At 37.6% G+C, this 68,277-nt stretch overlaps 1 protein-coding gene, 2 long non-coding RNA genes and 1 pseudogene across 4 annotated transcripts in view; 2 read left to right on the plus strand and 2 right to left on the minus strand.

Moving 5' to 3' along the window:
- The first annotated feature begins 960 nt into the window (after positions 1–960).
- LOC309621123 (melanoma-associated antigen B16-like) lies at positions 961–43,399 on the plus strand. The gene is made up of 2 exons (XM_082378233.1): positions 961–2,032; positions 42,304–43,399. Exon 2 carries the CDS (start codon positions 42,361–42,363, stop codon positions 43,396–43,398), a length of 1,038 nt encoding a protein of 345 aa, XP_082234359.1. The 5' UTR covers positions 961–2,032; positions 42,304–42,360; the 3' UTR covers position 43,399.
- LOC309621220 lies at positions 19,941–26,312 on the minus strand. Its single transcript, XR_014239834.1, has 2 exons — positions 24,256–26,312; positions 19,941–24,204 (listed from the first exon to the last, which is right to left on the minus strand). It is a non-coding gene; the product is annotated as an uncharacterized lncRNA (long non-coding RNA).
- A 7,318-nt stretch (positions 43,400–50,717) lies between the features above and the next one.
- Positions 50,718–55,116, plus strand: LOC309621138 (melanoma-associated antigen B16 pseudogene; annotated as a pseudogene). The gene has a single exon. The product of its transcript is annotated as a melanoma-associated antigen B16 pseudogene (transcript).
- A 2,365-nt stretch (positions 55,117–57,481) lies between these two features.
- The window catches only part of LOC309621215, a 12,750-nt gene continuing 1,954 nt past the window's right edge, over positions 57,482–68,277 (minus strand). Inside the window, exons 1-2 of the long non-coding RNA XR_014239829.1 lie at positions 66,189–68,277; positions 57,482–58,609 (exon numbers count right to left, since the gene is read on the minus strand). The exon at positions 66,189–68,277 is cut by the window's right edge and continues 1,954 nt beyond it. This is a non-coding gene — a long non-coding RNA (uncharacterized lncRNA). The remainder of the gene's footprint in view (positions 58,610–66,188) is intronic.

The following is a 68,277-nucleotide window of genomic DNA, read 5'->3' on the forward strand; positions in this document are numbered from 1 at the left end:
GGAGATGTGATGATGGAAGTAGAGACTGAGATGATGCTGCCCAGGCCAGGGAATGCAGGCAGCCTCTTGAAACTGGGGGAGGCAAGGGATGGATTCTCCAGAAGGAATGCAGCCCTGCTGACACCTTAATCTTAGCGCTATGAGACCTGTTCTGATTTCTGACCTCCTGAATTGTAAGATAATAAATTTCTGTTGTTTTAAGTAACAAAATTTGTGATAATTTGTTACAGCAGCAATAGCAAACTACTATAGATAGAGGAATTAAACCTTCCATATTACAGTAGCAGTTTTTTATATTTCTAAAGATATCTTGCTTAGCTTGATTCAGACCCTGTACAGATATGAAATATATAATTGTTAGAATTCTAATTAGCAATCACATGGTTATAAAAAACACTCACTCAAACTACTTAAAATAAATAGGGAATTTATTTTACTCTCTAGTAGGAGGAGAATCTTACAAGGCCCAATATTTGGAAGTGTAGCTGAATTTTACAGAAACTAAAAAATCATCAGGCATATAGTCTTACACTTACTCTTTCACTCTCTGGCTCTTTTTCTTGCTCACACTCCCTTATCATCTTCCCTCTCTCTCATCCACAGTGTGCCATACCTTTGTTTTTATTCTGCAAGCCTACCCCAGCCTCCTTTCTGAACACTGACTTGCCCTGAAAATACTTAGGATTTGCTACCCCATTACTTTGGTTTGTATAGAGTTTTAAACTTCTATACTGCCAAATCTAGTCTTGATTCATTATGGCAGGTCTGATATCTGCAGACACAGCCTAAAATGTTATTCCAAATTCCCCAGAGAGGTATTCCGGTTGTCAAGTGTCCACTCTTGATCTAATCAGCTGTAGCCACAGAGATAGAATCATTTACCCCAAATATGGCTAAGACAGAATCTTTTATAAGAAGGGATGACAGTTGAGCCAATGGTATAAGCTTGACCTACAGATATTTTATAAGCGTATTTACATGGTGAGTATATTTTTATAGGTACAATGTGTATTGTGTTACTCAGCTACAGCTAATTCATTGAACCTTAATTATGTGAATTGATGCTAAGCTGTTGTGAATAGCACCAAGCACTGGCCTGCCAAGAATAGGACAGTAGTACATACCATAAATCTTTTAGTATAGAAGCTAGGCATCAAAACAATGGTGCAACTTTAATTGCTTATCATGTTACAAGTTATTCTAGTTAGATGATCCTCTCACAATGTCTTCTTCACTGGTAACTTAACATAAAACTATTTTCCAGGACAAAGTTAAAAGAATTATTTGGTAGCCTACAGTAAGCAAACCTTTGCTTCTGCCTGTAAAGTAGGGACATCCCCTGCAGATACAGAGTAATAATAAAATGACTCAATAATTCCATGATGGAAAGAATCTTTGATAATAGTAACACCCAGAACGTATTACATCAATGCCTATCATGGGTCACAACCAAGCAATGGAATCATTTACAAAATCTCTTTTAACATTCTCAACCATTCTTTAAGATAGCTATTTTTTAGTTCACATTTTATAGAGGATAAAACAAAGGCTCGGGAATAAAACAACTTACTCAAAGCAAAATGAGTAAGAGGTATAACCCAGTTCTGAACAAGATCTGCCTGATTCAAAGCTAATATTCTATCCCCTATATTAAACTACTCAATGTTTGTCACTGTACTGATGAGAACATAATAGATTCTCCTTGTTGGTTATAAATAATAACTTATACACAGCTTAAAATGTACAGATTGTCATTCAGTGCTACTATAAACGTATTACAAAATGGACTTAAAGAAAAAGTAAAATCAAGATCAACATTTTTACAAGATTTACTATGGTATATTTACGCTACTCTCAAGTCACTTACTTAAATTACAGACTTAACTACACCATCTCTCTTTGCTTTCAGCCTAGTTCCATCCTTGTCCCAGCAGTGGCAATGAAATGGCTACGAGATAAAAGCACAGTATGTATCTGGAAAATTGGCAGTTCTGTTTAGGAGCTTAACTATGCAGCGGATGTTATAACAAAGGTAAGTAAGCCTGTAATCAGGCGCACTCGGGGAGAAATTCAGGTTTTGTGGCGCTTGAAACTTGTATGATATGCACAGCTTCTTTAAGAGAAGAGAATATAAAATTGAAACTAAAAAATTAGGTATTAAAAGGACTATGAAAATGGGAAAAGAAATCACAACGAATTATAAATTTTGAAAGGTGATAAATACTGTAAGCACCACAAAGTCCAGAAAAATAATATAACTTGATCAACTACTTGAGATACCTGTGAAATGCTTTTATATTTGTTATTTCTTGTCTATGTACTTCTTGATTCCCATGGCAATGGTTTTGTGGTATCATTTTCTAAACATATTCCACTTGTGCTGGTTAATTTTATATGTCAACTTGAATGGACTAAGAGATGCCTAGATAGCTGTGTCTGTGAGGGTGTTTCTAGAAGAGATTAGCATTTGAATTGGTAGCCTGAATGAAAGAGATTGCTTTCACCTTTCTATGTGGGCATCATCCAATCCACTGAGGGCCTGAATAGAACTAAAATTTGGAGGAAGGGTGACTTTGCTCTCTGCTTGAGCTGGAACGCCCATCTTTCCTGCCCTCAGAAATTGGTGCTCCTTGTTCTCTGGCATTCCTGGAACTGAGGCATACACCACTGGCTCCTCTGGTTCTCAGGTCTTCGGGTTTGGACTGGAACTACACCGCCAGCCTTCCTGAGTCTCCATTTTGCAGATGGCAGATTGTGGGACTTCTCAGCCTTCATAACTGCATGAGCCAATCCCTCATAATAAATTTCTTTCTGTATATCTATCTACCTACCTACCTATCTATCTATCTATCTGTCTATCTATGTATATCCTATTTGTTCTGTTTCTCTAGAGGATCCTGTCTAATACACCAGTCATTCCACTAGCATGACTAACTTGTCAAATATGTCTTAGTCAGGTATATTTCATGAGTATTGAATGCAATTGTGCTCATCTCTTTGGAGCCCCACTGCACTGTGGTGATAGCTTCCTAAGCTTCCATGTAAGGTTTTAAAGTTTCAAAATTGTTGAAGAATCTTCCAACCCTACTGATTCCAATAGGCTATATATAATTTCTCACATATTAGGAAAGCATTTTTGAAGAGTGCTTTGAATTTGAAAGAGTATCTAAAAAAAGGATGATGTATGAATAAAATAGTTTATAATAAACCCCTATATCTGAGATTCTTAAGTAAATGCTTTACATCAGAAATGTTTATCAAATCACATTTTCATTTAACTGTAAATAACTGGTCACAACATATAAAAATTCTTTTTTTTTTTCAGATTGTTTTATTTTATAGGTTATTACAAGATATTGAATATAGTTCCTTGGGCTACACAGTAAATCCTTGATGCTTATCTGTTTTATGCACAGTAGTTTGTATCTGTTAATCCCATACTCCTAATTTTTCCTCCCCCCTTCCTCGTTGATAACCATAAGTTTGTTTTCTATGTCTGTGAGTCTGTTTCTGTTTTGTATAGAGATTCATTTGTATTATTTATTAGATTCCACACATAACTACTTTCATATAATATTTGTCTTTCTCTGACTTCCTTCACTTAGTATAATATAATCTAAATCTAGCCATATTGCTGCAAATGATAATATTTCATATTTTTATGGCTGAATAATATTCCATTGTGTATATATATATATATTCTCCGTAAACCAATCACCTGTTGATCGGCACTAGGGTTATTTTCATGTCTTGGCTATTGTAAACAATGCTGCTATGAACATTGGGGGTGCATGTATCTTTTCAAATTAGAGGTTTTGTTTTTTCTGGTTACATACCCAGGAGTGGGATTGCTGGATCATATAGTATCTCTATTTTTAGTTTTTTAAGGAACCTCCATACTGTTTTACATAGTGGCTGCACCAATTTACATTGCTACCAACAGTGTAGAAATGTAACAGAAGGTTTCCTTTTCTCCACACCGTCTCCAGCATTTATTATTTGTAAAGTTTCTGATGATGGCCATTCTGACCAGTGTGAGGTGATACTTCATTGCAGTTTTGATTTGCATTTCTCTAACAATTAGTGATGTTGAGCATCTTTTCATGAGCCTGTTGGCCATCTGTATGCCTTATTTAGAGAAATGTCTATTTAGGTCTTCTGCCCATTTTTTGATTGGGTTGTTTGTTTGATATTGAGTTGTATGAGCTGATTATATATTTTGGAAATTAACGCCTAGTTGGTTGTATCGTTTGCAGATATTTTCTCCCGGTACATAGGTTGTCTTTTTGTTTTGTTGATGGTTTCCTTTGCTGTGCAAAAGCTTGTAAGTTTAATTAGGTCCCATTTGTTTATTTCTTGCTTTTATTTCCATTGCCTTGGGAGACTGACCTAAGAAAACATTGCTATGATTTATGTCAGAAAATGTTTGGCCTATGTTCTCTTCTAGGAGTTTTATGGCATATTGTCTTATATTTAAGTTTTTAAACCATTTTGAGTTTATTTTTGTATATGGTATGAGGGAGTGTTCTAACTTCATTTGTTTCTATGAGGCTGTCCAGCTTTCCCAACACCACTTGCTGAAGAGACCGCCTTTTCTCCATTGTATATTCTTGCCTCCATTGTCGTAGATTGATTGACTGTAGGCGTATGGGTTTATTTCTGGGCTCTCTATTCTGTTCCATTGATCTGTATGTCTGCTTTTGTGCCAATGTCATGCTGTTTTTTTTGTTTGTTTTTTTAATTTTATTTTTATATTTTTATTGGAGTATAATTGCTTTACAATGGTGTGTTAGTTTCTGCTTTATAACAAAGTGACTCAGCTATACATATACATATATCCCCATGTCTCCTCCCTCTTGAATCTCCCTCCCCCCCCCATCCCACCCCTCTAGGTGGACACAAAGCACTGAGCTGATCTCCCTGTGCTATGTGGCTGCTTCCCACTAGCTATCTATTTTATATTTGGTAGTGTATATACGTCCATGCCACTCTCTCTCTTCGTCCCAGCTTCCCCTTCCCCTTCCCTGTGTCCTCAAGTGCATTCTCTACGTCTGTGTCTTTATTCCTGTTCTGCCCATAGGTTCTTCAGAACCTTTTTTTTTTTTTTTTTTAGATTCCATATATATGTGTTAGCATACGGTATTTGTTTTTCTCTTTCTGACTTACTTCACTCTGTACGTCATGCTGTTTTGATTACTGTAGCTTTGTAGCATCGTCTGAAGTCTGAGAGGGTTGTGTCTCCACCTTTGTTCTTTTTCCTCAAGATTGCTTTGGCAATTCTGTGTCTTTTGTGGTTCCATATAAATTTTAGTATTTTTTGTTTTAGTTCTGTGAAGAATGTCATGGGTGTTTTGATAGGGATTGTATTAAATTTGTAGATTGCTTTAGGTAGTATGGTCATTTTAACAATATTAATTCTTCTGATCCAAGGACATGGGATATCTTTTCATTTCTTTGAATCATCTTCAGTTTCCTTTATCAATGTTTTATAGTTTTCAGTGTATAGGTCTTTATCTCCTTGGTTAAGTTTATTCCTAGGTATTTTAATTTTTTTTGACATGATTTTAAACGGGATTTGTTTTTACTTTCTCTTTTTGATATTTCATTGTTAGTTTAAGAAATGAAACAGTTTTTTGTATATTAATCTTGTATACTGCTATGTTGCTGAATTCATTTATTAGTTCTAATAGTTTTTCTGTGGAATTTTTTTGGTCTTCTATATAGAGTATCATGTCATCTGCAAATAGTGACAATTTTACCTTTTACCTTCCATTTTGGATACCTTTTATTTCTTTTTCTTGTCTGATTGATGTTGCTAAACTTCCAATACTATGTTGAATAGAAGTGATGAGAGTGGGCATCCTTATCTTGTTCCAGAGTTTAGCAGGAAGGCTTATAGCTTTTCACCATTGAGTATTATGTTGGCTGTGGATTTGTCATAAATGGCTTTATTATGTTGAGATATGTTCCCTCTATACTCACTTTGATGAGAGTTTTTATCATGAATGGAGGTTGACTTTTATCAAATGCTTTTTCTGCATCTATTGAGATGATCATGTGGTTTTTGTCTTTTCTTTTATTAATGCGGTGTATCACATTGATTAATTTGCGTATGTTGAACCATGCTTGCAACCGTGGGATGAGTCCAACTTGATCATGGTGTATGATTCTTTTTACATATTGTTGGATTTCGTTTGCTAATATTTTGTGGAGGATTTTCACATCTACATTCATCAAAGATATCGGCTTGTAATTTTCTGTTTTAGTAGTGTCTTTGTCTGGTTTTGGTACCAGGGTGATGTTGGCTTCGTAGAATGACTTTGGGCATGTTCCCTACTCTTCAGTCTTTTGGAAGAGTTTGAGAAGGATAGGTATAAGTTCTTCTTTGTATGTTTGGTAGGATTCCACAGTGAAGCCATCCAGTCTTGGACTTTTGTTTGCAGGGAGTTTTTTTTGGTTTTTTGGTTTTTTTTTCAATTACAGATTCTGTTTCACTTCTAGTGACCTGTCTGTCTGTTCAAATTATCTGTTTCATCTTAACTCAATTTTGACAGGCTGTTTTTAGAAACTTGTTCATTTTCTGTGGGTTGTCCATTTTGTTGGCATATAACTGTTCATAGTATTCTCTTATGATTTTTTGTATTTCTGTGGTATCAGTTATTATTTCTCCTCTTTCTTATTTTGTTTATTTGGGTCCTCTCTCTTTTCTTCTTGGTGAGCCTGGCTAGAAGTTTGTAAATTTTGTTTATCTTTCCAAAAAACCAGCACTTGGTTTTATTGATCTTTAGTATTGTTTTCTTGATCTCTATTTTATTTATATCCTCTCTGATATGTATTATTTCCTTCCTTCTGCTGATTTGGGTTTTATTTGTTCTTCTTTTTCTAATTCTTTTAGGTGGTAGGTTAGGTTGTTTAGTTTAGATTTTTCTTGTTTTTTTGAGGAAGGCCTGTTTTGCTATGACCTTCCCTCTTAGAACTGCTTTTGCTGCATCCCATAGATTTTGTAAGGTTGTGTTTTCATTGTTGTTTGTCTCAAGATATTTTCTCATTTCCTCTTTGATTTCATTGTTGATCCATTGGTTTTTTAGTAGCATGTTGTTAGTCTCCATGTGTTCATTTTTTTTTCCGTTTTTCTTTGTGGTTGACTTCTAGTTTCATACCATTGTGGTCAGAAAAGATGCTTGAAATAAGTCACAAATTTTTTTTTGATTGGCCGTGCAGGACACACACACATACACATATACACACACATGCATGCATGCACACACACACAAAGAGTTTTATCTACTCAATATAATTGCAAAACATATATTGGCAGTTCAACATTCAGATATAAAGACTTTAAGTAGAATGTCCAGTTTTGAGTCATCAGCCACTAGAACCTTCTTCCTAAAGCAACCTGAATTTATATTCAATAGAGCATCTACAGCCTGTCTTGCACTCCCAAGAAGAACTATGTCCCTAACACATGATCAAGAATTACAAATTAATAGTGTGCCAGTTAAATGTGGGTTTCACAGTAAACACTAGAATTGCAGGACTGTCTTTCCCTTCAGCTGGACAGAGTAGATGCAGTTGTCAAATTTATGCTTTTCTCCAAGTTTACAAATTTTCCTTGATCGTGTTCTTGTATTTTATTGCCCTCCCATTATTGCACTACTGAATACATCTTTTAATATTTAGAAACAATTTTATTTTTGAACTGTATTTTTTCTTTCACTTAATATTGACTGGATACCTGCTGCTGTATGCCAGATGTTGGTCTAGAGGCCAATGGTGGACTAGCAGATAAAGGACAGATCATCTTATGTAAAAACAGAAACTGCAGGATACATCATCACTCACTGATTTATTAACATGAATGAATTTTTCTCTAGCTGGTCATCTGAGTTGATGTTGGGTTACAATTGGTATACATCTTGATTTGATGGACAAGGGCAGGAGGAAAAGTTCTAGTGCTCACAAGCTCTGGAGGATAACACCATCCTGAAGGTGGCTAGAGCTATCATAAGACATCAGGGCCACCTGAGAAAGCAGAGATGGTAAAAGCAAAGAGGAGGGTCCAGAGGACCATGGCAGGATCCAAGCATACCTATTCTACTCTCTCTGAAGTTCTTCAAAGCCCTGCTTTTGAAAACCATTCTTGTCCTCTAAAAAAGCATGAAATGGTTTGTACCAACCGATACTTCAAAGACTAGTGGCACCTGATTGGTTTTTATGCTCCTACATCTATGTGACAGACCACACTGGTAATAGGAACAATACAGCAAAATACAAATTTGATTTCAGCCAAACTCTTGACATTACGCTTCCTGGCTTTCTTATTGAGACAAGCTAGGAGAGGGTGGAAGACAAACGGAGTCCAAAATCTACCATATACTTATATCATGTTAGAGAGTTTTCATAAAAGGGATGTATAGCCATCTGGCTATTCCCTTTAGGTGTTTGTTTGCCAAACTAAGAAGAGAATAGTGAGGAGAAGAAGATAGAAAAAGCAGAAGTTTACATTAGATAATACCTTATAATTTTCTGTGGTCTGTGGTCACTAGCTTTCTTTCAACATTAAAGAGAGACAATATGGCACATAGATGCAAAGACTGTGGAGACAAACTGCCATGGTTCAAATCTTATTTTTGCCACTGATGAGTTACGTGAATGTCAACAACTCACTTAAGCTCTTTTGTGCCTCAGTTTCCTCCTCTTTAAAACAGTGGAAATAATCTTACCTATATCAAATGTTTGTGGGGATTAGTAAAGTAGATAAGATACAGATATAGTGTTAGTAGTTATTGTTAATAAAGGAGCCATGTGTTGTTCTAATAGTTAGTTATTAGAACACATGAAAAAGTGAAACTGATCATCATAAGCAGATTTCTCATGAGCTTCAAATGATACACAGAGTTTTTTTCAGCGGTACAAGTAAGTGGTAGATTTACATTTGTACCATGCATCTTCTAAGCCAGTTTCCAAACAGATTTTCTCTAGGGCTTACTTTATTTAAAAATTAAAGAGTAAATTTCAGTTAACCCAGTGTTAGCATGCAAAGGATGCCCCTACATGATTTTTTTTTCCATGTTGAAAAAGACTGTGTTACCAAATGTGAGGGCCAGAGATGGGGTGGAGATGGGAGTTAGCATGTTAAATAAGAGTGATAAACATTAATTGAGCCCTAGTAGTTGTGTGCATTTCACTTATTCTCATTTACTGCCCATATCCATCCTGAAAGGTTAAATATTATCTGTATTTGACAAATAAGAAACCTGACATTTAGTGAGGTTAATTAGTAACCCAAGGTCACACAACCAGAGAATGACATAATTGGGAGCTGAAGTCATGTTTATTTGATGGTGTAAAATAATGAGGAGACCTAGCATTTATTTAGTACCTTCTGCATGTTCTATGTTAGGGGCTTCATAGCACTATCACCCATTGATGGTATAACAGCTGATGACGTAGGGAGTATTTATGTTATCATTCCATGGATGAGGAAATTGAGGTTTAGGGGGTTGAATAACCTGGCCCAGGTCCCAGAGACAGGAAGTAGTAGGTAGGAGATTCAGAGTCTGTTCTTCACGTAACATGGAATTATAAAAAGTGATCATATTTTGATGATGGCTTTTGATTTTTCAAAAGCTACATCTTTGAGACAATATTACATATTCTTATGATACATAAAACAAACTAAAACTAGATTTTATGTAAAGTGATTCTTTGTTGTTACAATATTGTTGGAAGCCTTGAAATAGCTGTATGTCAGTTTAAATGACAGAAATCAAAGGATGGCTTGCTCAAGATATAAAAATTAGTGTGGCTTATATTCAAGAGAGAAATCTCTCATTAAAAAGAAAGTTTACTGATTTATTGATATTTTAGAAAATAATATTTAAAATATATTTTATAAAAGTAAAAATGGAATAAGCCTATTATATATGCTTTATATTTTTTAAAAAAGCCTTTCTCAGGCCAACTATTTTGGTTTTGGAATATTGTCTTAAGAAAAAGAATAAGGCTAAAAATCGATTGAAATATATAACCTTGGCTTTACCTTGAAATGTTTTCAAAGGGATATTTTAAGGCATTGAAAATGAATTATTTGACTTCTGAATAAGTTCTTTTTGCAATAACAGTTAAATAGGAAATTCTGAAATACAAGATGTGCAATTTTCCTGTTACAATGTGGTGGATAGAATAAATATCCTTCCCAAAGTTAAATGAAAATGCAAAATTAAATGGTAATACTTTTGTTGGCATTGCTTTCTAAAAAGGTACAGGGCAAGTAGTACTTCATATCACACATAATATTAGAAATCAAATTTTGAACTGAATTTCTCATTTTAAAGATGGCAACTGGTAATAAATGTGTTTCTGGAAAGTGTATTATTTCAGAGAGTGGCAGAATGTTGACTATAAAAACTATTTCTATCTTGCTTTAATATAGGCCTAACATAAGAACAACTTTTTTGTGCTCACATTAAACATTTTATTTAGACATTAAACAGAAGTTTTCTGATGTCAAGCCTTTACCAAAGCTGAATAAAAGCTTGTTTGCAGTTGTTTGCATGAGGCTTTCTTGTGCTATTGTCATAAAAGATTTCTTTCCAGTGTGCTAATTTCTGAACTGCAAATTTTTAGAGATGTGTCTTAGCTATAATTCACACTTGTAAGAAGTAAATGAATACAATCACTTTCCAGCAAGTAAAAAAGCACTTATAGCTGCTATTGAGCAGAAATACAGGGTATTTGTTGATGATGTTAAAACATCATTGTTACTTATTTTCTGGAGCTACAAGCTTAATTGACTATTTGTTACTATCAAAGGTCATGAATAATAGGATTGAACTTCAGACTAGTATATTAAGAATGTTCAGGGTAGAGATTAAATTTACTAATACGACTAGAAACCACCTTAATTGTAAGTTCTCAGTATTTAGTTTTCTAATGAGGAGTAAACAGAGTTAAAGCACCTTGGTGACTGCACTGAACTATGTCCATGTAATGTTCTGTAACATCTAAAGATTTGCCCCTGTAAGTAAATGCTATATAAAAGTATTCTTGTTGTTCAATGTTTGGATATTATTTTAGGCCATCAGCCAAGATCAACATATTAAATTCTTAGAGTCCATTCTTTTCCAAAATAATCTACAGATTCAATATAATCCAAATCAAAGCTAAGCAAGTTATTTTTTGGATATCGACAAACTGATTCTAAAATTTATATGGAGAGGCAAAAATCCAGAATAGCCAACACAATATTGAAGCAGAACAAAGTTGAAAGACTGACACTGTGTAACCTCAAGACTTACTATAAAACTACAGTAATTAGGACAGTATGATATTGGCGAAAGAAAAACAAATAGTTCGATGGAACAGAATACAGAGCCTAGAAATAGACTCACGTGAATATTGTCAACTGATCTCTTATGAAGGAGTAAAGGTAATGCAATGGAGCAAAGACAGTCTTTTCAAAAAATGGTATGGGAACCACTAGACAGTCACACACACACACACAAAAATCTAGACACAGACCATACACCCTTCAAAAAAATGAACTCAAAATAGATCACAGACCAAAATGTAAAACACAAAACTATAAATCTAGAAAATAACATTGACAAAAACCTAAATGACCTTAGGTATGGCAATGACTTTTTAGATAAACACCAAATGTATGATAAACTGGACTTCATTAAAATTAAAAACTTCTGCTCTGTGAAAGCAAGTCAAGAGAATAAGACAAGCCACCAACTGGGAGAAAATATTTGCAAAAGTCACATTAGATGAAGGACTGTTACCAAAAATATGAAAAGAACTCTTGGGGCTTCCCTGGTGGCGCAGTGGTTGAGAATCTGCCTGCTAATGCAGGGGACATGGGTTCGAGCCCTGGTCTGGGAAGATCCCACATGCCGCGGAGCAACTAGGCCCGTGAGCCACAACTACTGAGCCTGCGCGTCTGGAGCCTGTGCTCCGCAACAAGAGAGGCCACGATAGTGAGAGGCCCGCGCACTGCGATGAAGAGTGGCCCCCGCTTGCCACAACTAGAGAAAGCCCTAGCACAGAAACAAAGACCCAACATAGCAATCAATCAATCAATCAATCAATCAATAAATCTTTAAAAAAAAAAAAAAAAAGAACTCTTAAAACTTTACAATAAGAAAACAACTGAATTGAAAAATGGACCAATGATCATAACAGACACCCCACCAAAACAGAAATACAGGTGGCAAATAAGCATACGAAAAGATACTCCACATCAAATGTCATCTGGGAATGGATATTAAATGCATATTAAAACAATGAGATATCACTATGCACCTACTAGAATGGCCAAAATTCAGAACACTGACAACACCAAAATACTGGCAAGATTGTGGAGCAACAGGAACTCTCATTCATTGCTGGTGGGAATGCAAAATGGTGTGGTCACTTTGGAAGACAATTTGGCAAATTCTTTGTCTTTTTTCCCAGGTTTATTGAGATATAATTGACATATAACATTATGTCAACGTAAGGTGTACAGTGTGATGATTTGATATACGTATATATTGCAAAATTATTGCCACAATAAGGTTAGTTAACACATCCATCACCTCACGTAGTTACCATTATTTATTTTCATGGTGAGAACTTTTAAGATTTACTCTCTGGTAACTTTCATGTATACAATACAGTACTATTAATTATAGTCACCATATTATACATTACACCCTAGAATTTACTCATAACTGCTTACCTTATGTGAAACTATACTATTACTTTGTCTCCTGTGTTTTGGGATTTTCTTTCACTACTTCTCTGCTCCTTCTCCATGTAGCACTCCCCCAAAGTTTTGTTTTTACCTCTCTGCTCTTCTCTCACTCTGCACATTGTCCTTCAGACGCCTTACCACACTCACTCACAAATCCAAATACCATCTTGTTCCATATAATTCCCAGCCTCCCACCCAGAACTTCAGTTCAAGACTAACAAGTACCTGTTGGACATTTCCTCAGCCATGATAGCAAGTAGTGAACATTTAAAATAAAAGACATAATGTGTCCTCCCCAAATATATTTTGACTTTACTTCTCTGCTTCTGTTTATATTGAAATAATTTTCATATTGCCTGATTAGAAAACATTATTAATGAGAACTTTGATTCTTTATCCAAATTCCACATTCATCAAGTCTTGATAATACATCACACTACCTGGTAATTTACCCCTCCCTCTTAAGGGGGGACAGTGACAGTGATATCTCAACTCAACCCATACTTCCTTCTCATGCTTTACTCAACCCCCGTCTCAGTTTCAAGCCATCTTGTTCACCACTAACAGGGTTATAAAGCTAAACCACTGCTCGGATCATACTAGCATGCTATCAGAAAAGTATCAAAGGCTGGAAAATGTCTATGGATTGAAGTCTAAGCTTCTTGTTCTCGAATTTACATTCCTTCACCATCTGGCCTCACTTGCATCAAAGAAATGCCCTCAGGGGAAGGATTTCATCGAAGTGGACTGAGCAGAAGAACCACTGGACTGACTTGCCAACCCCAAACTCACCACACATGTGGCTCTGGCAGAGGGCAGTAGAGCAGGGTGTGCCATGGGTTTCTCACCTAGCAGCCATGGTCCCCCAGAGGTTCCCATGTATAAAATTCAGGGGATGGGGAGGATGAAGAACTGGATGGAAAAAAATGACTTTTATGTTTTCATGAATGCCTCACTGAAATGTGTCATTTCCTTCAAGTATGAATATGGGCAACCAACCTAATAGGTAAGAAGTACCTATGACCAGGTCACCAGTAAACATCCCAGGTATTTTTAAACCATGTAACAGTCATATCACACATATTGAGATTATGAAATCACCCACTAAATCTTGTTGCTCAGTGCATTAAGGAGCATATATGCTCCTACTTCACAGATGCATTTCATAGTTATTTTGACAGCACTATTTTAAAATTACTGGTTTCCTTTGCTATCTTTTTTAAAATTTTTATTTTATATTGGAGTATAGTTGATTTACAAAGTTGTGTTAGTTTCAGGTGTGCAGCAAAGTGAATCAGCTATACATATATATATATATTAATTCTTTTTCAGATTCTTTTCCCATATAGGTTATTACAGAGTACTGAGTAGAGTTCCCTGTGCTATACAGTAGGTCCTTATTGATCATCTACCTTATATATAGTAGTGTGTATATGTTAATCCCAGCCTCCTAATTTACCCCTCCCCTACCACCTTTCCCCTTTGATAACCATAAGTTTGTTTTTTAAGTCTGTGAGTCTGTTCCTGTTTTGTAGATAAGTTCATTTGTATCATTTTTTTAGATTCAACATACAAGTGATAGCATATGATATTTGTCTTTCTCTGACTTACTTCACTTAGTATGATAATCTCTAGATCAATCCATATCGCGGCAAATGGCATTATTTCATTCATTTTTATGACTGAGTAATATTCCATTGTATATATGTACCATATCTTCTTTATCCATTCATCCACTGATGGACATTTAGGTTGTTTCCATGTCTTGGATATTGTAAATAGTGCTACAATGAACATTGGGGTGTGTGTATCTTTTTTTTTATAAATTTATTTATTTTTATTTATTTATTTTTGGCTGCATTGGGTCTTCGTTGCTGCACACAGGCTTTCTCTAGTTGTGGCGAGTGGGGGCTACTCTTTGTTGTGATGCACGGGCTTTCTCATTGTGGTGGCTTCTCTTGTTGTGGAGCACGGGCTCTAGGCGTGCAGGCTTCACTAGTTGTAGCACGTGGGCTCTGTAGTTGTGGTCCATGGGCTCTAGAGCGCAGGCTCAGTAGTTGTGGTGCACGGGCTTAGCTGCTCCATGGCTTGTGGGATCTTCCCGGACCAGGGCTCGAACCCAGGTCCCCTGCATTGGCAGGTGGATTCTTAACCACTGTGCCACCAGGGAAGGCCACATGTATCTTTCTGAAGTATGGTTTTCTCTGGATATATGCCCAGGAGTGGGATTGCTGGATTATATGATAGCTCTGTTTTTAGGGTTTTTTTAGATTTTTTTTTTTTTGCTATCTTATATATTATTATTTATATACAAACAGTATTCTGAGTATATTTTTTTAGACTGCCAAAGGTGTCTGTGTCAGAAAATAGGTTCAAAACTGCTACACTCTATACCGCATGGTCCAGAAGTAGGTAACTGATAACACATAAGAGTGGTTCTGGAGGTGGTTCTATAAATTTAAACCCATTAAATTTATCTGATTGTTGTTATTAAAATTTTATTTTTAAGGATATATTATGGCCCTGATATTCACAAGCTGGAGGGCCTTGAGCTGATCGGAGTGACATCCTCCTAAGAAATTTAGAACCGTCGTGCCAGAGATACACCTCAGACATATGGCTTTTATATAGATTATTAAAGAGCAACTGGAAAAAATTATTAGAAAAATGATGTGCAAGTTATACCACATTATACAACCTTTAATTGGTACAAGTTAATTTTCATAATACTGCATTAGGAGTGAGTTGTCTCTGTCTTATGAACATGCATGTTTTATAGCTATCTCTAAATTTTATTTATGAATCGTATTATTGCAATCAAAATAAATTTAAGAATTGCTGTTACTAAAGTATAAGTTAACCACTTAGGACAAATTATCTTCATCTAACTTTCAGTCTTGTGCAAAACAAACTTCTTCCTGAAGAAAAGTAGAAATGTACTTGCATATTTCACTACTTCATCTAAACAGCTGGCCACAGCATTGCATTTCTACAGTTTGTTACATATCAATCCTGTAATAATGGATGGTAAAATGAGCTTTTCAAATTATAATTTTTATCCAGACCAGAGAGCTATCTGTGTGGTTATGCAGGAAAGAATCTTAACTTTCATCATGTCTCAAAGCATGATATCATTAACATTATTTCTATCATGACCTTAAGAAAAATAGACTTCACACATAGTGTATTTGCTTGCTTGCTTTTGCTTCTTTTTTTCATTGAGATAATGTTAGGTTTATAAAATTAGTTTCCATATTCTCATGTCTAGATCAACTTAATTTTTTTTCTGAAATGTGTTGGCAAAAAAAGGTAATTTTGATCTCAACATTTAACTGAGTTTTTAATCCCTTTTTCCTCTTTAAATTGTGTCACCTTCCTTAGGGCTTCTCAATATCATTATTATATTTACCTCTTTTTTCTTCCTCATCTCCCTATATCCAATTATCACCAAATGTACCTGTGGTGGATACTCTCAGTCATCAACCAGGAATTATCTCCTCAGCTGGTGGGTTCCTGTGGAAAGATAGCTTTTGGCTGTCAGTCTTCTCTCAGGGCTTCCTTAGCTGAAGAAAACTGCTTCACCCAAAATCATGCTTCCTTCCAAAGCTAACCAACTTCCAATGAACAAACAACAGAGGGGTATAAAGACCTGACCCCCTTGCCCCAGCTCAGGATAATCCTGAAGGGTCAGCTCAGCTATAGCATTCCCCATGAGGTTGACTGAGCCCTTTGTTGGGGCTGCATCACAGCTCAACATTTACTTTCTCCAGTTCTATGTTATACCCTCTTCCCCCAACACACATACTTGTTGATACCAGTAGCACTTCCTAATAAACATCCTGAGTGCTAAATTCCCATGGAACCCAACCTGTGACAGAACCATTTTACCTTTTTATTTCTCTTGAAATTCTCTTCCTTTTTCTCACTGATCTAGTTCAATCTACCATTAACTTTCATTTTGAATGGTCACTCTTTAATTTTATTCCTTGCCAAGTGGGCTTTAAAATAAATATTGCTCCCACAGACACATGGATTTTGACTGGAGCTCACTGAAGGCATACATTTCCACTTCACCCTTTTCTTAAAACATTTCCCTACTCACCTATATGGCATTACACCCACTGAAGCATATACAGTTGGCTCTCTGTATCCATGGGTTCTACATCCGTGGGTTCTGCATCTGCAGATTCAACCGACCGTAAATCAAAAAAAAATGTTTTAAATCCAGAAAGTTCCAAAAACCAAAACTTTTGCCACAGGCCACAACTATTTACATAGCATTTACATTGTATTTACAACATTTACATAGCATTTACATTGTGTTAGGTATTATAAGTAATCTAGAGGTGATTTAAAGTATATGGGAAGATGTGCGTAGGTTAGATGCAAATACTATGCCATTTTATATAAGGCACTTGAGCATCCAAGGATTTTGATTTCCATGGGGGTTCTGGAACCAATCCGTTACAGATACCGAGGGGCAACTGTACTGTGCTGAGCCCATATATCCTCCATAATGGTTCCCATACACACTCATGTCTTTCTGCATCTCTGATTGAAGGCATTGTTTGTCATGGGAACATATTTAGTCTGTTTATGTCAGAAACATCTGGGAGATAATATCTCAAGAGTGTTTCTCAAATAACGAGGCATGGATATAGTGAATACATACTCAGCTTCCTCACCCTACGATGTGACAGTTCTACATAGGGATATTCTACATAGTCTCTAACAAGGTCCTCAGTGAGGTACCCCAGGTTTCAGTAGCAATCTGTTTGTAATTCTATCCTTTATTGTCTTTCACTCTTCACTGTCTTAATTTCCCACTTCAGAGGGTTTCCTAAGATTACCTTCCAGATAAACAGATCCTTGTTTCAGAGTTTGCTTTCTGGGGAAACCAAAATAAGTTACTTATATTGATAAATGATGACCTAGGACAGGAGTCAACAGGCCTATGTGCCAAATCTGACCTGCCACCTATTTTTGTAAGTATTGGAACACAGCCACTCACATTCATTTAGGTACTCTCTGTGGCTGCTTTCACACTATAACAGTAGAGTTCAGTAGTTGCGTTAGAGACCAGATGACCCACAAGCATAAAATATTTACTATCTGGGCCTTTACAGAAAAAAAAAAAAAATTGTTACCTGATCTGAATTATTGCCAAAGGCCCCTAAATGATCACCCAGATCTAGCTGCCTTACTTCTCCCAGCCCATTTGTTTTATATATTACCTATAGATTTCTCTTTCAGAAACTATTGACTCATTACTTTTGCCTCCTCCAAAATCTTCAATGGTTCCCAGTGCAATAAGAAGTAAAACAAAACTGCCCTACAAATTCTGCCTGTATTCTTAACTGTATGTCACTCTGCATTCGCTACCACACACACACTCCAGACGTACCCTTCTAGTCATTATTTACAGAAATTGTCTTCTCTGTAATTGTAATAGAAATTGTCTTATTCTACAGTAAGGTTGTTTCATCTGCTACAATGCCATCCTTCACCCATATTGGCTCATCATTCAAGGTCCAGATAAAACCCAGTATCTCCTAAGAAGCCCTCTCAGCCCCCCGCTGTTGTGATTAATCTCTTTCCACCATGCTCCACAGCATCATGTTGAAATTTCCAGTCTATTGGAGTGTACTTTGTATTGACAAGATTTATGGATGTCTGTTTCCACCACCAGATATGAATTCCTGGGAGGCAGGAGCCATATCATATCTATCTTTGTATCCATTGCTAATATTTGAAATAATTAACAAACATAGATTCGAGTTCTTACCAATCTGAAAGGATGCTGATCAAAGTCCTGAGACTCCCTGACACACTATGTGTTAACTCCTTAGCTGTCACTGAATTATTGGGAGATGCAGGGGGCTCTGGGGGAGGGGACAAAGTAGTTAGAGGGCCAAGGGTTATACTGTAGTAAAAGCCACTGTTACGATATTTTAACAAGCAGAGCATAATGCTTGAATGCCAGCCTTGTTTATGCTATGCTATGAAATATGCATGCATATGCTACTGCTATGCTTATCAAGGATTTCCTAATTATAGGCCCTCAGTAAATAACTGTTGTATACTTAAGAACGGAACTGAAAATTAGCACTTTTTTTTAAAGACTGCTCACACACACACACACACACACACACACACACACAAGCTGATGCATATCTTTGACCAGCATGAATAGGGAAAATTTCACAAATGTGTGAAATTTTTATATTGTAATTTTCCTCATATTATTTCAGATTAGCTAACAGCTGTTCAAAAAGAATTACACTTACGGTGTTTAAAAACATGTACAAGTCTTCCAATAGTAACATCAATAAAAATGGAATTAGCCCTTCCTTGACTAGCTCTCTTTTTCCAGAGCATAATGGCAACATTAATTCAACTCTGAGGGAAAACTCTGGGCACAGCTATCATAAACATGTTTTGCAAATGTTTTTCAAAATGATGAAGCCTGTAAAACCTCTTATGTAACCACCAGCATTTATCCTAATCCACCCTCACTTTGCGTTGGGCCCTGATTCGCCTTTAGTTCCCTAAATTCCTTCGAAAATCTTTCATACAATTATGTTAAAAGAGCACATATTTGCTTACTGTAAATATGTCTTGAAATGTATAGCCTCACAATTGCTGGTAAGACCAATACAAACAAGGTTATACAAAGGAAAAGCATATCAAATCCACTTATTTAATTCCTCTATTTATTTCAATAACTCCTAGCCCAGGAGTTTCTTTCAAGGTTGTCATAAACACTCCTAATTCAATAATGTTCCACAGTTCATGATGCCTCTTATGTTTCTTCTCCTAAGTAGTAGACCTTGCTGCCTTATGTACAGTAGGATACTGAAGTTCGTTCACTATGTTTTGTCTAAAAATAATCATGCCAATTCTGAGGGACCTGTTGCTCATTACAAAAGAATAGTTAAATTGCACAGCTGTCATTGGATGATCAAGATTAAAATTGAAATATAGGTTAATTTTTTGTTTCTTCTTATAAAATATTCCTTCATTTTATTTTATTTTATTTTTAATTAAAACATTGGATAAAATATCTCTTTGTAATTTAAAAAATACATTGTACTATTTACTAAGTAAAAAATCTTCTGAGGCAGAAAACCAAATGAAAGAGCAGTTTCCCTGGAGTCACTTGATGAACCCTGAGTTTTGAGTTTTGCTTTTTAAAAATTTTTTTTTTTATTGAAGGATAGTTGATTTACAATATTGTGTTAGTTTCAGGTGTACAGCACAGCAATTCAGTTTTATATATATATATTGTTTTAAATTTTTATTTATTTATTTTGGCCACACCTTGCGGCATGTGGGATCTTAGTTCCCCAACCAGGGATCAAACCCATGTCACCTGCGTTGGAAGCACAGAGTCTTAACAACTGGACTGCCAGGGAAGTCCCCTATATTGTTTTTTAGATTCTTTTCCATTATAGGTTATTACCAGATATTGTAATAATTGCATCTATATTCATCAAAGATATTGGCCTGTAATTTTCTCTTTTGGTAGTGTCTTTGTCTGATTTTGGTATCAGGGTGGTGGTGGCTTCATGGAATGACTTTGGCAGTGTTCCCTACTCTTCAGTCTTTTGGAAGAGTTTGAGAAGGATCGGTATAAGTTCTTCTTTGTATGTTTGGTAGGATTCCACAGTGAAGCCATCTAGTCCTGGACTTTTGTTTGCAGGGAGGTTTTTTTTTCCCCAGACAGATTTTATCTCACTTCTAGTGACCTGTCTGTTCAAATTATCTGTTTCTTCTTGACTAAATTTTGGCAGGTTGTATGTTCCTAGAAACTCGTTCATTTCCTGTAGGTTGTCCATTTTGTTGGCATATAATTGTTCATAGTATTCTCTTATGATTTTTTTGTATGTCTGTGGTATCGGTTGTTCTTTCTCTTTTTTCATTTCTTATTTTGTTTATTTGGGTCCTCTCTTCTTTTTGGTGAGCATGGCCAGAGGTGTGTTGATTTTGTTTATTCTTTCAAAAAACCAGCTCTTAGTTTTATTGATTTTTTTTTTCTATTTTTAAATCTCTTTTATTTATATCCTCTTTGATCTTTATTATTTCCTTCCTTCTGCTGATTTTAGGTTTAGTTTGTTCTTCTTTTTCTAATTCTTTTAGGTGGTAGGTTAGGTTGCTTACTTGAGATTTTTCTTGTTTTCTGAGGAAGGCCTGTATTGCTATGAACTTCCATCTTAGGACTGCTTATGCTGCATCCCATAGATTTTGTTTTGTTTTGTTTTCATTGTCATTTGTCTTGAGGTGTTTTTTGATTTCCTCTTTGACCAATTGGTTTTTTTTTAGTAGCATGTTGTTTAGTCTCCATGTAATTGTTTTCTTCTTGTTTCTCTTTCTGTGGTCAATTTCTAGTTTAATACTGCTGTGGTCAGAAAAGTTGCCTGAAATAATTTCTATCCTCTTAAATTTGTTGAGGCTTGTTTTGTGTCCTGGTAGGTGGTGTCTCCCAGAGAATGCTCCATATGCACTTGAAAAGAATGTGTATTCTGTTTTGGGGGGGATATACTGTCCTGTAGATATCAATTAAGTCTACCTGTTCTGTTGTGTCATTTAGGATCTCTGTTGCCTCATTGATTTTCTGTCTTGAAGGTCTGTCCATTGATGTCACTGGGGTCTTAAAGTCTCCTACTATTACTGTATTCCCATAAATTTCTCCCTTTATGTTTGTTAGTATTTGTTTTATATATTTAGGTGCTCCTATATTGGATGCATATATGTTAATCAGTGTAATATCCTCTGCTTGTATTGATACTTTCATCATTATATAGTGTCCTTCTTCGTCTTTCTTTATGGCCTTTATTTTGAAGTCTGTTTTGTCAGATATTAGTATTGCTACCCCTGCTTTCTTGTCATTTCCACTTGCATTAAATATCTTTCTTCATCCTCTCACTTTCAATCTATGTGTGTCTTTCACAGTAAAGTGGATCTTTTGTAGGCAGCCTATTGTAGGTTCTTGTTTTATTATCCAATCTGCCACTCTGTGTCTTTTGATCGGAGCATTTAGTCCATTGACATTTAAAGTAATTATTGATAAGTATGTATTTACTGCCATTTTAAACTTTGTTTTCCAGTTGATTTTGTGTTTCTTCTTTGTTCCTTTCTTCTTTTTGTTTTTCCTTTTGTGGTTTGATGGTTTTCTTTTGTACTATTCTTGAATTCCTTTCTTTTTGATTTTTGCCTCTTTGTTGTATGTTTTTGATTTGAGGTTACCCTGGTTTTCAAGTATGTTGACCCATTACTATGTCTACTTGTTTTAGACTGGTAGTCATATAACCTCAAGCACATTCTAAAAGATCTACATTTTTCTTACTCTCCTCCCCTGCATTTTGTGATTTTGCTGTCCTATTTTACATCTTCATGTTTATCTTTTTGCTGTTCATTGTAGGTATAATCACTTTCACCGAATTGTTTTTATTGTTTTCTTAATATATGTGCTGGCTTATTTAAGTGATCTTCAGTCCTTTTATATATTTGCCTTTACTATTGTGATTTTCCCTTTCCTATAGATTCTTGCTTCTTTTCCATTTAGAGAAGACCTGTCAATATTCTTTTAGGATAGGTTTAGTATTGCTGTATTCTTTTAGTTTTTGCTTATCTGAGAAATTCTTAGTTTCTCCTTCTATTCTAAATGATAATCTTGCTGGGCAGAATTTTCTGGGTTGCAGTTTTTTGTCTTTCAGGAATTTGAATATGTCATGCCACTCCCTTCCAGGCTGCAGAGTTTCTGTAGAGAAATCAGCTGATAGCCGTAAGGGGTTCCCTCGTAACTGACTCTTTTTCTCTTGCCATCTTCAGAATCCTCTCTTTATCTTTAACTTTTGCCATTTTAATTATGATATGTCTTGGTGTGGGTCTGTTCGGGTTCATATTGTTTGGGACCCTCTGTGCTTCTCATACCTGGGTATCTGTTTCCTTTTCAGGTTTGGGAATTTTTCAGCCATAATTTCTTCAAGTACATTTTTGATCCCCTTTTCTCTTTCTACTCCTTCTGGGATCCCTATTATGTGTAGATTGGCACACTTAATATTATTCCATAGGTGTTGTATGTTGCTTTCCTTTTTTTTCTTTTTTTTTTTTTTTTAAGTCTTTCTGTCTTCTCTTCTGATTGGGTGATTTTCATTATTCTATCTTCCAGATGAGTTATCCATTCTTCTTCATTATTTAGTTTGCTATTCATTGCCTTTAGCTAGGTTTTTATCTCAGCAATTGAGTTGTCTAATTTTGATTGGCTCCTCTTTATAGCTTCTAGTTCCTTGTTCCAGTGATCTGCATTTCCATTGATAATCTTTTCTAATTCCTTAGCATTTTTATTACCTCCATTTTGAACTCAGCATGTGGTAGACTGGAGAGGTCTATTTGATTTTTTGTTCTTTCAGGGTATTTCTCTTAGTCTTTTAATTGGGAATAGTTACTCTGCTTTTTAATTTAACTTAGATTTCTTTGACTCTATGAAGTGAGGAGAAATATTTATCTACTGTGGTCTTTTTTTTTTTTTTGGCCGCACCACACGCAGCTTACGGGATCTCAGTTCCCCCACCAGGGATTGAACCCGGGCCACAGCAGTGAAAGTGTTGAATCCTAACCACTAAACCACCAGGGAACTCCCTACTGTGGTCTTGAAGGGCTGCTTTTATGTGGGAGCATCCCTATGTAGACTGTGTGAGTCTGAAATATTTGGTGTGAGGACTGTTTTTGGTATGGATGCCTCCCATGTCTTTCCTTATCATGTGCTGGCCATTGTCCCCTTGATAGGGGGTGTGTTTATTGTTGTGGTTATCAGAACCTGCACTGGATATTTGGTGGAGCCTCCTCTTTGCTCTGTGGTTGTCACAGCCCTGTTGGGGACAGGATCTGCTCCCCAGTTCTTGAAGTAGAAGCCCCAGATCCAGTTCTAACCTACAGTTGAAGTAAGCAGGACTGGAGCACTCCCACTGAGAAAGGAGCTGCCGCATATTCCTCCACAGGAGCTGTCCACAGGGACGTGTGACTCTGTGATATCACCTGCCACCTGGTGTGTGCACCCACAAAGTCCACTGTTGCTGTGGGAGTGCTGGTAATTGGCTCTGACGTCCTCAGGTATGTGTACACTCCCAAAGTCTGCTGGCGGGAAAACCCACTGAAACCACGCCCCTGAACCCACCAGGGGAGCACTGGTAGTTGGCTCATATTTCAGCCCCATTTCCACATGTGCACTCCCAAAACCCGCTTCTGTCAGAGCCATGCCCTGGTGTGAGAATGCTGACAGTGAGACTGCTGTGGTAGATCCATGCCCCTCCCTTCACGCGTTGATAATTGGGCTTCTGTGACAGACCCATGCTGTGTCCTCTTGTACCCTCAGTTTCAGCCCAGACCACACTCCCAGCCCTTCAGTCTGTCTCCATGCAGCCAAACTGAGTCCTCTCCCCAGGTTTGTCCAATGAAGCCTGAGTTTCAGCACCCAGCTACTTTGAACACGAACAGGCTTCCAATGAAGCCTGAGTTTCAGCACCCAGGCATGTGTTTTGGTCTGGGAAGTGTGGCAATGTGGCAAGGACTGTCTGTACTGGCCTCTTTGTACACTGCCTGGCCAGAAGCCACCTCTCACACTGTCCTCTTAAGCCTCTGAAGCTCCCTAACTATCCCTGCAGACCTCCCAGCCAGTGAAGGAGGTTCCCAGGGTGAGGGGACCTTTCCTCTTTCACAGCTCCTTCCCAGGGGCACAGGTCCCGTCCCAATTCTTTCTTTTTTTATTTTGTCCTACCCAGTTACATGGGGATCTTTCTTGCAGCTTTGGTTGTATGAAATCCTCTGCCAGCTTTCAGTAAGTATTCTGTAAGAATTGTTCAACGCGTAGATATATTTTTGATGTATTTGTAGGAGGAGGTGAGATTCATGCCCTTCTACTTCACCATCTTGATCTCCTCCCAAAACATGGGTTAATTTAATTAATTTTATATCCCAGATTATATGCAAAATGGTGAAATATACTACTTCATTGAAATATTTGGAATAGGTTTACTATAATCTATGATGAATTCTTAATGGACTTTGTAAAGCAAAATTCTTAAAAGTGATGGGAAGATTTCAGAAGATGCTAATGACTGTTGCTGTGGTGACGTTTGATGTCAAGCACACTAGAAGCTGAGGAATGAGCCAGTGGACTCTTCCATCACAGTATGTTTTGTTGCAGTGGCAGTGAATCATGGAGTCAAGCAGAGCTCCAACTTTATGCCAAGTTTATGCCTTTTAAGAATTTCCTTTCTACTTGATAATAGTATTTAGATTCAGTCTGCTATCTTTGCACTTCTTTCTTTGCTCTGGTTCTCTACACCTTTTATACCAGGTGTGGACTCTGCCCTCAAACAATCTTTGGTTCTCCCATTCTTACCCAGTTCAGTTCCTCAGTTCTCTGGTATCTTCCTGCTCATCCTGCTCAATACGCCATGTAACTTTGTTCCGAGTCACCCATATCTTCCCACTTAAGCTTGAATTGCTATTTCCTCAAACATTTCCTCAGTCATCTCCAAAATTTAATCTGTTTTCTACCCTTCCAGACTCAAAAGAAGGCAAACAGGATATGGAAGGACCTTCATAGATAATTTCAGACCATTATTCTTCCACTGTCATTCATCAAAGATTTTAGAAATTCATAACCTGAGATTATCCCTTTCTTTATCATGTGTTTACTTCTCTATCACTCATTTTTTTTTAAAACACAAAATCCAAGCCCAGAATCAAGGTTTTCCTTGACTTGTCTCTTGCCATCATCCTTGGAAATTCAAGATAATGTAGTAATAAAAATTTCTGACAGTCACCTTGATAATTAACATGGATCTCATGGCCAGCTATTCTAAAACTGCCCTTAAATCTCCTACTTATTTGATCTGTTTCGTTGATACCATGGAACTTATCTAGTCTAGGCTGACCTTACCCTCCCATTGATTTTTTCATAATTCCTACCAAATGGTAAGGAAGTCACAAATAGGGGTTAGCCCTAAAATTTGGGTTGCTCTAACTGCCCTTTTTACTCCTGCTTAGCTGTATTTTATCAATCTCATATTGCCCTAACATGGCATTTTCCAAAGGGCTCTTCACATCTTTCCCTAAGCCCTTTAGTTCCCAAGTTTCATCTCTTCTCATCATGTTGAAGAAATGGTTTTGCTACCTATTTTCTGTAGTAATTACAGATATGCAAGATTTTGTATGTGAATGTTTACCTGGCCTCAACTCTGGACAGTTGGTTTAAAGAATCATAAGTTCCCTTCATACACACATACGTTTCCACAGACTAGACCTGATCTCTCTCAGCATGGGTTGCATTAACCCCCAAGCTGGTGGACCTCTGAGAAACTCTGAAAACCTTGAGGAAATATTTATACTCATATTTGTATCCTCAATCCAGTTTATGTCCTTTGAATTATTTAACTTATGTGAAAGTAAAACAAACTTGGTTTAAGTAATCATTTTGAGAGTCTTTATAACTGGATTAGTGTTTGTAGGCTGGCCTGGCATACAAGTCCTACCAAATATACTTCTATCTATCTATCTATCTATCTATCTATCTATCTATCTATCTATCTATTTATTTATTTGCCTCTGCCCCTATTTGTCCGTATCTATCCTCACCACTCTTGTCCATGACTTTGTGACTTCATGGCTAGACTACTGAAAACATCTACCACATCGATTCCATAAACTCAGAATAGTTTCTCTCTAATGTTAGACTGCTATATTAACTTTTTGGAAAACTATTTTTATGTTATACTTCCACATAAAAATTTCCCATGACTCCTCACTACTCGTTGAATGATGCAAAAAATCACTGACACAAGCCTACCTTTACAGCCCCAACTCCCCAAGTTTCCCAAAGGCTCAGTGTCCCAGTTAATTTGGAAAACTCCATATTCTGAGAATTTGCTTTGTCGTCCACCTTCCCTGAATTTATAGCCACATCCAAGTTTACGTATAAATGTACTACTCATTCTCTAAGTCTCAGTTATGATGGTAGCTTTTTTAGATAGTCTTTCCCTAATAGTCTAACTAAAAGAGATTCATCATCTTATGGATTCTTAACATTTATCACTTATATGGCACTTGCCTTTCTCTAGGGAGCTTCAACAGAACAGTACTCTAAAGGACTCTTGGCCACTTATTCTGGTGCATAAAAACAATATTTGGACTTTAACAAATATTCAGGCAAGTGGGGATGAAGAGACAGCACTCACCCGGAATTGCTGCTAGATGTGTGTTTCTCACATTACAAGTTTGCCTCTATTAACTTTGACCAGCCTTTGATCTCAGTCCCTAAGGCTCTTTCAAGATTATATGTTTGTTTATTGCATTACTCACCTAACCAACTTGCTTTCCTCTGAAGCCATCAGTGCTTTAATCCAAAGGAAACATGGACATTTTAAGATCTCTTGAAGCTTGTTGGAGAAGTAGATTTATACAAAGACGTTTTGGTAACACTGATATACCTACTTAAGACCAGCTGTAATATTGGCTGGCCGGAAGAAACTCGGTAGAGTTTGGCACTTGAACTCTCTATTTAGAAATATAGTAATATAGTTTACTGGAGCATGAGCATCCCTGAGAAGCATTTGTTATATTTCTTTAGTTAACATAAGATAAAAAAATTGCATTACTATTGGAATATTCTAAGTCAGCTCAACCACTGATGCCTGGGGGAAAAGTAACCTGTGAAACTGAGGCTGAGAGAGGGCAAGTAAATTGTTTCAAATTATATAACTAGTATTTGACTCCAAGGTCAGTGCTTTGAAATCTTTGTGATAAATCAAATACAGCATAGGATCCTTTTTTATATGGTGTTTTCTTTTTACTCTGATGAATTAGTAATAATAACAGCAGCAACAGCAATAATAACATTGAATTAGCATTTATCATGGTCCAGACACTGGCTTAAGTGCATTAAGTATATCATCACATGTTCTTCATTGAACAATCCCTGTCCCCATATGAGAAAACTGACTTGTCCCAGGGATAGTAAGTGATGGTGCTCGGGTATGAACCTTTTCCTGCTTCTGTTCTGCTTTACTGTCTGCCAAGCAAAAGGAAACATCCTGCTGTTAGCTTTTATGAAGTTAATATTCTGCTTGTTTGCTCTCTCATTACATTATAAACTTGACCCAAATTTAAAAGGAGAACAGTTACATTACTAATATTTCAACTTTATTAGGTTTCACATATTAGGTTTAACTATCTTCAAAATAAATTGCTTTGTTCTCTCATAAGGTCAAGATTAATGATCTGTTAATTTGAAAATTATTATTTTATCTGCTTTTGTTGAGCAAAATGTTATACGTACTGTGGAATGTTATTTTAAGTATGTCGTTTTTTTGCACATAATTACTGTTAATTAAACAATTTACCTTTAACCAAAATTCATGAGTATATTTGCCTGTATGCAGTTTCATCCAACTAGAGTAGTACAGGAAACACTGAACATGAGCGCCATACTCAAATTTTGCTTCAGTGTGTGCGTTTCATTTTAAAGAAAAAGTTTACGGTGTCATGAAATTCACCATGCGATGATATTGCCCTGTGTTTAAAATTAAGCATATAGTTAAATGTAGTCAGATAACATAAAGAAAACATGTTTCTCTCGAAGAGGAAAAACAGAAAATGTTATTAAATAGGTACACTAAAAGGGGTTTTTGAAAACTCCAAACAACATTTCCTTCCTCACCAAATATCTTTTTTCATAGTCACACTCTTGAGTTTCTTCGTATTCTTCTTCCTAATTGCAGGATGCACATCACTCAGTTTGCCATCTTCAGTTCTTAGTTCCTTCTTTCCCTAGAGAGAATATGGAGAATCATTGCCTACCTTTATTGCCCCTGGATTAACCTATCATAATTATATAGTTTAGTTTCTTGAAAGTGCTTAAAGTTCAATATGTCTGACTTTTTTTTTAATCTCCCATCTGTGCAGCAAAATCTTGGCAATTGCTGTTTTCTCAGACACAATTTCTGACTCCCACCATTTGTCCTCATTATACATTTTGGCATGTCTAGTGCCAAACACAGACTCCGGCACATAGAAGAACTCACCAACATTAATTGAATGAAAGAATAAATAATAAATGAATGAATGAATCGTTGATTTTCAGCATTTTAGCACTGCATTCAGAAATTTCTGCCCCCTGGACTGATCTTTGTTATACAATTTTCTAATTGGACTGTGGCCCCAAAGGATCCTCCAACACCTATAAGATAAACCCTTTCTACAATTTCCCAGTGACTTTGGCATTGATCTCCCCCACCCCGCCACTGTCCTATTTTATCTTCACCATAATATCTTAGGAGATTTTACTTTTCCTCCACTCCAGATTCTTGTTTTCCCTCTTATGTCTATGCAAACTATATTTTTGAGGATAGCACATAAATAATTTAAAACGCTGGTTTAATCCAACTGAGAGCAGGAGACAAGAACAATTTAATCTATTTTTATTAAAGTGTGCTATTATTTTTTTTAAGGAGAAACTCTGTCTTCAAGTCTCACTTCTAGACCACTCACAGGATGTCCAGTCTCTGCAGACATGAGTGTATGTATTCTTTCCTGCAAATATATCTTAACTAATACATAATTTATATCCAGTATGTATCCAGAGGTACTCAAATGAAGTTCTTCCTCCTTGATAGTTTTTTATATTTTGTGTTATCTAATTCCATACTAAGCAAAGAAACTGTCAAAGAATTTATGGCAAGAAGCCAATAAGCCTCCTCCATTTAAGTAATTGTTATTCACCATCCTGAAGCACTCAGAAACATGCATATTTGTTAAGCCCAGCTAAGCTGCTGAGCTGAAATATGTTAAATCTTGGATAATAGAGAATGAAGCATATAAATTTGGTCATAAAAAGTGCTTTGTTCACTTTCCAGTTTTCTTCAAGTCTAAGTCTACAACGGACTATCTGAATGTCTCAGATTACTGAATAATGATCCCTTTCCTTTAACGAACATGGAATTTGCCAGAGGGAGCGGAGCATGTTGCTAAAAAGGGTAGAAGGTGTAACAGCTGGACAACATAACTATAAAAAATTATCTTGCTCTACTGAAGACTTTTTTGTTACCCTGCTGTTTATCCATGGAGAGCTTTCCTGTTTCTTTAAGGCCCTGGAGCTAGTTAGGCAGGCTATCCTTTGTTTCACTTATCTATGCTGGTCTTCTCCTTTCAAGCAATGTCACTTTTCTCTGAAGGTTTCCATTTTTCTAATCTTAATGAAATCAGAGCATAGTTATAAAAACCTTCTCAACCCTAAGGTAGGATACAGTATAAAAGCATAATACAAATTTCACTATTGCACTTATCTTTCCATTTATTGCCAATATACGTAAGTAATCAATATATAACAACAAATGAGAAAAAAGTGTCCTAAGGCTTAATTCCATGTAAGGAAATTCTCCAGAAAACTAGAAAAAAAAGTCAAGCATATCAACCAGACAAGTATCATGACAATGAAACTAAATGGATATGATTTTAATTCACTACTGTGAGCAGCATTAAACAAATCAAATTTTAAAGATGGCAACTTTGTTTTCAAATGCACTGAAGTTTATGTGTCAAGAAAATCAGTCACTCCTGCAAGAATATTAAGTATGTTAAATCCTTTGTAAGACAAATTGAGGGTTTGTGTGTGTTTATAATATGTTTTATATATGTACTATATTTTATCACAAATTAATTACATTTTACACATTAATTATACATTATATAGCACATATTATATATGACGTGCTGCTATATACGTATTCCATATTATAATTTTATATTATATACTAAAACACATTGGCAGTGGATCATAGTTGAAATTCATACTGTGTCTAATCAAAACCCCAAGACTCTCAGCTGGCTATGGGGCAAACAAAGAGTTACTCTCAAAGATTGTCAGAATATTGCTATTTTTATTCCATCCTACTCAAGTATAAATATAATTTTAGAATATAATTTTCTCTTGGCAAAAAAGGGCTCCAGGTACATTTTATCATCTTTGTTCACTGATTACTTTCATTCTCAGAGAAGTATTTGGGTTGTGGCAATCTCATTAGAGCAAATCAGGAGAAAGAATTGTTTGATCAAAATGTGTTGTTTTATTAGTAGAAATCTAGGGAAAAAATGCCTGATTTTTCTCGTGCATGAACAGATTGAAATAAAAACCTTTAGAATAGGAAATTCAAATAAAATGAAATGTTTAGAATAGGAAATTTAAACAACTCAACAGTAATTATTAATGTTATCAAAGACAAAGAATCACTAGCTTTTTCATAGTATACAAAAATAGAAATGTACAAGTTCAAGTATAAAGTTTCTGTCAAAAGCTTTATGTTATACACTATTTCCTTTTCCCTGAAAATATTCATTTCCTAATGATATGGAATCTGAAAGTGAAAGCCAACGACCTTCTTAAGTGTACATTTTCCAACTCATGAAATGTTCGTGAGCAAAAACCCAAAGGAATGCACAATGCCAGCCCCCTCCCTTACAAGTCCATAAAGAAATCCATCATAATAGTGGAATTCATGGAAAAGATGGTTCTATTTTTGAAGATGTATTGATAAAATAAAATTTTTTTCTTAAAATCCAAAATAATTTGATTCATATAAAAAACATAAATAGGAAGATTTTCATATGTTATAAATCAGAAGCCACTTCTGGGTTAAGAGATTCATCAACCAGTATCCACATCCCCTCAGATGTAAAATAGCAAAGGTAGAAACTATTTTGATCCTTAGAAGCTTGGAAATTTTTCCTGGCCACATTGTGCCAGCATACCATCATTCTCTTTTAGGGACATGTTTTCTCAAAGTTCTTTCCAATTCTGATCTGTAGCAGATGTCATCCATGCCCTGCCATGTCCCTTCACATTTAAATCTTCCCTGTAGGTCAGTGGCTTCATGAAAAACTTCTCCTTTCTCCTTGAGGGCTTTCTCTGTTCTCAGGAGCGTGCTCAGTCCTCACAGGCCTCAGTCCAGAAGTTGCAGTTAAAGCCTGTAGGAGCAGTCCTCAACCAATGATGGATGGAAATTGGTGGAAAAATAACCCATCTTCCTTGCCCTTTGGTTGGAATAACTCTGAGGTGAATTATTCCAGAGGTCCACAATGGGAATAAGCCCCAACTGCCCACAGTGGTAACCCGCTCATTAACACCCATTGAATTAGTCTCTTCTCTTCACTCTTAGTACAGAATGTCTACCAATTCACATGGCAGAATAAACTTTTATTGTATTAAGCGCTTTATATTTCAAATTTTGTCTGTTATATCATTTAGCAGACACTTTTTCTGGCTAAAACACAGCTACTCTTCCTGGTGTTAGGCTTATTTAATATTTTAATTACTAATGTAACTGTAAATACATTCTTGTTGCAAGAAATTCTAACAATTTTCTCCCTTTACAACTCAAAAATTCTGTTCCTTCCTCAAAGGTAAACACATTTAACATCTGAAATATATTAATTTAAAGCTCATTCTAGTTGTTTTTTCATACATAGATATACCATAAAAATATGTTGTGCTGTTTTTCACATACGTGGGTTCACTGATCCTTTTTATTGTTTCAGTATCCAAACCAATGTATACTTTTATCTCAGACACAGTAGCTTTACCTCTTCACATTCATTCTGAATCTTCTCGTATCTTCTGTGTCTCCAACCCACTTAATTTTTATGTTGTTTATTGGGCATATGAAATATAGTTACGATAACTTTCAATGTCCTTGTCTATGCATTTTATCACGTGTATCATTTCCAGTTCAGTTTTGATTGCTTAATTTTTTCCTAATTATTGGTTATATATTCCTGCTTCTTTGCATGCCTGGCAATATGTGGTTGGATGCCAGACCTTGTGAAATTGTGATTTTGCCTTGTTTACACTTGTCCAGAACAAATGCACAGTTTTGTTTTTTTTAATTTCAATATATCAATATTCTTAAGCTCTGTTTTGTAATGAATATTAAGTTACTTAGAAACAAAATAATCTTGTCAGTTCTTGCTTTCCAGCTTTGTTAGTTGGGACTAGAACAGCATGAACCATGGCTTACCTCACCTCACTTCTGAGTACTCTCCCTGATGCCCCATAAATGATAAGGGTTTATCACTTTGACAGGAAGTACTCCCTGCCCTGTGTGGGCTCCACAGTTCTTTCTCTGTGCAGCTCTCTCCTCTCTGGTACTCTTTCTTAGGAGCTCTAGCTGCATCGTCCTCTCACCACTCTCAGCTTCATCTTATCAACTCAGAGATACCACAGGCTCCACTTGAGCTCCAGGCAGCAAGCTGGGGTAATTATAGGCTCAGATCCATTCTTTCCCATGTCTCAGGGATCACTGTTTTCATGGTCTGATGTCCAGTATATTGAATAGTGTTGTCGTGTATTTTATCTATTTTTTAAAATTGTTTCAGACAAGTGGGAAAATCCAGTCCCAGTTACTCCATCTTCAGCATACTAGAAGTTGTAAAAGTCATAAGTAAGATCTAAATTATTGCAGCACACAAATGTCATGAAAGAGTAAACCAGCATTCCAAACACATTAAAATTAAAATTGGAATATGAAAGACTGTGGCAAACACACACACACACATATACCTATATAATTTTAGCCTTTTGAGAATTTTATGTAAATGAAATTATAGAGTAGATAAGGTTGACCTGTAAGATTAGCTTTTTTCATTCAGCATTATTTCTGAAGATTGATTCCCATTGTAATATGTATGCTTGTCCCCTTCTTTTTTATTGTGGTGTAATATGAATCAGTCTTTTATCAATTCCTCATCGTAGGTTGTTTGGCTTGCTTCCGCTTTTTGGCTATTACAAACAAAGCTTCTATAAAAATTCAGATGCTGTTTTTTTTGTGTGAGTGTAAGTTTTCATTTCTCCATGAAAATATCCAGAAGGGGCCTTTTCAAACTTAAGTAATAAGTTAGTTTTATCAGAAACATCCAAATGGTTTTCCAAAGAGCCTAGCTCATTTTGCATTCCCAAATCAGTGTATGAGAGATCTGATAGCTCCACAACCTTACCAGGACTTGGTATTTTTAGTATTGTCTTTTTTAGCCATTCTAATAGATACGTAGTGGCATCTCATAGCAGTTTAAATTTACATTTTCTTTGAGTGTGATGATGTTTAATGTATTCTCATCTCCTTATTTGGCAGCCATAAATCCTCTTTGGTAAGCATGTATTCAAGTTTTATGCCAATTTTCTAACCGAACTCTGTCTATTACTGTTGAGTTTAGAGAGTTCTTTTTATCTAGGGAACAAGCCCTTTCTCAGATATGTGATTTGCAAATATTTCTCGCAGTCTTTGTGTGGTAATTTCTTTTTCTTATCATTGCCCTTCACAGAGCAAAAATGTTTTAAATTTGATTAAGTCTAATATAGTGGGATGAATTGGGAGATTGGGATTGACATATATACACTGATATATATAAAATAGATAACTAATAAGAGCCTGCTGTATAAAAAAATAAATAAAATTCAAAAGTTCAAAAAAAATAAGTCTAATATAGATAGGTTTGATTTTATGGATTAAAGTCAGGTGTGAGAGCTTTTCACAGTGGACGGACTGGGCATGCTATGCCATTGTGGTGAGTCTGTAATCTACAAGAGAAGAGAGAAGACAAGATAGAGTAGAGGGAACATTTTAAAGTTCCCCCTTAGTTATTCCAAGTGTGGCTTGGTTCAGTGGATTTCTATTGCTTCACTGCAGGAATCTGAGGTGGCACCTGAAACCACAGCTGCCATCAACCATCAGTAAGGTCATTTCAGTAAAGCATAAAAGTTTGAGTTGCTTGAGGCGGTATGACTCCGGAGTGTACAATAACCACCTAAAGCCTCTTTAATGGGTGAGAACTGGCCTATTATTATTTTTATTTTAATAAAATGTAAAGAATAGACTAGGAATAGAATTGAGGATATCAGAGTAAATCGCACACAATAAGGCTGGGGTGGTTTTTTTATGAAACTCAGATAATATATGTATACATACACACACACACAAACTCTTGTTAGACATTCTTAATAGTTTATATATATTCTCATTATGAAGGATGGTTAAAAAAAAAAAAAAAAAAAGAGTCACTACACTAGACAATGCAATGTAAGATAATGCCCAAAATTTAGGGGCTCACAAAATCCTGAACTATCAGATTCTTCCGTATAGTAAGTACATCTTTAAGAACTGAAGGTCCTCAAGAGGCTAATTCTACAGGGTAAATGGAAGGAATAGATCAGCCTGTTTTTTCTCTAACAGCCCATCCTCCATTCTAAGGCTCCTACCTTGTGCTGCAGCTCCTCCATTGTGCTTAGATCCTGATCCATTTTGTGTAAGAGTTGGGCAAAAGTCTCAGAGCAGGCAGGAAGGTAATATTATCAATAGAATAAACTAATTAAAGAGCTGGAATTCCAAATACAGATATAGACCACCATGAGAAAGATCTGAAAGGACCACGTGCTCCAGAACTTGGGTAGCAAGGAGCAGAGATCTGTTCCTGCTTTCAGTCTGGAGAGGCTGTAGGCTGCTATAGCTGAGGTGAGATGTAGAGTTTGGGGGGTGGGGCGGGTTTCAGACTACCACTGTAGCTGAAGAAGAGTCCCACTCTTCTGGCTCTTATCTTTTCAAGGGTATTCCCCAGACTTACCTGTTTTGGGGACACCTGTGATTCTCCAAGGCCCTCCGAGAGCCCCCATCCACCATCACTACTGCTGTAGCTGCATCATGCACAAGAAGCAATAAAGGAGCTAACAGAGTCAAGAAAAGGAAAATTCAAGCACTTCATGGGCCCTGCCTGACAATAAGTGCTTGTGTGCAGACCCTGTATCGAACAAGGTGACTTTTTTAGTGTCGTTTCTGTTGCTCATTAATAAAATGAAAGCGCCCATCACAAAGACACATATGCTAATGAATGTCAACAACAGGACCACTTCCCTGAAATCAGGATAGCTTCTGAGTAGATGGAACTGGGTTTTATCACTGATTTGAAGAAAGTTGTCTCCATGGAGCGCTTCCATGCCCTTATTAGCAAAATGGACCTTACCTTTGATAGGAAACTGAGTAATGACAAGGACGTGCCCAAGGCCGGCCACTAGATTACTAAGGACAACTGAGCCACTGAGGAGGAAGTCTGGGAAGAGATTAATGTAATGAAGGTATATGTTGAGAGGAATCACTTCTCTACTAAGAGCCCATGAATCTCATCTGATTCATGGATGGAAGAAAATACCTGATGCGCTGGAAGATTCTCAACAGTGATCTGCATGCTATGAATACGTGTGGATTCCAAAAGTCCATGCCGAAACCAGCACAATGAAAGTCTTGGTATTTTCCACCAGGGCCCATGTTATAGTCCCCACTGCACTCCCTTCCTGATATGAAGAGGCTCTAAGAGATGAGGAGGGGAAATCCCAAGGCAAAATTGCAGCCAGGGTTGGCTCTACTGCCATGGTCAGTGTACATTACAGGGCCAAGTTCAACAGCTTCTCCTGAGGCAGACTTTTCACTTAGTGTTTAAATACTAAGGTCAATATTCTAAGTAGCTGAGGTCCAGTATAGGGCTGGAGGGAAAATTTTATATCATTTTTGTATTCCTGATTTATGTGGTAACTTGGGAGTTTTTCCTTCCTTCCTTCCTTTCTTTTCACACTTCCTCCCTTTCTTCCTTTTCTCCTCTCTCTCTCCATCCCTACTTCCCATATAGCCTTGCTTTCTTCTTTCATTTATTTTTCAAGTGCTGTTCTTTTTATACATATTTAAATAGCTTTAGAACCTATGTTTATGTATAATTTTGGTTGAATATTTACTGCTTTGTATCAAGATTGAGTAGGAGTTTCGTGACTGTAAAACAATGTTTGCAATCCAGAAGAGGGTAACCTGGTATTGCAGTCCATGTTTCTTAGGAAATCTGAAAGAACTCAGTAGTAAAATCATTTACCCCAAGAAATTGATGCAAATAAATTAAATGTTGGTCAATTCTTGTCTTTCCTAATGCTTTTTACTGTCATTTTGTAAAACCAAAGGTATCTATTTATATTTAGTTATAAAGAATATTGGAGAAATTAAATCTTAATAATTAGATACCAAGCTCATTCGTTCATTTATCTCTAAAACATTGAGCATCTGCTCTTTGGGAGACACTGTACCATTGCTTGAGCTGCTCAGATTTTTGTGTGTAGAAGTTGGAAGAAGTGAGGTAGCACGGTAAACCAGAGGGACAATTTTTAAAAAGGAGTTAGGAGGCATGAGTTCAAGTTAGAATAGTCATCTATAAATGTCCCATTGCATGGCCTTTTGCACATTCAGTAAGCTGCATGTCCTTCGTGAGAGTGAAGTTTAAATTTAGCTTCGGAGTGGGCAAATCAAAGGTGTTGGATTGTTCAACAGATAACAGGTCCCTCAGATGGTATCTCACAGTTGAGAGACTAAAGCCTGGAATGCAAAATGGGTCTCAGCAATTAGTCTTGAATCCTGGATACACTAGAGAGGTAGGAGTTTGGCCCCTGTCTCAATACATTTGAGGACAGTTTGCAAAGTAATTGCATTGCATAATCAGTTATAAACACATATTCCCTTCCATAACAAATGAAGGATGACTTCAAGGAGAAACCTAGAACCCAGAGAGTGGCATTTGGAAATTTATCTGAAGGCCTTAAAATCTAATCAAGGAATTCACAATATATGCCCAACAGGCTTTCACAATGCTATGGGCCAGGGAGTGTTTATACCTTCCACTTTTCCTGTTTTGAATAAGAATGTCTATAGTTGCTGTCCTTTCCCTGTCCCACTATTATATATAGGGTGTGTTGGGGCCTGATAATTTGTTTCTTTTATTTCAAAGGTCCACAGAGAGAGAAGTATTGTGCCCCAGTTGGTATACTTAACTGTATGTTCCCCAAGAGCCTCATCTTCATAGGAGCGTATTTTAGGTGATGAGATTTGGATTTTAAATTGCTGTTGTAGTAGATTCAGATTTGGGGGGATCTTGGGAGAATATTAATGTATTTTGGATGAGGAAGAGACTTGGTTCATAGAGTTCAGAGATAAATTGTGGTAGACAGAGTCTAAAGTAGTTACCATGATCTTGACCATTTGGTATTCATGCTTCTGTATACTACTCCTCTTGAGTATGGGCAAGGCCTGGGACTTGATTGTAACCAACAGAATATGGAAAACTGATATGTCACACCCATGATTACATTACATTTGATGCCAAAAAAGATGGGACATCATTCATTTGATTACAGACACCATATATGACTCTGTTTTGCTAAAGACTTGCTCTCACTTTCCTGCTGGCACTGAAGAAGAAATCTGCTATGTTGAGAACTTCCTATGGAGAGGGTCACCGGCCTGGAACTACAGGCTACTTTTAACCGTTTAAACTGATTTTACAAGAGTTTTTTTTTTTTTTTTTCTTTTTTTTTTTTTTTTTTTTTTTTTTAATTAAGCTCTTAGTTCTTCAGACAAGAGGAAATGAATTCTGCCAACAAACTAACTGAGTGAGCTTGATACTGGATTTTTCTCTAGTCAAGCCTTCAGATTAGAGCAGAGCTCAGTAAATACCTTAATGTCAACTAGGAGAAACCCTGAATCAGAGAAGGCAGTTGAGCTATGCTTGGACTCCTGATACACAAAAACCATGAGAGAATTAAATTGTGTGTGTTTTTTTAACTGGTATGTTTGTGGTAATTTGTTACGCAGCAAAACAGAACCAATGCATGAAGAATAGTGTATGCTATTCTTCTGGATATAAACTCTTCTTTTTTGTCTTTCTTCATTCCTATATTTCATGTTTCAAACCTGAAGTGGTTATCTCATGACGAGCAGAAATAGATTCATATAATGTTTGAGTAAGTAGGATTGTTCCTTGATCTCAAGGGTGAAGGGAGCTGGAATGAAGTGTGTGGAGTAGAGATGGGTGTGTGCCTTGCTCTGGGCTAGTAATTATCATGATTGACGATGATCTAGATGGTGTCCTTCCTCTTCAAGTTCCCCTCAGCTTAGGACTCTGTGGAATTATTTCTTGGAGTCCCCTTTGACATTTCAGCATTGACTGTCAGACTAAACTCTCAAACCAGGAACCCAGAATACCATTTAGATGGTGGAAGTTTCTCATTTAGGCACTTTCAGGACCTGGCCTGTCAGGAGTGGTGATAATTTACTTTATGGATGAAGAGTCCCTCCCTCTGGGTTCACTAAGAGCTGCCTGCCCATTTTGGAATTAGCTCAGGGTTCCTGAGTCCTGCCCTCTCTTAAATCAGACTCTCCTTAACGTCAGCAAGTGGAGAGACCTGTGCCTTTCACATTAAAATACTCCAAAGCCCAGTCAGGGGCCTCTATAAGGGGGTCTCTGTGCTAAACAGCAGAATCTGCAGGACACTTTCACTTGGAAAATAAAGGAGAGAGGCCCAGTCCCCCAAATTCCTAACTTCCAGAAGGAACACTCATCCTGGTGGAAAACAGGTGGGATTCTATTCCCATCATATCTGGACCCCCTGGCGTGGCACTGCATCTAGGTCAATAATGACCTCTTGGTTCTCAGTGTGTCTGTAATCAACAGGCTATTCCCTGGTGTCTCTTCTCTGGAACAGTACAGTACAGAGCATATAATTCTTGGAGGTGCAGAGCAACACAAGTCAGCATGGGGGATGATGTAGTGGGAGGTGAAATGAACATATCATTGGCTCAGATAGCATTCTCCCAATGCAGCATTCTCCCAAGTCCCAGTTGTCACATTTTGAAAGTAAAGGCCCAAGAAGAAAAACTACCTGTGGAACATGGGGAGAAAGAGCTGGCATTTCTTCTTCTGTCCAACTCATGTCATCTCACATGCTTATGTTACTGACCTGATAGATGTCCCCAGACTTTTCATTCTATCTCCTCCAGATTTATTGATGTGCTCGATGACCAATGTTGCCAGCTCTTTACTTGATAGAACATGTGAAGATTTTGTATGTTGTTTCTTCTGTTATGTAAGATCTATATGACCAATAATTTATAAGTATTACCAATTACAAAAGAAACAGAAATAAGTAATAATAGTTAAAAATAGTGTATGAAATATAGGTGCAGAGAGTTAAGTATTTTAAGAGAACACTAACAGTATTTTAAAACAATACCTCAGCAAAATGTGGCAACAAGGAAAGGTTTCTGCCTATAGAAAATTTCTGTTAATAATTTAAAGATATGGTAGAATGAGAAAATTACCATGCTAGCCCATAATGGAGAATGGAGAATGGTCATAATTATCAGAATGTGAAGATCACAAAAAAGGAAGACACATAGACATTATATATCTCCTAATGGAAGTATAAAGTATCACCTGTGGAGTGCTCTTGCCAAAAAAACAAACACATTGACCAAAAAAATACTGATATGATCAGACTTCTACTTATAACTATTGATGATGGTTATGATGAGTGTCAGGGAAACAGGGTTCATAGTACTGTTTTGTGTACTACACTAAATGTCAGAGAATTTCTATGTAAAATTATTTATTATAAATATCATGCCTTTAACTTTGAATACCCAAGAGAAATGAAGAGAAATGCTGTTTTTCAGCAAAACATATACTGCAAAGGAGGCCCATTAATAATAGAACATTGAAATCAGCAATCACAAACTGAAACACTAGGCCAAAGCCACACAGATCACATCAGGCTTAGAGGCTACTTGCACCATATAATCAGGGAAAACTAATCAGCATGTTCTGTAAACTTTTCCAAACCACACAAAAATATTTGAAATTACTCCACACATTTTAACAAGCAGGCTCCCCTTGATACAAAAACCAAATAGATGAGGAGACTCAAGAAAAGAATATTTAAGCCACTGTTTTAAACTGGACTAGAAAACAAAGCCACAGAGATAAGAATAGAAAAATAAACCAGAAGTATAAAAATGCAAATAGATAACATTCATCATCTGCATATGATTACTGCATATTACAGGTGTGGAACAACCTCATAAAACAGGGGCTTTCAAAATCATTCGTCTCAGTTGCTCCATGTACAAAATAAACTTTGTAGTGGATAACCTATGAAAGTGGCTAAGTCTGCCTGGTGAAAGCAGGAATAGATGGCTATGACTTTTCTCTGACAGCCCACCCCCCTGTCCTAGCCCCTGCCTGTCTTGTGCTCCAACTTCCCCATTTTCCATTGAGGCTGGAACATGACCCATTCCAAGCACTGCAAGGATTGTAGTAAGTGAACTCATCAAGGCTTTGCTGGGATCTGGCATTTCCCAGGAAGCCTTAAGTCATGAAAAAGGAGCCGAAAAAGAGAACCCTTTGTAATGAAAACAGAGGAAGGGCAACACCAAAGAATAAAGGGGGGGGCACACGAAGACGGGCTAGCGGCTGCTTTTCACCCTAAAGGTCGGGCAAGGCTGTCTGGCTGAGACACGCCCTCAGTTACTCTTCAGGGTTCTCAGTGGCAAGAGGACCTTGGCATGAGGGTCAAGACCTCAGCTCAACAGAGGGAGGCAGCTAGAGCGCGGCAGCCAAAGTGAGGGCTGGGAGCCGGACCAGCAAGCACCTCCCTTCTGAAACTGAGCGCTGCGTGCGCAGTGCGCCGCCCCTACTGGTGACCCCGGGCGGTCCCAGGCAGGCCTTACCGGATGTCACGCCCCCTGACTTCCGCCTCCAGAGCGCAGGGCTGCGAGGGCTTTAGTCTGAGGCGCAGACTCCAGTCAGCAGCGCGAGGAGCCCCAGGTGCCGCTCGGTGTCAGGTGAGACTCTAAATGAGGACTGAGGGGACCGCCGGCCCCAGAAAGGAGGACGCCCACCTGATGAGAGCCCCACCCCAACCCCGGGAGGCGCGGGCAGGTTCAGGCTGACCTACCACACACGTCCTGTTCGGCCATCTAATTGAGGTGGTGGCCTTTGTGCGTGGGGCTCAGGGTCCCCGACCTACGAGTCTTCAAGCAAAGGCCCCTGAGTGAGACCTGAGGGGACCCTCCCCCACAATAGTAGCGACTGACTGAGCCTCGGCCGGGAGGTCGGCCTTGGGAGGCCCCGGGCAAGAGCGGCCGGAAGTGGTGCTAATGACCTCGGCCATTGGAGTCTGAGGGAGGGGAGGCCTTAGTCTGGGACAGGTGGTGTCCTGTCACCAAAGGAAGGCATCTCAGGCCCTGCAGGAGTCCTGGTGAGGACCCCGAGTGAAGCCTTAGGGATCCTCAGACCCCAGGACGGCAGGTGTGCACAGTGTTCATCCCTGTTGTCAGCTGTGGATGTCCTGTCATGAGGTTCTCCTCACTTCCATTTTGGGGGTCTCACGGAGATGCGGCCTTGATTGGAGGGGGGCCTCAGGCAATAGATGGCGGCGGGCACCTTACCAACGAGGATCTAATTTGAGAAGCGTATGTGAGGATTGTGGGGCTAACCAACCCATGGCAGAGGGGGCTCCACAGCCCTGAGAGGTCCAGGGAGTGAAGCTGGCAGAGGCCACCCCTCCCTTCCTCCTCTGGGTCTCAGGAAGAGCCGCCACAGTTAAGTTTACCAGCTGAAGCCGCTCACATATGCCCTGTTTATCTTAGGTGGTGAATCTCATTGCCCACCGTCCTGTCCACGTACTGCTACCCACAAGAGTCATCATGTCTCAGCTGCGTCCTCAATACTCATATGATCAATGCCATCAGGCCTTCAGTGAGTCCCAGGGTCTGGAGGTTACACAGGTCTCCAAGGCTCTGGAGGAGACCCACCTCTCCTCCCATCCTCTAATGCCTGGCGATTTGAAGGAGGCTTCTGGTGCTTGTATACCCAGCACTCCTCAGGGTCCTCAGAATTTCTGCTCCTCTTCCATTGCTATCAAAGCCACCTCACCCACCAAATCGGATGAGGGATCCAATAGCCAAGAAAGAGAGTATACTCTGAGCACCTCACAGGCTGTGCTAGACCCCGAGAATGTGCCCATAGATGCTCTAGATAAGCAAGTAGCTATGTTGGTAAATTTCTTGCTGTTCAAGTATCAAATGAAAGAGCCAATAACAAAGGCAGATATGTTGAAGGTTGTCATCAAGGAGTGTGAAGTCCACTTTCCTGAGATCCTCCTGAGAGCCTCTGAGCGCATGGAGATGATCTTTGGCCTTGATCTGATGGAAGTGGATCACACCAATCACCACTATGGCCTCTTCATCAAATTGGGCCTCACCTATGATGGGATGCTGCATGTTGAAAGAGGCGTGCCCAAGACCGGCCTCCTGATCCTTATCCTGAGTGTGATCTTCATGAAGGGCAACCGTGCTACCGAAGACGAAGTCTGGGAAGTTCTGAATGTGACCGGGTTATATTCTGGGAGGAAGCACTTCATCTTTAGGGAGCCCAGGGAGCTCATCACCAAAGAATTCGTGAAGGAAAAATACCTGGAGTACCGGCAGGTGGCCAACACTGATCCTGCGCAATTTGAGTTCCTGTGGGGCCCCAGAGCCCACGCTGAAACCACCAAGATGAAGGTCCTGGAGTTTCTGGCCAAGGTTCATGGGACTGACCCAAGTTCTTTCCCATCTCAGTATGAGGAGGCTTTGCAAGATGAAAGAGAGAGAGCCCGAGCCAGAATTTCAGGCAGGGCTGTCTCTCCTTCTGTAGCCACTGCAAGTTCTAGTGCCAAGGCTAGCAGCTTCTCCCACACCTAGGGGAGTCAGGGATACTTTCTTCATGCATTGTTGGAAGAGGCAGTTAGTGCTGGTAGAATTTAGTTCTGAGGCGGGGGCAGAAAGGAAGACTATATTTGCCTATGTGTTCCTGTTTTGTATGTATAACTTGAAAGTTTATTCTCTTTTTTGATGTATGTATTACTCATATTTTTTAATATGAATGTAACTGGTTTCAAAATATCAAGGTTTATGAATGATACTGGTCATACATTTACTACTATCATGATGTTTAGAGCAAGAACTTTGTTGTTTTGTGAAACAGATTGTGACACTGTCCATCTTATTTTGTCATCTGGAATAAGAAGATGGCATTGCTATAGGCATTTATTTCCTTGCACATGTGAAAGGTCAGCTTTAAGATAGCTGGGATCAATAGAAAAAATAGAGAAGAATCTCTAAAAGATATTCAAAATTTGCTTTTCGTATTCCTTTTAGTTCTTGTTCTGTAAAATTAAATGATACATGCGTGGATTTGCTTAAGCTCTTTAAAGAATGTATAATAAATGTTAATAAATTAGACCTCATGTTCACTGGATCATTTATTCGACAAACCGTTATTGAACAGCTGCTCTTTGAAAAGAACTCTAGATAGTATTGGGAATGCTAGGATTAATGACTCGGCCTGCTCATAGCGTTTTAACATATAGGAGAAAGAATCCTTCATGGACAATAATGAGATCTTCTAATTCTTAAGGGACAAGTAAAATGAAGAAGTGAGTAGGTAGAGGTGGACAGTCCTATGAGACTGTCAGCGTGGTAATGCAGTTAGGCGTGGCCATTTGGGGCTTTGGGAAACTTCAGGTCTTTCAGTGGGAGTTAATTTTACGTGAAACTGGGTGGTGAGCAACATGAGGCTGAGGGCATTATGAGAGGGACCAGACCCTCTAATGGTCTGTCTGAGTTGAAACCCAAATGTCTGGAGTGGTAAACTGCTGTTAGCTGTTACTTTTGGATCACAAGTAAACCAGAGAGAAATTCTCACCTGGAACAGGAATGGAAGGTTACCTGAATCTTATTCCTGTGCAGCTGAACGCATGCACAAAGTTTTTTGTATATGTCACCTCTAAGGAGTTTCTGAGAAATATAAATACTTCTTTGAGATCAGACACCCAGAAGCTACTGGGCTGACAGTTGGCCATCGCCTAGGAGAGCCAGCGCTTACTTCATTCAAAAGAAAATTTAATTAAGGCTGTCTTCAGTCTAATTTGGAAAAAAATAAGCTAAAGCTTAATTTTTGGTGGGGATGAAATGAGTGAAAAAGTGGGGCAGCGTTGCATAAGGGAGGAAAAGTAATTTTCCCTCTATCCTTCTTGTTCTTGGCTGAGACCCTCTTGTAATAAAAAGAGTGACGGGGGAAAAACAAACTTAATTTTCTATGTCTGTATGGGAGCCCCACAAATATATGAGACTCAAAGAAGTACCAGAGCAGGAAGCTTTTATACCTTTTAGACAAAGAAACAATGAATTGAAAAGAACTGACAAAGGGGTTTAAACTAAGGCAAGTCAGTAGTGAAACAGTAAGAGGGTTTGTTTATATAGCCCTGTTGGCCCTAAATTCTCTGTTTCTGGTGGTAATGCCTTCTACCCTCCTGGTGCAGGGAGGGTACCTTTCACATGGGAGGTTTATCTCCTGCTTTCAGGGGAACAAAGGAGGGTCAGAGTGTCCTTCTTTCACTAACTGTTTCTCAAGTACCTTTAATTCAAAACAACCTGTATGCCAAAGTGGCATATTTGAGGGTGACATACAGTAGCCCGTCCTTACCCCAGTTTTGCTGTCCAAAGTTTTACTCACTGCAGTCCACCATGGTTTGAAAATATTAAATGGAAAATTCCAGAAATAACAATTCACACATTTTAAATTTTATGCTGTTCTAAGTGCTGCGATTAAGTCTCATGTGGCCCTGCTCCATCCAGCCTGAGATGTGAATCATCCCTTTGTCCAGTGTATCCCATCTGTTAGTCACTTAGTTGCTTTCTCTTTTATCAGATTGACTATCAAGGTTTTTCAGCACTTGTGTTCAAGTAACCCTTATTTTATTTAATAACAGCCCCAAAGTACAAGAGAAGTGATGCTGGCAATTTGGATAGTCTCTTACTGTGCCTAATTTATAAATTAAACTTGATCATAGGTATGAATGTATAGGAAGAAACATAGTATATATAGGGTTCAGTTCTAGCCACAGTTTCAGTCATCCGCTGAGGTCTTGGAACATATCCCACACTGAGAAGGGGGGACTGCTGTATTATGAACCCCTACAAACAGCAGCTGGGAGGGAGGCAAGGAGTTTGTCCTTGACACGGTATCTAGGACATTTGAATTACATCGAGATGAGGAAGACATTCCAACACCCAAATTCAAGAACATAAACTCTGAGGGTAAATTTTTACAAATTTTTTTTTTTTTGCTGAGGAACATTTTTGTCTGATTTCATATACCATAGCACTTTATGTTTTCTGAGAAAGTCTAGATTTAGAGGAACACTCATTCACACGCATACACAGGTGAGGGGTTAGGATTTGGAATCAACAGTCACAGCAATAACTCTCATTCATTAAAGCCCTGTGATATGCCAGACACTGTGCCATGTGTTTTGTATACTTAATACACATTGCAATAGTCCCAGAAGACAGGACTTACCAAACCAAATTCACGTAAAAGAAGATCCTCAGGCTCAAAGACCTTGTGATCGTACCTGATTTCACATGACTAGACTGTGACAGAGCTGCCACTAGACCTCTTCTCTGAATTCATCTGGAACTCACTAGGTTCCACTCTTCCCAGCCTGAGTCAGACCTTCTGACCCTTTATCTGTCTTCTCACTACTCCTTAATACCTCTCAGGATACAGAAAGAAGAATGTAGTAGCCAGGAACTTAAAGCAGGTATAAAGAAGGAAGTTTGAAATAAGAAACACAATTTGAGGATTGTCTCTGAGCTTCATTTACCAATGTCTTGAGAGCTGATTCTGCCTAGGGACTGGCATTTCTATCAACTTCTGCTCTCTCTGCAACATAGTGCCTTTCCCCTGGGTCTTCTCCAGTGAGCCTTCTTGTTAACACTGGAATCTGACCTGCTGGCTAGCTCTGCAGTCCTCCTCTGAAAGCTGTACCTGCTCCCACTGGAACAATTAGGGCAAAGTTCACCTGCCTCCCCCTGACTTGGAGCATTCCAGTTCCCTGGTGGTCCCCTCCCTCACCTGTACCCCTGTGATAGCAACATCCTGTTCCACATAAAAGGTAACCTGATGTTGAAAGTTAGACCTGGCCACCAGTTTTGAGCATCTCTGCCTCAGTTTCAAAGCGTTTTCCAAAGTGCTGGTGAATTTAGTCCAATTTGTCATACAATCTACTAATTTGGGGGATAGAACCCTGAAGTTGGAGAAGGGATTTTGAAACTACCTTGATATTGCAAAAGAATTTTGATGAGTATATATTTTTTTGAGACTGGCCATTGAACATACACACATATGTAATTACCTATGTGGTTAATAATCAAAGCTTTCTTGGGACTTCCTTGGTGGTCCAGCGGTTAAGACTTTGCCTTCCAATGCAGGGGGTGCGTATTCAATCCCTGGTCAGGGAGCTAAGAACCCACATGCCTCGCGGCCAAAAAACCAAAACATAAAACAGAAGCAATATTGTAACAAATTCAATAAAGACTTTAAAAGTGGTCCATGTCAAAAAAAAAAAAAAAAGTTCTCTTCATAAGTGAGAAGTGCAAGAGAATTAAAGACCATGGAAATCACCGCAAAGCAAGCATCTACAGAGGATTAACATCCTTAAAGCCCTGCAGTCCTTCCAGGAGGTGAAAAATTGTTTACTGACAGACATGCTAACCTTGGGTGGCAGAGATAAAAATAATTCAACAACCTTCTACTGCCTCTTGTCTAACTGCATGATCCGCGAGAAAATTATGGATTTTCCTTGCGCCTAATGACACCTGTACAGTGTTGAGCTATATTCAGTCATCTTGAAGGTGGCAGAAATTCATAGATTTTGACCAGGCACCAATAGGAAGAAAACTTTCATCCCATTAAGATTTTAAAAGTTAAGGTTTAGGTCAGTGCAGGAAGGTACTACTGAGTGAAGAAGGCAAAATCTTTCTTCTGGTATTTTACAGGATCCTTTTTGAAAATTTGATGTGAGTCTGTGTCTGGAAGCAACTGTCACATAGTAGGACCTCAAAAATGTTGAAGAATTTCAAGGAAATTGAGCCTCCTCAGAAACTCTAACAGGAAATTAAGAGGGCTCTTGCGTAAATTTTACTAGTTGCATTTCTTCTATTGAGCACTTACTTTGTAACACTTAATGGGGGAGACTACAAGTGCTTATCCATATCTTGCCTTCCTCTCCTTCCTGGGCTCATCCGGAGATTATATTACCAAGTGCACTTGTAGTTACAAAGGATCATGTGCCCTAGCTCTTGCCATTGATCTGTGAGCAGAAGCAGTATTTGTCATTTTCAGGCCAAACATTTGTTATCCACTTTACCGCTTTCCATGTTTTTACTTGCATTCATCAGTAAACATGGAAATCATGGGTTTATGGGGTGAACCTACAAGAAGGACATAGCCTGGACCCCTGCATCACCTGTTAGTACAGAACGTCTGCTAGTCTGCATGGAGAGAGAAATGTTTATTGTATTAAGTTCATATTTCAGGCTCTGTTATTTATCAGTCACTTTTCCTGGCTAAGACACAGCTACTCTTTCTGGCGTTGGGCTTATTCAAATATTTTAATTACTACAATAAACTGCATATGTTGTTATTGCAAGAAATTCTAACAATACTGAGAAATCACAGTTGTCCCTCTTTATAACTCAGAAATTCTGCCCCTTCCTCAAAGGTAAATACAACTAACATCTGGTATATATTATTTTAAAGCTGATCCTAGTTTTTATTCTGTACATATGTGTACTATAAAAATATGTTGAGTATTTTCACATACATGTCTTCACTAATCTTTTTTATTGTTTCAATATCCGACATAAAAACACATCTGAGACGTTGTTTTCACCTCTTTGGGTTCACTTTGAGTCTTTTTATATCTTCTATGTCTCTAACCAGTTGAAGTCTTCTTGTTTTTTGAACATATGAAGTACAGTTATAATAACTGTTTTGATGTCCTTATTTACTCGTTCTGTCAACTGTGTTATTTCCAGGTCAATTATGAGAGATTAATTTTCTCCTAATTTTTGGTTACATACTGCTGCTTCTTTGCATGCCTGGTAATTTTTTTTTTAATTAATTAATTAATTTATTTATTTATTTTTGGCTGTGTTGGGTCTTCATTTCTGTGCGAGGGCTTTCTCCAGTTGCGGCGAGCGGGGGCCACTCTTCATCGCGGTGCGTGGGCCTCTCACTGTCGCGCCCTCTCCCGTTGCAGAGCACAGGCTCCAGGCGCGCAGGCTCAGTAATTGTGGCTCACGGGCTTAGTTGCTCCGCGGCATGTGGGATCTTCCCAGACCAGGGCTCGAACCCGTGTCCCCTGCATTGGCAGGCAGATTCTTAACCACTGCGCCACCAAGGAAGCCCCATGCCTGGTAATATTTGATTGGATGCCAGAGATTGTGAAATTGTGATTCACCCTGTTCACATTTGTCGAGAACTAATACACATTAAACATTTTTTTTTTAATCTGCAATATAGTTTACATACAATATTATGTTAGTTTCAGGTGAACTACATAGTGAGTTGACATTTACATGTTAGGAGATGATCAACGTGAAAAGTCTAGTAACCTTATGTCCCGATAGAAAATTATTACAATATTGTTGACCATATTCCTTATGCTATAGATTACATCTCTGAGGCTTACTTATTTTGTATTTGTTTTGTTGTTGTTGTTGTTGTTGTTTTGGGTTAAGACTGGGTAGATTTATTTATAGGGTTTTTTTAAAAAAAAACAAAATGAACTTTAATATCAAAAGTGCACTGATGCATAACTAGAATTTGGTTTTCTCTCTGTTGAAATAACAAAGTCTTTTTTTGTTTTTTTTTTTTAATTTTTGGTCTGCTCTTAATAATAGATTGTAAAAGGTTTTTCTTTACCTTTTAAGTAATCCCCATAAGAATCAAAGATACTGTGTCTTATCTGAATAATTAACTATGCTTTATGTTAACCTTTATCGTGTCCTTACTTATTTTTTTCTTTTAACATCTTTATTGGAGTATAATTGCTTTACAATGGTGTGTTAGCTTCTGCTTTACAACAAAGTGAATCAGCTATACATATACATATATCCCCATATCTCTTCCCTCTTGCATCTCCCTCCCTCCCACCCTCCCTATCCCACCCCTCTAGGTGGTCACAGAGCACAGAGCTGATCTCCCTGTGCTATGCGACTGCTTCCCACTAGCTATCTGTTTTATATCTGGTAGTGTATATATGTCCTTGCCACTCTCTCACCTTGTCCCAGCTTACCCTTCCCCCTCCCCATATCCTCAAGTCCATTCTCTAGTAGGTCTGCGTCTTTATTCCCGTCCTGCCCCTAGGTTCTTCATAACCTTTTTTTTTAAGATTCCATATATATGTGTTAGCATACAGTATTTGTTTTTCTCTTTCTGACTTACTTCACTCTGTATGACAGTCTCTAGGTCCATCCACCTCACTACAAATAACTCAGTTTCGTTTCTTTTTATGGCTGAGTAATATTCCATTTTATATATGTGCCACATCTTCTGTATCCATTCATCTGTCGATGGACACGTAGGTTGCTTCCATGTCCTGGCTATTGTAAATAGTGCTGCGATGAACACTGTGGTCCATGACTCTTTTTGAATTATGGTTTTCTCAGGGTATATGCCCAGAAGTGGGATTGCTGGGTCATATGGTAGTTCTATTTTTAGTTTTTTAAGGAACCTCCATATTGTTCTCCATAGTGGCTGTATCAATTTACATTACCACCAACAGTGCAAGAGGGTTCCGTTTTCTCCACACCCTCTCCAGCATTTATTGTTTGTAGATTTTTTGATGATGGCCATTCTGACTGGTATGAGGTGATACCTCATTGTAGTTTTGATTTGCATTTCTCTAATGATTAGTGATGTTGAGCATCCTTTCATGAGTTTGTTGACTATCTGGATATCTTCTTTGGAGAAATGTCTATTTAGGTCTTCTGCCCATTTTTGGATTGGGTTGTTTGTTTTTTTGATATTGAGCTGCATGAGCTGCTTGTAAATTTTGGAGATTAATCCTTTGTCAGTTGCTTCATTTGCAAGTATTTGAGGACCCACTCCTGAGGGTCCTCAGAGTTTCTATGCATCTCCCACTGCCATCACAGCCACCTCATCCAGCAAATGAGATGAGGGCTCCATGATCCAAGAAGAAGAGCCTAGTCCAGGCATCTCACAGGCTGTGCTAGACCCCAAGAATGTGCCCATAGATGCTCTAGATAAGGAAGTGACTCTGTGGTGAATTTCCTGCTGCTCAAGTATCAAATGAAAGAGCCAATAACAAAGGCAGATATGTTGGAGATTGTCATCAAAGATTGCCAAGTGCACTTCCCTGAGATCCTCCTGAGAGCCTCTGAGTGCTTGGAGATGATCTTTCACCTTGATCTGAAGGAAGTGGATCCCGCCAACCACCACTATTGCCTCCTCATCAAATTGGCCTTACCTATGATGGGAAGCTGCACGGTGAAGTGGGCATGCCCAAGACTGGCATCCCGATACTTATCCTGGGTGTGATCTTCGTAAAGGGCAACTGTGCTACCGAAGACGATGTCTGGGAAGTTCTGAATGTGACCAGGTTATATTCTGGGAGGAAGCACTTCATCTTTGGGGAGCCCAGGGAACTCATCACCAAAGATTTCGTGAAGGAAAAATACCTGGAGTACCGGCAGGTGGCCAACACTGATCCTGTGCAATTTGAGTTCCTGTGGGGCCCCAGAGCCCACGCTGAAACCACCAAGACGAAGGTCCTGGAGTTTCTGGCCAAGGTTCATGGGACTGACCCAAGTTCTTTCCCATCTCAGTATGAGGATGCTCTGCAAGATGAAAGAGAGAGAGCCCGAGCCAGAATTTCAGGCAGGGCTCCTCTCCTTCTGTAGCCACTGCAAGTTCTAGTGCCAAGGCTAGCAGCTTCTCCCACACCTAGGGGAGTCAGGGATACTTTCTTCATGCATTGATGGAAGAGGCAGTTAGTGTTTGTAGAATTTAGGTCTGAGGTGAGGCTGAAAGGAAGACAGTATTTATGCCTATGTCTTCCTATTTTGTATGTTTAACTTTAAAATTTATTTTTTTGATGTATGTGCTATTCAAATATGGTTTCTTTTAATGTAGATTTAACTTCCTTCAAAATCTTCAAGTTTGTGAATGGTGTTGGTCGCACATTTAATGTTATAATGAGGTTTAAAGTAAGAGTTTTGTTGTTTTGTAAAACAAATTGTGAAACCATCTTATTTTGTCACCTGTAACAAGAACATGGCATTGCTATAGACATTTTCTTAGAAATGTGATGGATCAGTTTTAAGACAGTTTGGATCAATAAGGAAAAATAGAGAAGAAAGTCTAAAGATATAAAGGCATTCTTATCCCTTTTAGTTCTTGTTTTGTAAAATTAAATGAACTGTACATGGATTTGCTAGTTCTTTCAACAATGTATAAGAAATAAATGTTAATAAATTAGACCTCACACTCACTGGATCAGTTATTCCCCGAACCTTCAGTGAACACCTGTTCTTTGTAAAGCATGGCAGTAGTACTGGGAATGCTAAGATTAAGGATTCAGAACCTGCCCATAGATTTTAATATATAGAAGCAGTCATCTTTGGAGGACAATTGTGGGATCTTCTGTGTCCTAAATGACAAGTAAAATGAAGGAGTGAGTGGGTAGAGGTGGACAATCCTATGAGATTGTCAAAGTGTTACTGCAGTTAGGCATGGCACTTTGGGACTTTGGGAAACATCATGTCCGTCAGTGGGAGCTAATTTTACATGAAACTGGGTAGTGGGCCACCCAGAAGCCACTGGGCTGACAGTTGGCCATCACCTAGAAGAGCCAGTGCTCACTTCATTCAAAGGAAATTTTAATTAAGCCGTGTTCAGTGTAATTTGGAAAATAAGAAGGAAGAGTTAAATTTTTGGTGGGGATAAAATGAATGAAAATGTGTAACAAGGTTGCATGGAGGGAGTAGGGGAGGAAAAATAATTTTCCCTCTATTCATCTTGGTTCTTCCCTGAGATACCCTTGTAGGAAAAAGATAGATTAACAGCAGAAAAATAAATTTAATTATGCTTGTAAGTATTGGAGCATCACAAATATATGAGACTCAAAGAAATGCCTAGGGCAGGAAGCTTTTATACCTTTCAGACAACGAAACTATAAATTTGTGTTTATAGTTGAATTGACATGACCAAGGGGTTTGGACTAGGAGTAGTAAGTGCTGAAGAAACAACAGGGTTTATTTATACAGCCTTCTTGGCCCTGAATGTCTCTCATGGTAAGAATACCTTCTACCCTCTTGGTACAGGGAGGGTGTCTTTCATAGGGAGATTTATCTCCTGCTTTCAGGGGGACAATGAGGGTCAGAGTGTCCTTCTTCCATCGACTGTTTCTCAAGTACCTTCAATTCAAAATAACCTATATGCAAAGTGGCATTTTTGCGATGACAGACAGTAATCCCTCCTTATTCATGGTTTCAGTTACCTGTGGAACCACGGTCCAAAAAGATTAAATAGAAAATTCATGAAGTAAGTAATTCATTAGTTTTTTTTTCAGGTGTTAAATATTTATTGAACAACTATTATATATCATTAACATATAAGAAGTGCTGGGGATACATAAACTGATAAATTAGACATGATCGACTACTTACTTTTAAAATGTTACACCCAAAATTGACCAAATACATCAGATGATTTCACACCAGTGCAAAGTTCAATGGGACATTGATCCGACTGTACACTTTGAGGCAGACAAAGGAAGCAATAGATTTTTGGGGGCTATTTATTCAATGGTAGGTCATTTATGAATAATTCATTAGTTTTAAATTACACTCCGTTCTGAGTACTTTGCTGTCCCACTTCATCCTGTCTGGAACATGAATTATCCCTTTGTCCAGCATATCCTGACTCATTCCCTTTAGTAGCCTTCTGGGTTATCAGATCAACTGTCATGGTTTCACAGTGCTTGTGTTCAAGTAACTCTTATTTTACTTAATAATGGCCCAAAGCACAAGTGTAGTGATACTGCCATTTTGGATATTCTTTTACTATACATAATTTATAAATTAAACTATGTCATAGGTATATATATGTAGGAAGGAATAAGCATAGTATATGCAGGGTTCAATACTGTCAGTGGTTCTAGACATCCACTGCTGTTCTTGGAACATATCACCTTGGACATGGGGGGGGCTACTGTATTAGAACCCCTACAGAGTGCAGCTGGGAGAGAGGCAAGGAGTTGGTCCTTGTCACAAATTCTAGGAAATCTGAATTACATCCAATTGGGGATGACATTCCCACACCCGAGTTAAAGAACATAAACTCTGAGGTGAAATTTTTTTTGCTTGTTTGTTTCTTTTATTTTCTTGCCATCTCATTAAGATATAACTGACATACAGCACTGCACAAGTTTAAGGTGTTCAGCATAATGATTTGACTTATGTGCATCATGAAGTGATTATTACAATAATTTTAGTGAACATCCATCATCTCGTATAGATACAGAATTTAAGAAACAGAAAGAAATTGTTTCCTTGTGATGAGAATGCTTAGGATTTACTCTCTTAACTTTCATATCTAACGTACAGCAGTGTTAATTATATTTATCATATTGTACATTACATACACAGTACTTATTTATCTTTTAACTGGAAATGTGTACCTTTTGACCACCTTCATCCAATTCCCTCTACCCCCACCCTCTGGTAACCACAAATCTGATCTCTTTCTATCAGTTTGTTTGGGGGAAATTTTTACAAAATTTTACTTGCTGAGAAACATTTTTGTCTGATTTGATATACCATGGCCTATAGCACTTTGTGTGTTCTAGAAAAAAAAGCCTAGATTTAGAAAACATACTCATAAACAGACACACACACACAGGTGAGGGGGATAGGATTTGGGACCAACATAATCACAGTGATAACTCTCATTCTTTAAAGCCCTACAATAGTCCACGCACTGTGCCATGTGCTTAATATACTTCAGACACATTCCAACAGTTCCAAAAGACAGAACTTACCAAACCAAATTCACATAAAAGAAGGTCCTCAGGCTCAAAGAGCTTGTGATTGTACTTGATTTCACATGTCTAGTCCGTGACAGAGCTGCCACTAGACCTCTTCTGTGAATTCATTTAGAGTTTACTCTTCCATTCTTCCCAGCCTGAATCAGACCTTCTGTCCCTTAAGTTATTTCTCTTCTCACTACTCCTTAATGCCTCTCAGGATATAGAAAGAAGGATGTTGGAGCCAGGAACTTATTGCGGGTTTAAAGAAATAAGGTTGAAATAAGGCACACAATTTGGGGATTGTCTGTGAGCTTCTTTTACCAACATCTTGAGAGCTGACTGCCTAGGAGCTGGCATTTTTATCAGCTCCTGCTGTCTCTGCAATAGAGTGTCCTTCCTTTGGGTCTTCTCCAGTGCACCGTCTTGTCCAAACTGGAACCTGACCTGTTGGCCGGGTCTTCAGTCCTCCTCTGAAAGCTGCACCTGCTCCCAGTGGAGCAAACAGGGCAAAATTCACCTGCCCTCCCCATGACTTGGAGCATTCCAGCTCCCTGGTGGTCCCCTCCATCACCTGTACCCCAGTGATAGCAAAATCCTGTTCCACATAAAAGGTAACCTGGTGTTGAAAGTTAGACCTGGCCACCCAACAATGATCATCTCTGCCTCGTTCTCAAAATGTTTTCCCAAAGAGGTGGTAAATATGGTCTGATTTAGCATAGAATCTGCTAATTTGAGGGATAAAACCCTGAAGTTGGAGAGAGGATTTTGAAATCACCTTGATATTTGCAATATAATTTTGATGAGTTTTTTTTTTTTTTTTTTTTAGATTGCCCACTGAGCACATACACTTATGAGCTTACCTATGTGGTTAATAAGCAAAATTTCCCTCATAAGTGATAGTTGAGGAGAGGTGAAAGACCTTGGAAATCACTGCACAGCAAACATCTAGTGAGGATTAATTTCTTAAATTCCCTGGAGTCCTTCCAGGAGGTGAGAAATTGTTTATTGACAGACACAGTATCTTTGGTTAGGAGAAATAAAAATGTTTCAGTGCAGTTTTACTGCCTCTTGTCTCACTATGTGACCCAAAAGAAAATCCTGGTTTTTCTTTGTGCCTAATAATACCTGTAAAAGTGTTCAGTCATGTTCAGTAATCTTGAAGGTGGCAGAAATTCATAGATTTTTTGACCAGAAACCAACAGAAAGAAGCAAATTCTCATTCCATTAAGATTTTAGGAGTTACAGTTTAGGTCAGTGCAGAAAGGTACTACTGAGTGAAGAAGACAAAACTCTTCTTGCTGCTTTTTATGGAGTCCTTTAGAAAATCTGATGTGAGCCTGTGTTTGGGAGCAACTGTCACATAGTAGGACCTCAGGAAAGTGGGAGAATTTCAAGGAAATCTGGCCTCCTCAGAAACTCTAACAGGAAATAGAGAGGATGATTGTCATAAAAATTCTACTAGTCATGGTGTATTGAGCACTAACTTTGTAACAACTTATGGGGAAAACTGCAAGTATTCATCCACATCTTGTCTTTCTCTCCTTCCTGGGCTCATGGGGAGACTATGTTCCCAAGTGCACTTGTAGTTAGAAAGAGCATTTGACTAGCCGTTGCCATTGATCTGTAAGCAGAAGCAATATTTGTCATTTCCAGACCAAAGCATTTGCTGTCCAGTTTACCACCTTCCATGTTTTTTCTTGCACTCATCAGTAAACATGGAAATTGTGTGTTTGTTCATGGACCCACAAGAAGGAAGCAGACTGAACCCCTTTGTTACCTGTTAGCACAGGATGTCTGCCAATTCACAGGGAGAAATAAACTTTTATTATATTAAGCTTTCATATTTCAGGTTTGGTCTGTTACATAATTTATCAGTCACTTTTTGTGGCTAAAGCACAGCTACTCTTTCTGGCATTAGACTTATTCAAATATTTTAATCACTACAATAACTGCATATGTGTTATTGCAAGAAATTCTAACAGTACTGAGAAATCAGAGTTGTCCCTCTTTATAACTCAGAAATTCTGCCCCTTCCTCAAAGGTGAACACATTTAACATCTAGTATATGTTATTTTAAAGCTGATTCTAGTTTTTATCATACATAGATATACTGTAAAAATATGTTGTGATATTTTTTCACATACATGGATTCACTAATCTTTTTTATTCTTTCAGTATTCCAATCCAATGCATATTTTTATCTCAGACATTGTAGTTTTCACCTCTTGAGGTTCATTTAGGGTCTTTTTATGTCTTCTATGTCTCTAACCAGTTAATCCTTCTTCTTGTTTTTTGAACATGTGAAATATAGTTATAATAACTGTTTTGATGTACTTAGTTACTCATTCTGTCAACTGTGTCATTTCCAGGTCAGTTTTGATTGGTTAATTTTCTCCTCATTTTTGGATATATATTTCTTCTTCTTTCCATGTCTAGTAATTTTGATCAGGTGCACAATATTGTGAAATTTTGATTTTACATTTTCACACTTGTCCCGAAAAAATACGCATTTAATTTTTTTTTTACTTGAAATATAGTTGACATACAATAGTATGTTAGTTTCAGGTGAACTACATAGTGGTTCAACATTTATATACATTACAAAATAATCACCACAATAAGTCTAGTAACCATCCATCCCCATAGAAAGCTATTACAATATTGTTGAACATGTTCCTTATGCTATATATCACATCCCCATGGCTTATTTATTTTATAATTGGAAGTTTGTACCTCTTAATCCCCTTCATCTATTTCACCCAACCCCTTACCCCTCGACCTTGGGAACCACTAGTTATCTGTATTTGTGAGTCTGTTTTCATTTTGTTTTGTTTGTTTTGGTTTTAGATTCCACATATAAGTGATATCATATGGTATTCTCTGACTTATTTCACTTAGCATGATACCCTTTGGCTCCATCCATGTTTTTGCAAATGGCAAGAGATCATTTTTTTAATGACTATTATTCCATTGTACATATTACCACATCTTCTTTATCCCTCCATCTATTGATGGACACTTAGGTTGCTTCCATATCTTGCCTATTGTAAATAATGCTGCAGTGAACACTGGAGTGCGTATACCCTTCTGAGTTTGTGTTTTGGTTTTCTTTGAGTAATACCCAGAAGAGAAATTCCTGGATCATATGGTAGTTCTAGTTTTAATTTTTTGAGGAACTTCCATTAAGTTTTCCATAATGGCCATGCTAATTTACAGTCCCACCAACAGTGTGCAAGGGTGCCCTTTTCTCCACATCTTCGGCAACACTTGTTACAACTTGTTGTCTTTTTGATGATAGCCATTCTGACAGGTGTCAGTTGGTGTATCATTGTAGGTTTGCATTGCATTTCCCTGATGAATAGTGATATTGAGCATCTTTTCTTGTGTCTGTTTGCCATCTGTATGTCTTCTTAAGAAAAATGTCTGTTCAGGTCCTCTGCCCATCTTTGAATTGTTTTGTTGTTTTTTTTTTAATGTTGAGTTGTATGAGTTCTTTGTGTATTTTGGATATTAACCCCTTATCAAATAGATTATGGACAAATGTCTCCTCCCATTCAGTAGGCTGCCTTTTCATTTTGTTGATAGTTTTCCTTCACTGTGAAAGAGCTTTTTAGTTTGATGTAGTCCTTTTTCTTTATTTTTGCTATTGTTTCCCTTGCTTGAGGAGACAGATCAAAAAAAATATATTGCTAAGACCAATGTCAAAGAGTGTACTACCTATGTTTTCTTCTGGGAGTTTTATGGTTTCAGGTCTTACATTTAAGTCTTTGATCCATTTTGAGCTTATATTTGTCTATAGTGTGAGAAAGTGGTCCAGTTTCATCCTTTTGCATGTAGCTATCCAGTTTTCCCAGCACCATTTATTGAAGATGCTGTCTTTCCCCCATTGTATACTCTTGCCTCCTTTGTTGTAGATTAATTGACCATATGTGCATGGGTTCATTTCTGGGCTTTCTGTCCTGTTGCATTGATCTATATTTCTGTTTTTGTGCAGTGCCATACTGTTTTGATTACTGTAGCTTTGTGGTATAGTTTGAAATCAGGGCACATGATACCTCCAGCTTTGTTCTTCTTTCTCAAGATTGCTTTGGCTATTCTGGAAAACCCACATTTTAAAAAATTTTCAGTACATCAAGATCTCAAGCTCTCTTCTGTAGTGTTATGAAGTTACTTAGAAACAAAATAATCCTTTCCATTCTTGCTTTCAAGCTTTGTTAGTTAGGACCAGAGCAGCATGAACTATGGCTTACATCAGCTCACTATTGAGACAAAGCACTTCTGAGTACTCTCCCTGATGCTCCATGAATCATATGGTTTATTACTCTGACAGGAAGTACTCCCTGCCCTGTGTGGGCTCCTTTTCTGTACAGTTCTCTCCTCTCCAGTACTTTCTCTTAGGAACTCTCTCTGACTTGTCCTTACCAGACTCTTAGCTTCATCTCATCATTTAACAGAAACCCCAGGCTTCACCTGGGCTCCAGGCAGCAAGCTGGAAAAATTATAGATTCATATCCTTTGTTACCCATCTCCCATCACTGTCTTTTATGGTCTGATGTCCAATATATTGAATATTGTTGTTGTATAATTTATCTGTTTTTTAACTGTTTCAGGCAAGTGGATGAATCTGGTCCCAGTTACTCCATCTTCACCAGAATTAGAAGTTGTAGAAATAAGTAAAATCTAAATAATTGTAGCATGCTAATGTCTCAAAAGAACAAATCAACTTTTCAAGCACATTAGAATTAAAAATTAAGATTGAAAGACACTGGCAAACACACTAACATATATAACTATAATTTTTCCTTTTAAGAATTTTGTATAAATGGAATTATAGAGTAGATAAGGTTGAACTTAAACATTGGCTCTTTTTCACTCAGCATTATGACCTTGAGATTGATCTGGGTTGTCACATGTACATGTTCTTTTTTTATTGCACTATAGTATTCCATCATATGGATCACAGTCTTTTAGCCATTCCTCACTGAAAGACATATGGTTTGCTTCCAGTTTTTGGCTATTACAAACAAAGCTTCTATATACATTCAGATGCAGTTTCTTGTGTGTGAGATAAGTTTTTGTTTCTCTATGAAAATATGCAGCAGGGACCTGTTCAAACATAATTGTAAGTTAACTGTATTAGAAACTCCCGAATGGTTTTCCAGGGAGCTTGGCTCATTTTCCATTCCCACAAACAATGTAGGAGAAATCCAGTTGCTTCACATCCTTACCAAGGCATGGTATTTTTAGTATTTTTTTAGCCATTCTAATAGATGTTTAGTTGTGTCTCATAGGGTTTAAATTTACATTTCCTTAAAGGATAATGATGTTTAGTGTATTTTCATCTGCTTTTCTGGTGTCTGTATGTCCTCTCTGGTAAAGATTGTGTTCAAACTGAAAAGGTTCTGCAAAGCAAATGAAACAGTCAGCAAAATGAAAAGGCAATCTATGGAATGGGAGAAAGTATTTCCAAAACATACATCTGTAACGGGTCAGTATCCACAATATTTAAGGAATTCATACAATCAATAGCAAAAAACAATTTGATTTTAAAATGCACGGAGGGCTTAGAAGACATTTGTCCAAAGACATACCTATGGCCAAGAAGTATAGGAAAAGGTGCTTAATGTCCCTAATCATCAGGGAAATACAAATAAAAACCACAATGGGATATTACCTTACCCCTGTTAGAATAGCTATTATCATAAAGACAATAGGTAGCAAGTATTGGTGAGGATGTGGAGAAAAGGCAACCCTTGTGCAATGTTCGTAAGAATGTAAATTAGTATAGTCACTATGGAAAAAAGTATGCAAATTCCTCAAAAATTAAAAATAGGACTACTATATGATTGAGCAGTCCCACTTCTCGGTATATACCTGAAGGAAATGAAAACACTCATCTCAAAGAGAAATATCTGTACCCCAATGTTTATTGCAGCATTATTTACAAGAGTCAAAATGTGGGAACTACCTAAGGGTCCATCAGTGCATGAGTGGATAAAGATGTGGTGTGTATACACACATACATATATACACACACAATGGAATATTATTCAGCCTCAAGAAAGAAGGAAATCCTGCCTTTTGTGACAACATGGATGGACCTTGAATACACTATGCTAAGTGAAATAAAGAGTAGAATAGTGGTTGCCAGGGGCTGGGGGTGTGGAGGAAATGGGGAGATGTTGGTCAAAGGGTACAAACTCCCAGCTATAAGATGAATAAGATCTGGGGCTCTAATGCACAGCATGGTCACTATAGTTAATGGTGCTGTGTTATTTACTTGAATGTTGTTAAGAGGGTAGATCTTAAATGTTATCACCACACACACAAGAAAACTGGCAATTATGTGATGGGATGGAGGTGTTGGCCAATTATTTTAGTAATCATTTTGCAATATATACATGTAACTAATCATACATTGTACACCTTTAACTTACATGTTATCAATATCTCAATAATCTGGAAAAAATAAAGAATATAAAAGGAGGCAGGATTGGTCAGAAATAGAAGTTGGGATGAGGCATGGGAACGATTGAGCTTTTCAATCAGTGGTATCTCAGTGTCACCCTCATCTCTGTTGTTAGCTGTCTTAAATATAACTGAACCAAGTAGGGACAATCAAGGCTACTGACTTTTTGCCTCTTGTGAGTCCTGGAAATGGAAATGCAGATGTATTGTCTGAATTATGGCTTTCACCTGTGGGCTTCCAGAGCAACTTCTATTTGAGGATACTGTTGGTCACAAGGTATAATCCCACACTTCCTAAGACTTCCTGCTGCCTTCAAGTCACCTGTACTGGTTACTCCACTAAGGTGGCAACCCATGCTGAAAGTACAGACCACAATTCTATTCTCAACTCTTTGTTGCTCTCACCACAGGGGCACATGTGGATGTCAAAGGGAAGAAAGTGGAGCTCCAGTCTTGAAGTCCCTTTCACTCCCAGGTAAAGAGTATGTATGGAACACATGAACTCTCTGATCAAATTGGACTTAACTTCTGGACAAAACATGAAGCAGAGCTTGTCTGAATATCATTTCGTAAGTGCTGTTTAAATAAAGCAGCTGTTTCAATTAGTGATGAACATTTGGGGATCAATAAAAGTGCTCAAGGCATTAGCACACAAGATTAAAAGATGATACGTACATTTGTTAACGGAAGTATGGGTGACCCCAGCTCAACCTTTAAAAAAATGCATAATGGCTACCCTCTATTAAAGAATTTCATTACAAAGAGAGCTTGACTGTGGTTAAAAATTAGCCAGTTAAATACATAACAAAGGAGTCACCAGTGAATCTTCAATTTTTTTATGTACTATAATAGTTCATAGTACAAGATATAATAGAAAATTTGAACTGGAAATAAAGGACTGTTCTATGTCTTAGTATATACATACACATCTTTGGAGTGGTTTGAAAATATGTCCACAATTTCTTTAATACTGCCTTGAATGTGGTGATATGCTGGGCCAGCTTTAGTGACAAATAGTATGCTAGAACATCCTAACAAATAGTATGCTAGAATGCAGCAGAAGTGAAGCAATGTGATTTCTGATACTAGGTCAGGAAATTTTACAAAATTTCTGCCTAGTCTTCTATCTTTTTGGCTTACTTGACTTTAGAACCAAATTGCCATCCTATGAAATAGCCCGGGCTACATGGAGAGGCCACCTGTAAGTATCCAGGCAAACAATCCCTGCTTGAGACAATTTGCTAAGTAGCCATAGGAGACTGATAAAATCTCCAAACCTCAGTTTGTTCCACACTTGCAATCTCCATTACTTCAATCTTTTTTATTATAGTGAGTAGAAAAACAGACTAACTTAAGCTTTATCTCCATTACTTTTCTTTCCCTATTTTGTTGGCAAGCAGCTAATGAAAGTGGTTTTTTGAATAAATCAAAAAATTGCTTCATCCCCAAAGGAGCCTCTCAAACCCAGGAAACAGAATTAAGTGTACTATAGCAAAAACGGGTTAGAAAATCTTTGAGAACCTAAGAATTTGTATTTACCTGTTTACAAAGCTAATTATTATCATTAGTGTTACTTAAGAGATGCCAGAATAAAATTTGATGAAATAATTTGTCTTGGGAAAATACTGTTTTTACTTGATTAATGTTCCTGGGTCTAGAATGTCAGTAATGAACATATCTTGTTTATAAAACCAGTATCATATGTACCCTGAAGATGGAACAGAAAACACCTTCATAATAGTGATACGAGATCAAGTTTTAGATTCATCCCATCTTTTATGTGTCCAAGAGTTCAAAAAAGAGACAAGTGGCCATCTAGAGGACAGTAAAAATGGGATGTTTGCTGCATTTTGTACTGCTTTACCTCTAGGAAATTGAGTATCTTAAGCAAGGAGCCCTAACCTGTAGTCTAAAAACAAAGTGGATATGTGAAATTCCAACTTTATTTTTACTGACTTTTAATTGCATTATAGCATTCCCAAACCACAGTATTATTAGTTGTACCTATAACTTAGCCACCGAAGAATCACAAATGTTTATATCACATTTCTGTTGTTTGAAATATGGTTTATATTCATCACTACTTTGAAAGTATGACAGTCATTAGATCTGCCATTAGATCTTATGCATTGTGTTAATGAAGAAGTCTACATTTTATATAATAATTTTTACTTTTTGATAGTCCATTGGAATATTAGCTTCTTCCATAATTCTTGCATCTTATTTTATGTATTTTAAACACCCTATACTGTGAAGAAGCATAGGCTTCATCAAACTACCAAAGAGGCCGATGGCATAAAAAATAATTAAGTAACTCTGATCTGGAGTGAGAGGATCAAGGCAGCTTACCACTTAGTATATACACTTGCCTGTGATTTGCTCTGGTTAACTTAGAGACTTGCCTAATTCAAATTGCTAACTCAGTGCAATAGAATGAAATATTTAAAAATTGTGGCTCTCCAGAATCCAGCTTTTGGTGAGCTTTTAGTGAGGATCAGGACCCACAAAAATATCTCCATGAGGGCCTTTTTTCACTTGGCTGAGTATTCTGGATCAACCTACTCTGGGATACAAGCCTGAATGATGAAGCCCCTAAGTTCATGTACCATACAGTCTGCCATAAAATGCAGGCCTGCAAGAAATAATTACAATGCAGAATGATAAATACTTTAATATCTTTTCAACCTTCATTCACACTCTCCTATGTTGACCCTGTGGTCCATATGCACACACATATGGCTCGTGCTTCCCTTTGGCTACCCCCAATGCTTCTGTCATCCCCTCTTTCCACGTTCCCTTTTCTTGTATGGAACTTATTCCCCTTCTCTAGACTCTGACCATCAAGAGCTTATTCATTTTTCGGAGCCCGATTTGTATATGATCAATAAAAGCAACAGAGTACAGTGTATATGTGAGAAAAGGGCTTAGTACCTCTTATTTCTCCTTAAATGTCCTCTCCTCTTCCATGAAGTTCTCTATCAGATCTAAATAGTGATATTCTTCTCCTATCAACTCATAGAGCATTTTTTTTTCATATAACGTATGATACCAAATGCATCCTGCCTTGTACAAATGCAAACACTGTGTAATTGTTTTTCACAGTTGTTGATGGTGGGCTATTTGAGGACCAGATCTGACTTATTCATCACACTATATGTTTCCAGTACTAAAAAGAGTGCTTGGGGTGCCATTTAGTATGTATCTGTTGAATGAGTACATAATTCAATATTGCTGGTAAGAACGGCAAGTCGTATCAGGGTAGGAAATAATTTTCAAAGGATTCATTTCTGAGAACAGCTTATCCATCGATCAATTTTAAATTGTGGCTAAAACCAGTCTTTTATACTGATCCTTGCCAGCCAATTCTTTTGGGATTAATTAGAATAAGAATTTGCTAACTGTTCTTGCTTATGCTAATGCTTCATATTCTCATAAAGTAAAATGTGTGATAACTATAAAGTTTACCTCCCACACCATTTAATAAAGAACAGGTTACAGATAGAGACTTTAAAATTTTTCTTAGTAATGGCTTCTATTATATTTTTAACAGCATCTGAAAGATAATTTCAATACCATAAGGCTCATTTGGGAAGAGAAAATTTATTCTTTTGAGACACATTATGTTGCAGTAACAAGCAACATCCCAAATCAGTGGATTTGCATAATAGTTGATTTCTTCCTCATACTACATGTCCATTATAGATGGAGAAGGTACAATCAGAGACCTATGCTGAGGGAGACTCAATTTCTGCATGTGCTTCAGAACTCATTACAGCTGGGGAAAGGAATCTCTAAAAATTGCCCAGTGGCACTTAAACGTGGAAAATAATGTACAGCACTTCTCACATGCTTTTGGCCAAATAAATTTTATGTTCACACATAACTTGAGCATTGGTGAGGAAATGCAATATTACCATGTGCCTAAAAAGAGAAGAACATGAATATTTTTTAAAAGCACCAGAAGCAATCCAGTCAGTTTATGGGGAATTTTTTTTTTAACCTTTTCTTGTCTCCCTGCGTAACCCTGCTGGTTAAACCTAGAGACCAGACCTGGGGTTATTAATGAGACAATGTCATGTTATTACATTTTAGATTACATAAGAAAGTTAACTATAGAGGTACTATGCAGGACTTCCGTTCTAATTATGATTTTAAATGTGTGTTCTTATATTTTATTTGTGCCTGGAATTCTCTTCAAAAATAATAATGAGAGCTTTGAGAAAAATGTGATCTTGTAACATTACTGTTATTTTATTAAGAAATATTTAAATATCAGAAGGTCTCATTATGCCTACATAACCAGATAGCCCTCTAACCATTTTACCTTTCCTCCTCACTGACAAAACTTTGACTTTATTTAGGCATGTGAGCATAGGTTCAGTCATCTGATTAAGATTTAGCCCATGGGCTACAAGCAGAAGTGCTGTGTTGTGTTTCTGGAGAGAAGGCACACTCTTTTCATTGCCCTTCCTATTTTTCTGCTGTCTAAAAGGTGGGTATTATTGTTGGAGTTCTGGAAATTTTCACTGAGCCTTGAGTAGGTGCATAGGATTTTTCCTATTACATGACCCAGAGCCTGGAGGTGCCATAAAAAAAATAGTCAGGATCCCAGAAAAAAAGAAGAGACTCTTTAGCCAGCCTTTTTAGTGAACTTGTGACTACTCTATCTTAATTCATCATATGGCTTTAGGGCTCAGCAATCTATGTCAGTTGCCAAATGACAAATCAAGGATTTGTATAAATTGGCCAACGCCTTTTCCTTGAGAAATCCTCCTGTGGCTTTTGCCTTTGTAAGTCCCACCCTTGCCTTTGATCTGGGGGACAGTCTTCACAAAGGTATATGGAACAAATCCTCAATCCTTTAAACTAATGGCTCTGACTTATTCTTTGGGGGTTAGCCTGCAGGATAGTGACTCCTCTGTGTTGGATCATGTTCTTTCTGACTTCTGTTAGATCATGACTCCCTCACTCAGTGTTTCAGCAACTTTATGTTTCTTTTGTCGCAGGGAGGGTTGAGAGAAGAACTGAGATACTCAGTATTATCACTGTAAATGGAAGAGACTATATGAGAAAGAATAATCAATAAATTTTGAGACCATAGTAGACGTACTTCTTAACCTGTACTTTAAGCTGAGTTTGTAATTATTTTAGATAAATACTTCTAAGGTTTCCTTTCCTGCCAAAATTACATTATAAATGTTTTTATACTCCATTTTGGTTTTGACTTGGCACATGTGCCATAAAAAGAAACATACCTCTACCTGTAACTTTACTGTCTATGGTTTCAATTACTTTGGACTTTGGATCTAGTCAAACACATTCCAGAACATTATATAAAGAAAAAAAAATGTTACAGTCTGTGAGACAGAATTCTTATATTGCATTCCAAATTTTGAAAGTAGACTCAATTTTGCTGTTCATTAAACTGAGTCAATTTTTTTGTTACTTGTGCTCACAGATACCTACAGCGTTGCTTTGAAGTTCACCTCTAGTTTAATAAGTGATATCATAAATTATTCAAAATAAAAAGTAAAGAAAATCTTTTGAGACAACTCAGGGAAAATCTACATGACAAAGCAACTGTTTAATCAAGAAGATGCAAGGGACTAAAAAGTTAAATTTCTAGAAGAACTGTTTACCAGTGTTTGGCAATAATAATATTTGATATCTACAAATAAGTTAACATAATATGCCTAGAATTGCCTGGTATGATATGGTATGGTATGGTTTGGTATGGTATGGTATGGTATTATAGGGGCAGAAGGCAGGCTGCCCCACATGTTGCCTCAGTGGCACATTAATCATTTTGAATTAAAGTTACTTAAGAAATAGCCAATGTGAGAGGGATACTTTGACCCTCCTCTTTGTCTCCCTGAAAGCAGGAGGTGAATCTGTCATGTGAAAGGTGCTCTCCCTGCATTTGGAGGTAGAAGGACACCCTTATCACCAGAGACAGGGAATTCAGGCCAAGAATCCTGTATAAACAAACCTTGTTACTTCTTTAACTGACTACTCAAAGCCCAAACTCTATTTAGATCCTTCACTAATTAAGCACCCAAAGCCTAAGTTTCTTTGTCCTTTGGGTTTCTTTGTCCTGTAAATTCCTCACAACTTTATCGTTGCTTTGTCTAAAAAGTATAAAAGTTGCCTACTTTGGCCACTTCTTAGGTCCTGTTTCTATGAGACCTCCATGTGCACAAATGAAAATTTGTTTCTTTTTTCTCCTGTTAATCTGTCTTGTGCTAATTTTATTATTAGATAGTCCAGTCACAAGGGCTCAAGAGGGGTAGAGGGGGACATTTCCTCCTCCCCAGCAATGTGGTATAGTATTAAAGCTCAGCTCATCAATTCATGTCGTACTGATTATTAAAGCCGAGTGAGAAAACAAGGCTGTGAATGCCCAAGTTAAGCATAACATGACCATTAATAAAACAAATACAGTGAGACCAAATGGCATCTTCTTTCACAACTTTTCTCACAGAACAACCAATAAGGAAATCAAACATAATATATATAATTTTTATACTTTCTTAAAAATATTGGCTTGAGTACACTTCACTTTCGGAAATTAAAATACATTTATTTCAATCTTAGCAAGATTGGCCCAAGCATTGTAATGATTTCAGATAACTTTCACAACCCATGTTGTCAAAATTGCCCCAATTTTTACCTGCTGAACCTTTTTTACACCTAAAAGGATCACAACAGACAGAGGCAAACAAAAGTGTAATGTAAACTAACAGTATAGCAGTAAAGGTCAATATATAAATCCATTTCATTAATATAAATCTGCATTATTTTCTTTTGCCCTGACATTCCTTAACTGTCATAGCACTACTTTTTATTGCTTTACTGTCAATAGATTTCTGTAGTTTAAAAGATATTAGAATTATAAAGCAATCTAAGTTTTAAAAACTTTGCTTCTATATCCTGAATTCAGACTCTTTAAAAAAATCTATAAACACTGACTTCACAAATTAGATGGAAGAAATTTAAATATTAATGCTGTCAGTGCATATTTATTCAGTTACCATGCACATGAACCTAGTAACACATAAAGAGATATATTTGAATAAAAATGTGAATAATATAAATTAACCATTTTGAATAAATTAAAACCAATATGCAAATTTATAGTAAATTTATTCAGCGCAAATTATAGTGAATTCCCTCTGATAATTAAGAATTTATAAAATACAAATATTTACAGTGG

Source organism: Balaenoptera borealis, assembly GCF_965194805.1.
Source record: "Balaenoptera borealis genome assembly, chromosome: X".
NCBI lineage: Eukaryota > Metazoa > Chordata > Mammalia > Artiodactyla > Balaenopteridae > Balaenoptera > Balaenoptera borealis.

Coding starts and splice junctions, on each gene's coding strand:
- LOC309621123 (XM_082378233.1), top strand. CDS start 42,361: ATGTCTCAGCTGCGTCCTCAATACTCATATGATCAATGCCATCAGGCC.